The sequence below is a fragment of the Protopterus annectens genome, chromosome 6.part0 (genome assembly GCF_019279795.1).
Source record: "Protopterus annectens isolate FY-2018-M chromosome 6.part0, PAN1.0, whole genome shotgun sequence".
In the NCBI taxonomy this organism is placed as follows: domain Eukaryota; kingdom Metazoa; phylum Chordata; order Ceratodontiformes; family Protopteridae; genus Protopterus; species Protopterus annectens.
The window spans coordinates 861,809,672-861,881,760 of NC_056737.1; positions in this window are offsets into that span (position 1 = coordinate 861,809,672).

A 72,089-nucleotide genomic window follows, 5' to 3' on the forward strand; every position below is an offset into this window, starting at 1 on the left:
AACTTCATTAAGCGGAATTGTCACAGTGTTCCTGAAATGCATCAGATAGCACTGCTGAGTGACATCCTTATAACTACCAGGTAGTTCAGCAGTCAGCTTCATGATGGACAGGGTAGCTGCAAATTGTGCTTGGAAGACAGTGCAGCACATTTTATGATTGATTCCAAGTGTCTATCACAAGTCAGGATCCATCTGCAACACTTGGCAGTGCCAGGTATTCTTGTCAGGCTGCGCTGTGATAAGAATACTCACATCAGATACAGTGCACTCATCTGAGGCATCTGTGTGAGAGTGTGCTATGATGAGAATACCCACATCAGATACAGTGCGCTCATCTGAGGCATCTGTATGAGGGTGTGCTATGATGAGAATACCCACATCAGATACAGCGTGCTCATCTGAGGCATCTGTGTGAGGGTGTGCTAAGATGAGAATACCCACATCAGATACAGTGCGTTCATCTGAGGCATCTGTGTGAGGCTGTGCTATGATAAGAATATTCACATCAGATACAGTGCGTTCATCTGAGGCATCTGTGTGAGGGTGTGTTATGATGAGAATACCCACATCAGATACATTGCGCTCATCTGAAGCATCTGTGTGAGGGTGTGCTATGATAATAATATTAACATCAGATACAGTGCGTTCATCTGAGGCATCTGTGTGAGGGTGTGCTATGATGATAATACCCACATCAGATACAGTGCACTCATCTGAGGCATCTGTGTGAGGCTGTGCTATGATAAGAATACCCACATCAGATACAGTACACTCATCTGAGGCATCTGTGCGAGGGTGTGCTATGATGAGAATACCCACATCAGATACAGTGCGCTCATCTGAGGTATCTTTGTGAGGGTGTGCTATGATGAGAATACCCACATCAGATACAGCGCACTCATCTGAGGCATCTGTGTGAGGGTGTGCTATGATGAGAATACCCACATCACATACAGTGCACTCATCTGAGGCATCTGTGTGAGGCTGTGCTATGATAAGAATATTCACATCAGATACAGTGCGTTCATCTGAGGCATCTGTGTGAGGGTATGCTATGATGAGAATACCCACATCAGATACACTGCGCTCATCTGAAACATCTGTGTGAGGGTGTGCTATGATAATAATATTAACATCAGATACAGTGCGTTCATCTGAGGCATCTGTGTGAGGGTGTGCTATGATGATAATACCCACATCAGATACAGTGCACTCATCTGAGGCATCTGTGTGAGGCTGTGCTATGATAAGAATACCCACATCAGATACAGTGCACTTATATGCTATCATAGCCACAGGGAGCATCACTGGTGTTTGTAGATTTTAAAGGGAGGCTTTAGTCCTAGCCCTTTGTAACCCATTGCTCTGGATCCTGATATATGCACATGTTCATGATGAAGTTAGGACATATTTGTTGTGAACCCAATTCCCCTTGTCCTGAATTTTCTTAAAAATGTGCAATTTGCCATGCCTGTATGGGCACTTAAAAATCTGCCAAGCAGCTTGTATTTCATAAGGAAAATGTATTTATTTATTTATTTATTTTATATTTGTTTACTGTGAAAGTCTGTTCAAGTTACAAAAAAAACCTTTTCAGCAGAGGCCTAGGGAGAAATCTCCACAGTTAGACAGGAACTGGATACAGAGATAGTTAACAATAGAACAAAAATAGTATATATCCTTTTATATTACAATCAAAATACAGACATTGACTGTCAAACATTTAAATATACAGTGTTTTACTTGACAAACCAAATACAGGGACGGAGAGTTAATAGTCTGTGGTCACTATGTTTTAGAGACTGAAACTGAGTAGAGATGATTTAGTTACTGTGCTAGGATTAGGTCAGATAAAGATGATTTCAGTGGGGTAAGCAGTTGGTGTAAAAAGTGGAGTAGGGTAGATGAAAGGGAAAAATGCGACAGTTACAAGTAACTGATGTAGTTTGAAAGAACTTAACTGGAATGATAAGGGATTAGGAACATTATGTTGGTGGTCAGCTGGATGTGATTGATGGAGTTGTAAGTAGGCATTGGCAGGACCACATTAAATGAAAGTGTGACTGTAACTAGAGATTGAAGTCTCAGGGTTTGGAGTTAAATAGACAGTGGAAGCAAGTTTCAGAGTTTAGTAGCAGAGTAAGAGCACAAAGCTTTACCATGTAAGCAAGAAGTTGGTGTTTCAGTGCATCTAAGGTTTCTGGTCAGAAGGTACTAAGATAGTAGAGTTATGAGGGCAGAGCAAGTGCATGGGTAGATGAGAATTTTGTGGGTATGTTTCAGTTGGACTGAGGTGAGGTAGCTTGAAAATTCAAGCCAGTGGTATTGTTTAAGGGGGTACAGTGATGTGTGCATGATGGAGCGTTGAAAGTGAATTTAGCAATTTTACTGTAAGTTTCCTCCAGTTTAATGGATTGGGATTTATTTAGGTTAGTTAGTATGAAAGCTAGATATGTGAGTGTAAGAAGCAGAAAACATGTGGCAATCCACTGTCTTGTATAGCTGGTTAGGTATTGTTTGGCTCTATATAACATCATTAGTTTTTTTCTGAGTCTTTTTGTTGACTTCCTGTGTATGTATAGTGAATTTTAGCTGATTCGGCACGTAAAAATCTACTGCCAATCATTAGCGGACCGGAGTTCCACTGTGGCGACCCCTAACCGGGAAAAGCTGAAAAGACACAACAACAACATCAGTTGTAAGTCCAAGAAGTTGGGTATGGGAGACTACATTGATTGTTGTAGCAGTTGATGAGGTGATATAGACATTGGTTTTAGTAATAGTGTTTTTATTTATTTATTTATTTATTTATTTTTTTTTTTTTTTTGCTAAAAAGCATAAGATTTGTTTTCTTTGCATTAAGGACAAAGTAAGAGTCCCTTACCCGGTTTTCCACAGATGTGAATGCAGTTTAGAGTGAGGTTTTATAATTCATAGATTGATTTGGCTTTGTGGATGACTGTAGAATCATCTGCTTGTTAGACGATATGGGCATTGGTATTAGAAAAGGAACAAACCCTGGGGTACTCTTATTGATTTAGGAAGAAAAGGGGATATGGCTTGTTTCCATTTGACACTCTGATATCTATTGCCAAGGTATAAAGCAAACCAGGATACTGTGTTATTGGAGAGGCCTAGTTTACAGAGTTTATCTAGAAGTAGATGATGTGATACCATGTGAAATGCTTTTGAAAAATCAAAGATACTAGGCTGTTATTATTTCTGTGTGGTGGATTGTATTTAGGAAGAATAACAAAGCAGAATATGTGGTGTAGTAAGGCAGGGATGGTAGGTATGAATGTATGCAAGGGGCTGCATGTGCAGGTGTACATGTGAGTGTGTGTCTGTCTAGGAGGTAGCAAAAGGAGAGTAACGAGGGATTACATTAGGTGTGTGTGTGTGTGTGTGTGTGTGTGTGTGTATTGGGTGGGGAGAGGACTGTTCCAAGTGTGTGTGTATGTGTGATAGCATGTATGAATGGATGAGTACATGTGTAAATGAATTGTTTCATGTGTGTGTGTGTGTTTTAGTGCGGGGGTTGTGGTGAATACCATATTTCCACACACACCCCTAGACTAATAAGCAGAATGTCACATTGGGTGGGGCAACCACTAGCCACCAGGATAACTCTTAAAGATCATGACTGAGTGGCACTTAGATAGAGCAGGGATCAGGCTGAGGAGGAAAAACTAGACACCAGGATATAGCTTTTGCATTCATAGCATTTTAACAGTTCAGGCATTGGGGAAACACTAAACACCAGAGATAATTCTTATATATCCTGCCTTAATGGCCCTTTAACAGTACGGGATCAAGGGGAAACAAAATACACCAGGTAATTCTTATATTTTGTGCCTTAATGGCACTTTAACAGTATGGGAATTGGGGGAAACACTGAACACCACGGATTACTTAGCAGACAATGATGGGAGGGGGGGAATGCTGTCTGGAATTAATATGTGACTGCAATCTTGCATAATTTATATGGACAGGAAAAGGAGACATCAGGGGCATTCAGACAACTCAGGGAATGGTATGGGGTCTGGTGTGTGTGTGTGTACGCATGTGTGTACGCGTGTGTGTGTTTGAATATTTAAATTGTGTATGAAAGAGTGAATGTGGGGGTGGGGGGTGTCTCTGTTTTCACAATGTGTCCGGCAACACTGTTAACTAGTAGAAGTGCTGATCTGCACTTCATGGCAATTAATGTGATTCAGAAACATTAAAATTAGCACATAATGAAGTCTTTCCTCATTGCAGCTAATGTGTCTCTGAATCAGAGGATATTGCATCTCAGAAAAAGGGCCTTTTTAATTGACAGCTGTACAGCAGGATCTTAATGAGTCACTGATCACAAGAAATATTTCATTTTTTACAGTACTTGCAACATTTACAATACCATGTATAAATTGACAAACCTCACATTAAATCATGAGATAAATAGCTTCTTTACTAATGTTATCCCTAATAAAGTCTGGTATGATGCTGAAAGCTCTTATGAATGAATTTTCTCTCAATGAATTTTCTGAAGCCTTTAGTTCTTTAAAACCAAATAAAGCAACTAGCTCTGATGGATTTAATTTTTTCTTTCTTTTTTTTTTCTTTACAGAAAATATAAATCACACCTGCCTCCCAATCTTCAGAAGTTATTTAATGTTATCAAAAATTATGTTTTTTAGCCCAATATATGACTCAATCTAGTACAATCTTTATCCACAATTGTAACACAAGCCCTTTAATAATTGTCATCCAATACCATTAATTAAAAATATCAGCTAAACACTTTAGGATGATGGAAAGGACAGTTATTTTAAGATTTTAGAAAGGATTCATGGAAGGACAGAAAATATCTAAGAAAACATATTTTATTTATGTGTTATTACAGAAAATCGAATACACTGATAGGTGTATTGGTACTACAGTGGATATAAAAAGTTTACAAATCCCTGTTAAAAATGTCAGGTTTTTGTGATATAAAAAATGAGACCACAATAAATCACCTTTAATGTGACCTATAACCTGTACAATTAAATTGAAAAACAAACAAATCTGTTAGGGGAAAAAATATAAAAAAATAAAAAATGTACAATACACTGGATGCATAAGTGTGCACATCCTTAAACAAATACTTTGCTGTGTGTGCACAACCTTAAACTAATACTTTGTTGAAGCACCCTTTGATTTAATTATAACATTCAGTCTTCTTGGGTACACACCTGCCATCAATTAAAAAGACTCTGATTAACCCCAAATAACGGTCAGCTGTCCTAATAGGATTTTCCTGACATTTACTCAGTTGCCTGCTACAGCAAAAACCATGGTTTGCAGAGAGCTTACATAGCATTAAAGGGATCTCATTGTGTTATCAGTTAGGAGAAGTGTGCAAAAAAAATTGCACAGCATTGGATATACAATGGAACACAGTGAAGACAGTCATCAAAAAGTAGAGAAAATATGGGACAACAGTGACTTTGCAAAAACTGGATGTCCCTCCAACATTGATGAAAAGACGAGATGAAAACTGGTCAGGGAAGCTGCCAAGAGACCTACAGCAACACTGAAGGAGCTGCAGAAATTTCTGGCAAGTACTGGTTGTGTATGAAATGTGACAACAATCTCCCGTAGCCTCCATATGTCTGGGCTATGGGGTAGGATTACAAGACAGAAGCCTTTTCTTACACAGAAAAACATCCAGGCCCGGCTAAAATTTGCAAAACAATACATTAAGTCTCTCAAAAGCATGTGGGAAAATCTGCTATGGTCTGATGAGACCAAGGTTGAACTTTCTAGTCACAATTCCAAAAGGTATGTTTGTCGCAAAAACAACACTTCACATCACCAAAAGAACACTATCCCCATGGTGAAGCATGGTGGTGGCAGTATCATGCTTTGGGGTTGCTTTTCTTTAGCTGGAACTGGGGCTTTAGTCAAGGTGGAGGGAATTAGGAACCATTCCAGATACCAGTCGCTTTTGGCCCAAAACCTTCAGGCATCTGCTAGAAAGCTGAAGATGGAGAGGAATTTCACCTTTCAACACAACAATGACTCCAAGCATACAACCAAATCAACAAAAGAATGGCTTCACCAGAAGACAATTGAAGTTTTGGAATGGCCCAGCCAGAGCCCAGACCTAAATCCAAAAGAAAATCTGTGGGGTGACCTGAAGAGGGATGTGCACAAGAGATGCCCTCACAATCTGACAGAAATGGAGCTCTTTTGCAAGGAAAAGCAGGCAAATATTGCCACGTCAAGATGTGCCATGCTGATAGACTCCTATCCAAGAAGACTGAATGCTGTAATTAAATCAAAAGGTGCTTCAACAAAGTATGAGTTTAAGGGTGTGCACACACAACAAAGTATTAGTTTAAGGGTGTGCACACTTATCCAATCAGCGTATTGTACATTTTTTATTTTTTATATTTTTTCCCCTAACAGATTTGTTTGTTTTTCAATTGAATTGTACAGGTTATAGGTCACATTAAACGTGGGAAACGTTTTGAAATGATTTATTGTGGTCTCAATTTTTTATATCACAAAAACCTGGCATTTTAACGGGGGGGGGTGTAAACTTTTTATATCCACTGTACATGCCAATAAAACATGTATTTAAGTCTATATTTCCTTTCCCCAGGAGGAAGTGTTCATAAAATTCAACGTTTCTGACAAATACATCAATGCTATATTTTACTTCTCTAACTCTACCTCTGTTTATCACTCAATGGGATTATTATTCATGCAACTTTAACTGGGACTAGACAGGGATGTCCATTATCACTCTATTCATTTACATTATCTCTTGATCCTCTTGATTACTATATTATTTAAGATTTAAACTGTATGAGTATATTTATTTCATATATCAGAAAGCTAACATCCCATCCTTTGTAGAAGATATTTTGCTATATTTAAATAACCATAGCCAAACAAGCCATGAAATCTCCAAAGCAATATAGGAGTATAATAGAGCTTCTAAATATAACTTAAATGTTGACATATCATCACTCTTTAAATTTGCATTGCCAGATATTTTAGACTATAATTTGGTTCCTAAAATAAGCATATCATTTGATGAACTTAAATATTTAGGAATCAAATACAAAGAGACTTGGCATCACTCTCTCACCTGAGTTTAAGTCAGTCAGCCAGTAAAATAAAAGATTATTTGATGTCATCATTTAAACTCATTTAATTTATTAGCAAAATTCTCAGCAATTGAAATAAACATTTACCTTTTTTTTTTTTTAATTTTGCAGAAATGCAATTTTTGTGCATTTCATCAGAGTGCCTTAAAATAGTCACCAATCTTCTAATAAATGTTCCTTGTAATAATAAAACTTCGAGAATCTGCTTGATTAGATTATCGGACCCTATAATTAAAGGTGGTATTTTTTTTCATTTAGGATTATTACATTTTTCTATGTTTCAGGTTACTGCAGCGGATCATCTGTTTCCATTTCTTCCTGTCCTCTGCATTTTGCTCTGTCACACCAACCATCTGCATGTCCTCTCTCACCACATCCATAAACCTTACCTTAGGCTTTCCTCTTTTCCTCTCACCTGGCAGCTTCATCCTTAGCATCCTTTTCCCAATATACTCAGCATCTCTCCTCAGCACATGTCCAAACCAACACAATTTCGCCTCTATGGCTTTGTCTCCAAACCCTCCAACCTGGGCTGAACCTCTAATATACTTATTCCTAATCCTTTCGACCCTTGTCATACCCAGTGCAAATCTTAACATCTTTAACTCTGCCATATCCAGCTCTGATTCCTGCCTTTTTGTCAATGCCACTATCTCCAACCCATATAACATAGCTGGTCTCACTACCTTCTTGTAGACCTTCCCTTTCACTCTTACAGGTACTCGTCTGTCACAAAATCACTCCTGACACTCTTATCCACCCACTCCATCCTGCCTGTACTCTCTTCACCTCTCTTCCACACACGCCATTACTCTGAACTGTTGATCCCAATTATTTCAACTCATCCGCCTTCACCAACTCTACTCCTTGCATCCTCACCATTCCTCTATCTTCCCTCTCATTCACACACATATATTCTGTCTTAGTCCTGCTGACCTTCATTCTTCTTCTCTCTAGAGCATATCTCCATCTCTCCAGGGTCTCCTCAACCTGTTCCCTACTCTCACTACATATCACAATGTCATCTGCAAACGTCATAGTCCACGGGGACTCCTGTCTGATCTTGTCTGTCAATCTGTCCATCTTCAATGCAAATAAGAAAGGGCTCAGAGATGATCTTTAATGTAATCCCACCTCCACCTTAAACACATCTGTCACTCCCACTGTAGATCTCACCACTGTCACACTACCCTTGTACATATCCTGTACCACTCTTACATACTTCTCTGGCACTCCCGACTTCCTCATACAATACCACACTCCTCTCTAGGCACCCTGTCATATGCTTTCTCTAAATCCACAAAGACACAGTGCAACTCCTTCTGACCTTCTCTGTACTTCTCCATCAACACTCTCATGGCAAACATCACATCTGTAGTGCTCTTTCCTGGCATGAAACCATAATGCTGATCACTAATCATCACCTCCCTTCTTAACCTAGTTTCTACTACTCTTTCCCATAATTTCATGCTGTGACTGATCAGTTTTATCCCTCTGCAGTTACTACAGGTCTGCACATCACCCTTATTCTTAAAAATTGGTACCAAAACACTTTTTCTCCACTCTTTAGGCATCCTCTCACTTTCCAAGATTTCATTAAACAATCTGGTTAAAAATTCCACTGCCATTTCCCATAAACACCTCCAAGCTTCCACAGGTATGTCATCTGGATCAACAGCCTTTCCATTCTTTATCTTCTTCATAGCTATCCTTACTTCTTCCTTGCTAATCTGTTGCACTTCCTGATTCACTTGCACTTCCTGATTCACTATCTCCACATCATCCAACCTTCCCTTCTCTCATTCTCTTCATTCATCAGCCCTTCAGAGTATTCTTTCCATCTGTTCAACACACTCTCCTCGCTTGTGAGTACCTTTCCCTAATTATCCATTATCACCGTTACCTGCTGCACATCTTTCCTAGCTCGGTCCCTCTGTCTAGCTAATCGGTACAGGTCCTCTTCTCCTTCCTTAGTGTCCATCCTTTCATACAAATCTCCATACGCCTTATCCTTAGCCTTTGCCACCGCTCTCATAGGTTCATAGGTAGGTACTAGGCTATTAGCCCTAGGGCCTATATAAGCCTAGCCAAAAAGGTACCCTGGCTTTCGCCACCCAAGAAAATTATTTTCCTGTGTCCCTGTCGAGCAGAGCCACAGAAGTGATCCCTGGGGTGAACAGACCACCATTCTATGCTACCTAACTACACTTTCCCCATCACCACTTTACAGTCTCCAATCTCCTTCAAACTGGCCCTCCTGCATAGGATATAATCCACCTGTGTGCATCTCCCTCCACTCTTGTATGTCACCCTATGCTCCTCCCTCTTGTTAAAATACATATTTACCACAGCCATGTCCATCCTTTTTGAAAAATCCACTACCATCTGACCTTCTGCATTCCTTTCCTTAACACCATACCTACCCATCACTTCCGCATCCCCTCTGTTCCCTTCACCAACATGCCCATTGAAATCTGCTCCAATCACCACTCTCTCACCCTTGGGTACAGTCATCGCCACTTCATCCAACTCACTCCAAAATTCTTCTTTCTCATCCATCGACCCCTAATGGGAACAGCCGAAAGAAAAAGAAGCTAAATGAAGCCCGCTCATACTCTATTATGTATTCACTCAGTATGACTGCAAACTGAAGATTTAGGTTGCTCCTTTAAATCTGTTCCCTTGCTCAACAAAAGATCAATGTATTTCACCTTATTACCTTCTTATTTAAAATTACTTATTCTGGACTTTAATTATTTATTAAAGGATAAAGGATATACTTAATGATTTTTTTCTTTGCACCTCTTTTAAATAACCCATATATTACAATGTTAATACCTCCTGTTGAACAATTTCCTACTCTAATCAATGTACACCTGCCCCATTATACTGCAACTAGCAAATTATTTTCTATTAGTATTCAAATTTTGAAGAACAAACTAAAGGTTCAGCTTACTTCTCCTGAATTTCATTAGGGTTACCACACTTAGGTTAACCCCATTTCTCAGATATGACTTACATTTAAATTATGCCACATAGAAGGACTTCCTTACCATTGTGGACACATGACGGTCAAAGTTCAGACTGCTGTCTATCTGTGTACCTAGATCTTTCACCTCTGAGTCTACTCTTCGAGGTATGCTATTGATGTTGTAATTTGCAGAGGTATTTGACCTCCCAAAGGGTATGATGATGCATTTTCTCACATTTAGTTTTAGGCCATGGTTCTGGCACCAATCATTTATCTGCTTTAGAGCCTCCTGAAGGATATCTACATCACTGGAGGATTCAGTGATTGCCCCCAACATGCAGCTGTTGGCAGACTTTGTCACCCAGAGGCCTTCCACATTAGCCTTGACTTAAGTATATTCTGAACAGGAATGGTCCCAGCACTCAGCCCTGTGGCACACCACTATCAACTGGCCTCTTGCAGGATCTGGATTTATCCACTTTAACCACGTGTCCTACCCATGTGCCAAGTGGCTATCCATCTGGTGATATAGGGATTTATGCCCACTTTTGTAGTTTATTTATAATATGTGAGTGGGGAATTGTGTCAAATGCTTAGGCTAGGTTGAGTTAGATGCTATGTACTGTTTTACCTTCATCCACTGCCTTAGTGACTTTTTCAAAGAAATCTGCCAGATTCAGTAGGCATGACCTGCCCTTGATAAAGCTGAATTGGGTCAGGTCCAGTGTTTGGAGGTTTTCTATATCATTTATCAAATCCATGATTATTCTTTCCATGCCCTTATATATAAGATTAATCAGACTTATGGGTCTGTAATTCCCCAGGTCAGTAGATGTTCCCCTTTATATAGAGGGCTGACTGTTGCGGTCCTCCACTCTATTGGGACAAAGCCAGTCCGGAGGTTGTGGTTAACTAGAGATCCTAATGTGCCTGATAAGTCCTGATTTAAGTTGATTAAGAGGCAACCTGGTATAGAATAAGGCACCACTGAAGCTATGTTTTTAGCTTTAGAGAGCACAGTGGCAACCTGTTCTTGGGTGATAATTGGCAGTAGAGTTGTCGAGATTATTTCATGATGCAGATGTGAAATTTGAGCTGAATTTGTCAGCCAGAAGATTTGCTATGTCTTTCGGGCTAGTAATTTCTGCCAGCTCGGATCTGATACGGATCCATATTTCCACAGGTTGAAGACCAAATGAAGTAAACTATTTCAGATCTGAAAAATGCTGTACAGTTATCCCTACCTATGGAGACTATTTTTACTTCAAGGTCTGCTTTCAGAGACTTGACTAGTTCCCTGATTTGCTTGTGAAGACTAATGAGGGACTTTTTGCTGTGTTATACACGTTTCCTCTTATGTCACAACAGGATTTTCTTTCTTTTGTTGTACAACCCAATAATACCAGGGTTCTACCATGATGGCTTGTTTTTACAGTTTAACTTGGGTTTATAGCAGTCTGGTACTGCTGTTTCTATGCACTTGTTTAAATGGTCATACAGGGCTTTTTTGTACATATTTGTATAGGTGTCTGTGTTTTCTGCATTTGGAGGAGCTTGGAAACTAGCTATGCCGCCCCTTAATAGGGGGTAATTTACCTTAGAGAAGCTTTTGGAGTAAGGTGGGAGGAACTAGTTTTACCTTTATTTCAAAGGATACTACTTTGTGGCCTGATGTTAACAGTAAGGACATCACACTAGGGGGGGGTACATCACTCTCCCATATTTGTGAGTACCAGATCTAGGATATTTGAACCCCTAGTGTGAGTGCAGACTAGCTACTCCACAAAGTCAAGAAATCATTGGGTCTGCATGTTAGTGGTCATGTATGCCTCTCAATTAATGGATGGGTAGTGAAAATGTATTTATTTGACATTTGTTGACCAAGTCAGTCCGGCTAAGCAGAAGCCCTTTTTCAGTGGAGGCCCGGGGAGAAAAGCTCCACAATTAATAAAAATTAAGTAAAGAAACATGTGTAAACACAAAAATCGAGCATAAAACAAACACAGATACATCAAAAATTAGAGAATAAACAAATATATGCAGAACAAGATTAACAACCCCTAAGAGTATACATATTTTTACACCAAGGAAAGCAGGCTGTCTGGCTGAGCCAAGGCCAATTTTTCAGCAGATACCCAGAGAGAAAAGCTCCACAATTACAAAAAATCAAGTAAAAAAACAAGTGAAGAATAAAAATCAAGGATAAAACAAACAGATACATCAAAATTATGAGAAGAAACAAATATATGCAGTACAAGAATTAACAACCCCTGAGATTATGTACATCTTTACATCAAGGAAAGAAAGCTGTACAACCTTTTCAGAGAAATATTCTTGAATAGCTTCTGTTACACCACCCATGAGTATGGTACTGGGCTGGATGGTAAGTTATTGTAGTAACTTCAGGTATGATGTATGGGTTTCCTGGTTCATGGTGGAGGACTGTAGCTAGCAAGAATACGGTAGTGGATTTTTCCCATGGTTAGTTGGACATGGGAGTAGCTCAAGCATGTCATATTGTTTGACCAGCCTTGAGTTGTGCTTATCTTTTATGTAGATAGATACACCTGTCTTTCATGTTCAGTCGGTGGTTGGAGCGCATGAAAGGCATTATAGGCATGCACTGCTGGAGTGCATTCCATGGCTTTAAACCATGTTTCAGTAACTGCATAGACATTAGCATTCTCCAGGGTGAGGACAGCTTCTAGGGAGTGCAGTTTCTTGTTGAGGCTCCTAGTACTGAGCAGCAACACCTTTAGCTTGTCCTGAGTCGCTTTTGTTATGTTGGAAGGTTTGTCTGTTTGGTTATGCCTAAAAAAAGGCACTAAGGGGTGGATAATGTTTTGGCCAATATCTGGAAGCCTAGAGGTGACAGGTGAAGACCATACCTAGCAAAGTAGCTTGGACTGTTAACCATGGCCTGTCCAGGCTGACAAGTATTGGAACCCTTTGGAATGACACCAATAGCTAAACCAATAGTTAAAGCGATCATTTTCTGCTGGATAATGTGGTGTCATCATTGGAGATGGTAGAATGCAGCTCAGTGCTTGGTTCATACCATCCTGTAACACATATTCTGAGAGCTCAATCATGTCACTATTCATATAGTTCAAGGAGGTATGTTTCAGGCAATTCATGCCCACAATGACTATGAATGGGTCATAATGGTAGTTGCAGGTAAGTGACCTGAGTGCTTGCTTGATCTGGCAGATCTTGACCCGTGACAGGCTATTAATTGTAAACTTCTTCTTATGCAGCCTAGTAAAAAGGACATCTGTGTGTCTCACAATGGAGTCTCCTGTAACCAGAATATTGGGTTGTGGAGTGTTTCACCTTATGGGCTTGGTAGCTGAAACACAATGAGATGTGGCTTTATCTGTTGTGATGGAAATTGTCTTGTTTGTGTGCATGCAGTGTTTCTGAGGACTGCATCTGAGAGGCCTTTGAGGTCTGGATACGTTATATGTCATGCAAGTACCTTTACATATTTGGGTGTGTGGTCCTTTGTGGGTGCAGTGTGCGATGTGTGTGTGAGTCGCTGACAACCTGTTTGCTGCTTTTTGTGTCTGTATATGAGAGTCTAGCCTCCAGTATCAATGCATAACTACATCCCTCATATAGTGATTGTTAGTGATATAAGGCAATTGCTACCTTGCCTCGGGATGCCCATGTCCACCAAGCTGGATGCAGAGATATCAGGAGTGTGCCTATCCACGGTTGCAGGTCCTACTGAACTTGCAAGTAATAGGAGTGCAGGGGGTTTTAACCAGTCGAGGGGGAGGGTTCTTACTTGGTGTAATCTGCAACTAATCTAACCAGTGATGCTGCCCAGTGCCAAACCAGATGTTCTCTGAGCAGCGATAGTCCTGGCTGCTATAATAAGGTAAGGTAGACCTAAATAGTCCTAACGAAATGTATAAAAGCTGCTCACTGCACAAACTAGTTGCCCCGAGAGTAATGCAGGACTGAGGTAAAGTTCTGAGGTGTTTTTTATAGGGAAATTTCAACTTCTGGTGATTGCATATATATTTATTTATTTTTATTTATTTTATTTTATATTTTTTGACCGGGATAGTCCGACTGGATGCATGTCCATTTTCAGCGGAGGCCCGGGGAAAAAAGCTCCAAGGGTAAGCAGATACAGCATTACATAATAGCAGCACTACATATTACAAACAGACTATTTACAGTGATTACATAAGTAAGCAAGTTAAACAATATATATATATATATATATATATATATATATATATATATATATATATATATATATATATATACACACAAAGCACCAGTAACCACCAATGTGCGAAGAGCAGCTTTGGACAAACACAAGGGTTATATACAATCAGAAAAAAACAAATTTTACACTATCTATGCCTTAAGGCCAATCAGGTAAGCACACAATGAGCTTTTCAACAGCAATTTCTGGCTCAGATAATTGAAATCAGCCCTTTCCTGCCACAAGAGTACAGACTTTGACCCTCTTAATGTAAAATGACTGGTTTGGAGTCCAAATGTTAAGGAACCGCAAACAGATGTCTAATACTAAGAAACACTAGATAAAATGTATTTCAGTGCAGAACAGCAGCCCTTAAAGCAGTTTGAAGATGCAACTTTAAACTTTAAAGAAGTGTTAAAAAAAACAATAAATAGCACAGTAAACTTTCATAGTATAATGAAATTAAGCAATGTTTCTAGATGGTTCCATCTGTACAGAGCACTGACACGGCAAGCAGCTCTGTGCAAATGTGCCAAATTTATACCAACACTGATAATACAGAAAACTGATTACTGAGCCCTCTGGCCAATATAATAACTACATTTAGGGCCCCTTTGTGTGCTTCCCAACTCAGAAAGACCAGACAAACACATACTGCCACTAGATGAATAATTCTAGTCCTGCTAGTGTAAAAGCACAGTAAAAAAAATGCCCGTAGTGAAATGCTACAACAAGCAATAAGTAATTCAAGATAACATGATCATTCAAGAAAAGTTCTTCTCTTGATTTAAAAACTTTTATTTATAGAAACTTTTATTGCCTCCTGTCTCACACCTGTTCTTTTGACTTTAACTCCTACTATTTCCGCTGTTCTACAGTGACAAAAAAAAAAAAAAATCAATGTTAGTCCCCTTACGTATTTTACTTAACAAATTCTGTCTTGTGTATATCAGTGTTACATATGTTTTCTCTCTCATTTTAGCAATACCTTTGATTAGCAATTTTTCCACCTGATGTATTTTTGTTGGCTCTTCTACTAGCATTGTTTTTGTACTACTTTTTTTCTTAGAATTTTTTATGATTCTGTTTGTGGGGCTTTTCTCCCCGGGCCTCTACTGAAAATGGACATGTATCCAGCTAGACTAGCCCGGTCAACAAATGTAAAATAAAATAAAATAAAAACACAAAAAGAGCTTGCTAGAGTGTAAAAATGCACTACTCTACCCAACAGCTAGCTAGATAATTAATTCAGAGCAAGTAAATCTGTAGAACAGACAATGAGAGGTAAAATGTACTTTTTAGACTCACTGTATTTAAGTATCACTCAAGAAAAGCAACAGGTGATGTTCTTCATTAGATCATGAGGTAGCTTAAACTATATGGGACATGTCCTGCCAGAAATGGACCAGGCAGGAATCTTGGTCCTGGGTCCCTTTGGGAATTTTCTTATTTGTTATATATATTCTTTTTGTGTGGGGAGGGGGGGTTCTGCATAACAGTGTTTAGTGGTTACCACTAAAATATTTTACCACAGAAGGTAATTTTTAGTCAGGAGGTAACAAGGACTCTTCAAGGCTCTGCTCTCCACCTGTGAAACTGCTTTTATGGCTAGAACATGGGCCTGGGTTCAGGTAATACTAGTGACCCCTCCTGAAGTCACAAAAAGAAAAAAAGTTATCTGGGAGGCTTCTGTCTGTAATCAGTGTTCTCTTTGTTTCACCCTTTGACTGGTGATTCCAGTGGACCATTAGTTGTTCCTCAGACCACTCACCTTCTTCTTTTGGCCCCCCTGGTGCTGCTTCTCAGGAAGTCAGTAAGGAGCAGGAGGCAGGTATATCATCTAAGACTGTTCAACTGCCTTTGTTAGGTACTGCAGAACCACTCCTGCTAGCATTGGAAAAAGAACCAAAGGATGCTTCTTCACTAACCCTCTCTATGGATCCTCATTCCTGGGGAAGGGGCCATCCTTCAACTTGCTCTTTTTCTGGGGGGGGGGGGTATCCCAGAAAAAGGAAACTTAAAACTAGACATTTTTCTCTTCCTAGAGCAGATAAGAAAGATTATCTAGCTTTTGGTAAGAGTGTGTTTAGAGCAGTCAGTCTTTAAATGCTGAGTCTTCTCCTCACTTAAAATGAAAAATATTTCCCGCTCTCAGATACTGATTCTCATTCCGATGGATAAGAATTTGACTTTGATTGTGTTTCTTATGTTCCCACTCCAAAGAATGGGGAATCTGCCTCTGAAGAAAATTATCCTTCAGAATTACCTTTTTTCTGATACAATTAGAAGTGTTACTGTAGGAACAAAAATAAATTAATGAAGCTCATCAAAGATATTTGGTCTGGTAGAGGTGAATTTTCCTCAACCTGCAGCTGCCCCTCCTGTATTGCCTACCTTAGAGGATACCTTTTTTGGCTGACAACAATAAGTCAGCCACCTGCTCCCAGAAAGTTTGATAAACTGTATGAGGTTCCTCAGGCCACAAAGTCCTTTTTTCTAACCACTGTAACATCCTGCAGTAATTTATCTGTCAAAATCAGCTTACTCCTTTCAGAAGCTAATCCCATCCCTTCTGACAAACTGAGGAAGCCTTTGATAGGTTTGAGGACATTTATACTTTCCCCACCTTGGCTTTCAGAATTCAGTTAAGGTCTTAATCTCACAGAAGAGTAAATTGTTAGGCTCACGTCTAAATTTCTATAGGCAATTCTTTTGACAGCATGAGGAAATTAATTGTTCATCTCCCATCTTCAGAAACGAAAGCATGTCTGAATTCTGTAGTGTCTTCTGCATCTCAGGTAGCCAAACATTCTTTAAAATTTTCTTATGACACTGCTGATGCTGTATTCATGGTTGCTACCATTGGTTCTGGGATGAGAATATTTGTGTGGCTACATTCTTAGAAATTACCAGAGGATGTCAAAGCTGAAATACTGCATGTTCTCTCTGGGTAAATAAGTGCTATTTGGTCCTTCCCCTGCTGAGGTCATTAAAAAGGTTTGATGAATGGGTAAAGTTAATTCAGGGGTTTACCCAGATTTTTCAACCCTCCTTTTCAAAATATAATAGAACATTTTCCAGTTCAGGTTCCTGTTTTCGAAAACTGAATAAGCATTTAAAGCAAGGCACAGGCAATTTTCAAAATGCAGTGGCAGGGATGCTCAAGGAAGAAAGGAGTGCCCTCCCAAATCCAAGGTCAGCTAAGAGAACATATTGACCATATGCCCTCTCAGGTGTTTTCCCCTCCTCACCCTGGTGAACCTGTAAAGCTATCCCAGAATATGAGTCTTCACTTTCCTCTGTGCATCAAATAACTTCAGAAGCCTGGGTACTGCGAATCATTCTAAAAGGTTAAAAATGGCAGTGGGATTCTCTTCCTCCTTTTCACGGGATTTCTCTACATTCACACAATCAGTGGGATTCTTTTCCTCCTTTTCACGGGATTACTCTACATTCACGCAATCAGTGGGATTCTTTTCCTCCTTTTCACGGGATTACTCTACATTCATGCAATCAGTGGGATTTTCTTCCTCCTTTTCATGGGATTACTCTACATTCACACAATCAAGCCTTTCTTTTCCCTCCAATCCAAGATCAGATGCTGTTTCATTGAGTTATGAAACCTGTTTTACAAGACCTAGCAGGAAAGGATTTTATTCAAAAATCTTTCTGTAGCCAAAGAAAAAGGGAACCAGGAGACCTGTTCTATTAATTTATTTTCAAACCTAATGCCAAAATTCAAAATGCTCTCTCTTCAGGCTCTATCTCTCATTTCACCTTTTCTATTAACTTTGGATTTAAAATGATGCTTATAATTACATTCCAGTCACCAAAGATCTCAGACACTTTTTACGTTTACATTTTCAACTTTCTACCTTGCTTTCAGCTTATCAACAGCTCCAAGAGTGTTTACAGAGTTTTTGACATTTGTAATAGTCTATTCCTGTTACTCAGCATTCATGTTTTCCCATATTCAGATGATTGCTTTATTTTTGCAGATTCTTTCACAGGCTGCTAAGAATATCAGGCTTGGGTAATGAGCATTTTTCTCAGCCTGGGTTTTCAAGTGAACATAGAGAAATATTCTGTCATTCCATCCCACAGGATAGCATGTAGTTATTTATTTATTTATTTATTTTAGTTTGTTACCCGGGTAATTCATTGATCACTGTAGACCATTTGCAGGCACAGCCTGGGTGAAGAAATTCACAAAATAAAATAAAATAAAAATAAAAATAAAATATAAAAAATAGAACAAATTAACAAACACAGAATTATCACAGAAGGTAGATAATCTCATAGACAATTGATACAATATGTAAATAATATCAGCAAAGTAGAAAATCAAATGTGAATTAATTTTAGTAGTAAATATGAGAGGAAAGCAGAAGTGATGCAGGTGAAGGGGGGTTAGATTATGTGTCCATTGGAAAAGCACTTGAAGTCAGATTTTTGATGAAGGTATCTTTTGAGTTGAGCTCTGAAGGTGGAAAAAGAGGAGACTTCTTTAAGGTGAAGGGGAGGGATTGCTAGAGTTTGGGTGCAAGAATAAAGAAGGAATGGTTGGTACAGTGTAGTTTAGTTTGGGGTGTCTGGAGTGAAGGAGTTAATTGGGGGAGACTGTGGAGGTTGTACGAGGTGTGTTTTTATGTAGTTTGGATGTAAGAGGTGGAAAAGCACCTGGCTGAAGTAGTTTGAAAACAAGAGACTGTAGGAGTAGCTCAGTTCTCTGGGATACTGGCAGCCATTTGGTCTTAGAAAAGGTGATGCAGTGGTGTTCCTGAGGGGAGGAATTGGAAATGATTCAGCAGATTTTGTTTTCAGTGGACTGTAGAGTAGATTTTTTTATTGGCCTTGGCTATGAAGGGAGTCCATATTCAAGCTGAGAAAGGGGGACTCCTTTGCCTAATGCAACTCTAGCTGGTCTGGACAGAAAGTTTCTGGGATGTCTACTGGATATATCCCTCAAGATGGCCTTTCTTCCTTAGGACAAAGTGAAATGTTACAAGGAGCAATTTCTGATATTGCCAACCAGACTCCGTCATTTGCCAGGGAACGTCTCAGAATTCTAGGTTGCATGACTTCTTGTGTACTCATTATTCCTTTGGCCAGGCTTCACAACAGGAAGATTCAATGGTCTGTCAAAGCACCAGGGAACGTCTCAGAATTCTAGGTTGCATGACTTCTTGTGTACTCATTATTCCTTTGGCCAGGCTTCACAACAGGAAGATTCAATGGTCTGTCAAAGCACCAGGGAACGTCTCAGAATTCTAGGTTGCATGACTTCTTGTGTACTCATTATTCCTTTGGCCAGGCTTCACAACAGAAAGATTCAATGGTCTGTCAAATCAGCTTGGACTCAGCACCAGCACAACTTTTCATTTCAGACTCCAATGCTGGGCTTTGTGAGAAAGGAGTGACTCTCATGGGTAAATCGGCTGCCTCTCAACCCTGGTCTTCCTTTCTCCATTCCAGCATCTACTTAGTTTGTAACCACAGATACATCAAACTTTGCCTGGGGAGTTCTGTCAAAGGGAGTGAAAGTACAGGGCTTTTAGAACAAGCAAGACAAAACCACACAAATATCGAAGAAATGATGGCTCTAATAAATCCTGTCAGATCTCTGACCCAGCTTTGGACTCCAGATACACTGCTAGCAACTGCAAACAACACCACAATTATGTGGTACATTTACTTATTTATTTATTTATTTATTGATTTATATTTGTTCACCAGGGAAGTGCACTAATCAGTATTGATCAATTTCAGGCTCAACCCAAGTGAAATACAAAATATTTCACAAACAAAAAATACAGAAATGTAAGCAATAACACAGTAGTTCAAACTAATTACATAGAAAAATGTGTATACACATTCTGCTGAACAAGCAAAGTGCAATGTCCAATCAAGCAGAGTATAACATTGAATGTGTACATTAGTTTCTAAAGTGGGTCAATCTTCAGTTAATCTTGAGTGAGGAGAAGAGACTTGGAAAGGAAATAGGTTAGGGGAAATGTCCTGTGTTGAAACAAGAAGCATTTGGCTTAGATGAAGTGCTTTTTGAGTTGGATTCTGAATTTGAACTAAGTGTTGGTTTCCTTAATGTTGATGGAGAGAGCTTGTCAAAGAGTAGGTGCTCGAGAGGAGAAAAAGTGTGCAGTGCCTTGGAGTTTGGTTCTACAGTTAATGAGTGGTGGTCTGGTTTGTGAGCAGTGTCTCGGGTTGTCTGAGGATTTTTTTTTCATGAAGTCCAGCTGCAAAGGGAGTAAATGTGTGTAGCTGGAGTAGTTTGTAGAACTGGGATCTTAAAAGAAGGTTAGATATTTATTTTATGGTTAGCCATTTGGCTTTTTCTAGGGTGGTACAGTGATGTTCACAAGAGTGGTGAGTTTGTAATGAATTGGCAGGTGGTGTTACAGATAGTCTGAAGTGTGGCAATGTTTTTCTTGGCATAAACAAAAATTGGTATACATAAGTAGAGGGGAACCGTACATAAACAGAGGGGAACCAGGTCCTACACTCTTTGCAGACTAGCTATGGTAATCTGGGTCTGGCAGTTCAGTCCAGGTATCCAAGCTGCCTACATTCCATCAGATTAAAACATTGTTTTAGACAAGCTGCATAAGACCAGAACAGACCCTCATGTATGGAAGTTTAACTTTGGAGTCTTCCAGGAATTGACCCATATGGGGGAACTCCACAAGTATATGTGTGACAATAGACCGATAGACATTTAAGGAAATTCTGCTCCAGGTCTCCTAGCTCACAGGCCTGAAAAACAGTTATTGTTCCAGTCACATGGCTAGAAACAATCCTATATGCTTTTCCACCCTTTAGACTGATAACCAGAGTTTTAAAGAGACACAACAGTACTGTCAAACTACTGGGGTGATGACTCCCATTTGGCCCAGGCAACAGTGATTCTCCCTTCTCTTCAAAATGGCCAAGGGCAATTACCACAAGCTTCCTCTTACAATGGACCTACTCACACAGGACAGGGGTTACTTGATACACCTCAGTCTTGAACTTCTTCAACTGAGTGCCTGGACATTTGAATACTAATAGCAGGTGCATGTGTGAATGGGTGTGCCTTCTTTGAAGGTTGGGCATCGGGCTGGTAACTCGGCACTGTAAAAATCCACTGCCAATCATTAGCGGACCGGAGTTCCCCTGCGGCAACCGCTAACCTGGAAAAGCTGAAAGACAAACAAACAACCTTTTAAGTAGTCATTAAAGGAGGCAAAGAAACCTGCCAATAGGTAATCATATATGAGAAGACAAAAAGCTTTTCTAGCTGGTGCCAAACATAGAACCAGGACTCTTTTAAGGCTCAGACTCATGTGAGTCTTTAGTATTTGTGTGAGCTATTATCTTCTGGCCTTTCTTACTCTTCTATCAGGATACATCTTAAGGCCATCTCTGCCTGTATGCCTTTAACCCCCCCCCTTTCTACCTTACATCTAGTGAAACAGCTTTTGAAAGGGGTTTTACATATCCTAAAAGGCAGGTGGCTCCTTCTTGGGATTTTAATTTTTTGCTGGAAAAACTTAAACGGTTTCCTTTTGAACCTGCTCACGAGGCTGATTTGAAGTTCTTATCTTGGAAAACCATGTTACTCTTTGCTCTAACTCTGCAAGAAGCATATCTTTGTTACAAGCTTGCATGGTGACTCATCCCTATCTCATTTTTCACAAAGATAGGGATACTTTGAAAACAAATGCATCCTTTATGCTTAAGCTTGTTTCAGAGTTTACTTTAAGCCTAAATATTCTCCTTCCTGTTTTTTTTCCCAGAGCCTAAAAATAAGACAGAAAGAATTTTAAATACTCTGGATGTCCTGAGGCAATTCAAGTACTACTGTGACAGAACAAAAACCTTCTGGATTGCTGACCATTTATTAATTTCCTATGAAAGTAACAAAAAGGGACAAACAGAGTCAGAACAGACAGTTTCAAAACGAGAGTTTCATGCTATTCATCATCAGCAGCATCATCCCTTTTTCCCATTTTTTTCATAGGGTCAGGATGTCATGTCAACTGGTACTATTTCTTTTGATTCAATGCCACTTCATGTTTGGTAGGTTGATTGGTTTCATGTCCAGCTCTTGCTCAACAGATTTAGGTAAACCAAGCTGAGCAGCTGGACACCAGCTAGCCAGCCAGTAGCTTATTGACGTACAGCTTCTGGACTTTAGGGTTGGCACACACTGGGCAGTAGGGGCATATACATCCCTCAAAAGTCTGTGATCCATGTTCTCCTGTCTTGAGAATACTGTGGACCGCAGTTCATGCCCAAAGCGATTGGTCTGTACAACTCTTCACCATATAAGGTACCATTTAGAATATGTGTCACTGCCCACAAATCCATTCTTTAGTGAGCTTGAGGTAGAAACACTCAGCATGTTTTTGGAAAGTGGGAGGAACCCCACAGAGACCAGGGAGAACATGCAAACTCCATACAGGCATTGGCCAGAGATCAAAACTGAACCCTGTTCCTTGTGAATGGGAGACAAAGGCATTAACCATTATGTAAACTGGTCTATTTTGTTATTCTCACCATAATAAGACACTTCCAGGGAAAGTTAGGGCCTATTACGCCACAGCTCTGACTACTTCTGTGGCTTTTTGGAAAGGCGTGGATTCTAGAAATATACTAGAGGCAGCAACTTGGTCTGCTGTGTATACTTTCACCAAGCACTACAAACTAGTTTCTGTGGGTCCTTAGCAGGTTTTACTAGGACTATTTTCCAGGGGCTCCTGGTCTCGCAACCTTTTTCCACCTTCATTTCTTCCTAGGCTCTGGGATTCATCCCATAAAGAAAAAAAAACACCAAATGCAGCTTCAGCACAATAATATTATATAGGTTCATAGGTGTGTACTAGGCTAATAGCCTTGGAGCCTTTACAAGCCTAGCCCATAGGATTACCGTGGCATTGTGCTACTCGACCTTAGTTCCCAGTGCCTCTGTTGAGTAAAGCCACTGGAGTGATCCCTGGGGTGAATTTTCTATTTCCCATCTACTCATCAAGAATTCTCTTGAACAGGGCCAGTGACGTGCTCTGCTTAACATGTATGGGAAGTCAATTCCATAGCATGGGCAGTTTCTGGGTTATGAACCTGTCCCTCCAGCATGTCCTGTTGATTGCAGTAATGCAGTTGAGGTCTCTGGAGCATGTGGTGCAGAGGGATTGGGATTTCTTTAGAGGTAGCACTTCTAACAGAGCTGGGTCAGACATGGCTTTTTAAGTCAAGCAGAGATTGCCTCTAAGTAGGCGATATGAGACAGAGAATAGTTGGAGTTTTTTGAGTCTGTCCATATAAGACAAATGTTTAAGGCCTAGGATTCTCTTTGTAAAGCACTTTTGCGGCCTTTCCAGTTGTTCCAGGTTTAGTGAGGTACATGCCAAATGGGGCATTGTACTCAATGACTGGCCTAATGAGGGAAGAATAGAGGGAGACAATGACCTCTTTCTTCCTGGATGCAAAACCCTTAGTAATGAGATGTGCCACATAGAAGAACTTTCTGACCACAGTGGCAATGTGGTGGTCAGAAGAGAGGTTGCTGTCAACCTGTGTTCCCAGATCTCTTATAATGTCTTCTGTGTTCAGTGGACTACCATCAATGTGGTAATTCATGGGAACCGGGTTTTTCCCAAATGGGATGACGACACATTTTTTGGCATTGAGCTTAAGGCCATGGTTCTGACATCAGTCATTGGTCTCAGTGAGACCTTTCTGTAGGATGTCAGCATCACTTGGGGAGTTAATAATAGCTCCCAACTTGCAATCATCTGCGAACTTTGTCAGCCAGAGTCCCTTTGTCTTGCCTGGACTTCAGAAAAGTAGATACCAAACAGGAGAGGACCCAGGACCGAACCCTGTGGGACTCCACTCATGACTGGTCAGCAGTCTGACTTGGAGTCAGCTACTTTCACACTGTGGTGTCTACCTGTGAGCCAGTTTGCAACCCTAGTGATACTGGGGTTGATGCCTAGCTTAGTGAGTATTTCTATGATTCCTGAGTGGGGAATGGTATCAAAGACCTTGGCTATATCAAGGCAGGCTGTATGAACCACCTTGCCTTCATCCACAGATCTGGTGACTGACTCAAAGAAGTTGACCAAGTTGAGCAGGCATGATCTACCCTTCACAAAACCAAACTGTGTGGGATCCAGAGTCTGGAGATTCCCTATATCCTTGTGTATTAGGTTCATGATGATGTGTTCCATAGCTTTGCATATCAGACTGGTCAGGCTAATGGGGTGATAGTTCCCAGGGTCTGTAGTCGCTCCTCCTTTGTGAAGAGGGATAACTGTAGCAGTATGCCATTAGGTAGGGACAAAGCCTGAGGTGAGGCTGTGACTGAACAAGGAACACAGCTGAGGTGCCAGTTCACTCTGTAGTTCATGTAGAACACAGCCAGAGATATTGTCAGGTCCCATAGAATTTATATCTTGGCCTTGGACAGTGCTGTTTTAACCTGTGCAGCAGTAATACTGGGTGTCTGACAATCTACTGGTATTGTGACTGGTCCTTTGGGGGGGGGTAAAGTTGGCACTGAATCTGTTGGCAATATCTTTTGGCTTGGTATAGGAAGTACCATTGTGCAGTGTTCAGAGCAAATATGGGTATTGCCGTGGAGATTCTTTACATAACTATAGAAGGCTTTGTGGTTGTCTTTACTATCTGCTGCAATTCTGTTTTCATAGCTAGCTTTAGAGGATTTGATGAGGGATCTTAACTTTTTGTTGAGGCTGATAAGGGAGTTTTTCCAGTTTTGGGACTTCACCTTATTCCGCATCAGTTTCCTCCTTCTGTTGTAGAGTTTGTTTATGGCAGGGGACCACCAGATTGTCTTATTTTTTGTGGAGGAGAGCATCTTGGTTCTATTGGATATGGCATGATCCATGCATTTGTGTACGTGTTCATACAGTGCATTGGTGTATGATTTGGCGATCATGCAACTATTCTCCATTTGCATCTGTGCTGTGAAGTTATCTGTGCTGTGAAGTTAGCCACCTCTGTTTTTAGGAGCCCAAAGTTAGCAACTTGGTCTTACACGCTTTATTCTGGTACCTCGGCTTATTGCCTTCTGGGAATAATTTTGTTACCACAAACTGCTCCCTTCTATACACAAAAAAATTATTATAAGAGTAATATATTGTATGTAGATGTTTACTGCATACTAAAGTGGATTGATTGAATAATTGTTTAATTGGAGAAGCTGAAACCTTTTTTGTATATAAAAGGGAGCAGTTTGTGGTAATAAAATTATTCCCAGAAGGCAATAAGCCGAGGTACCAAAATAACATTGTCTATTGTAGCTCTGCTGTTGTCTACTGGAACAGTGATCTATATGAACATCAACTGTTATGCTAAGTTTACTTGCACAGGAAAAATACAAAAAGTGCTGAGAATTGCACCAGGATACTTCAACACACAAATGCAACAAATATAAACGCTGTTCTTGAAGCAAAGGAAATTTATTTAACGAAACACAATACTTGTAAAGCGCTTTTCGTCCCACTAAATAGTGGGACTTCTTCAGACAAACAAATGTACTCAACTGCTGTTTAAATAACCCTGTTCTACATTTGATAGGACCACACATAAGTGATACAATTAAAATCAAAGTTACAGTTGGTGGTTTAAATTAGTAATTAAAGCAAAATATATAACATGTATGCATTGTAATACATCAAGGTGGTCTTTTATCTGCTGGAGACCTTTTATGAATGGCTCTTTTGCCGCAGCTGATATATATATATACATATACACATACATATTTTTTACGGTACTACTCTTTATAAGTAAAGAATATTTTACACAGTAAATATTAATAATTATTTAATATAAGTGGGTGTTAGAACAGTTTAAATCATGTGTTCGATTTGTTGATCACATTGTGTTACGCTTATAGGATGGTTTTGCACACGGTGTTAATGCCTGCACCTTTTACATTTTTTGTATTTTTCCTGGTTGTTTTTCGTCTGAGAAGTTTACTTGCACAACTGTACTTTATTCACCCACATTTTCCAGTGAAGAAGTGCTTTAAAATTCAGATAACTGTAGTGTATTATATAAAAAGGCTTTGTATTACTATACTGATATAGCATAGAAGGCATACAACTGTTGTTTCTGTTTTAGAATGTACGTGCTCTACTGAAGATCCATGGCAGGGCAAGCCAACCGGCAATGTAAACCTCAGCTCTAGATGATTGCCACTGTGGAAGTGATACCCCATCCCCCTGAGCAAAAATGGGAAAAGGGGTTACGGATGGATGGATGTTCTACTGAAGAAATGTTTCATTTTAAACTACTTAACTCTTCTTTGTATTTTGTTATGTTTTATGGTGGTAAATGCCATTCTTATGTTTTTTGCATATATCACATGTTGAATAAGGTGCCGCATCAAAAACCTGTTAATCTACTAAATTTCTTGTTTGTCACAATGAAAGGCTACGAAGATGTGACATACATGGAAGAAATTCCATAAACATTGCATTTAAAAAGTAATAATATTCCTCTTCAGCCGCTCTCTTATTATGCTCTGCACCCAGTATAAGGGGAAATATCATTCCCTCAAAGAAGCGAGAAAATCATTTCTTCATTTTTTTCTAAGAATATCAAGATTTGGTTCATTGATGACCAGTCATGCCACTGTAGCATTGTTAAACTACCAGCTGCAAGTCATTCACAAAAATGTTACTGCATTGTCTGAAATTTTGTGTACCACCTGACTATTCCATTGATAACAATGGAATTCATATATTACCAACACTGGTACACTTATTGTAGCATAACACCTGACTATTCCATTGATAACAATGGAATTCATATATTACCAACACTGGTACACTTACTGTTGCATACCACCTGACTATTCCATTGATAACAATGGAATTCATATATTACCAACACTGGTACACTTACTGTTGCATACCACCTGACTATTCCATTTGACAACAATGGAATTCATATATTTTATTTATTTTACATTTGTTGACCGGGCTAGTCTAGCTGGATACATGTCCATTTTCAGTAGAGGCCCGGGGAGAAAAGCTCCAAGAATAACAAACAAAAAACAATAAACAATAAAAAACATATATAAAGTACAATCTTGAAAAAGTTTACAGAAGAACACACACAAAATTCAATCAAGGAAGAAGCACCAATAAAGTCGTATACCTAAAACAATATAGAAAATAGTATTGAGTAGAACAGATGTATAAATAAGAAATTTTTTTTTTTTTTTTTTTTTTAAGATATGAAGTATTAACTGCCTTACTACCATATTACCACCTGACTATTCCATTTGATAATAACGGAATTCATAAATTGCCAACACTGGTGCACTTTTTGTTGTGCACCACCTGACTATTCTATTTGATAAAAATGGAATTCATATATTGCCACACTGGCACACTTACTGTTGGGTACCATCTAATTATTCCAGTTGATAACAATGGAACACATGTATTACCAACAGTGCCACACTTACTGTTACGTACCACCTGACTATACCATTTGATAACAATGGAATTCCTATATTACCAACACCGGTACAGTGATTGTTGCATACCATCGAACTATTCCATTTGATAACTATGGAATTCATATATTACCAACACTGGCACACTTATTTTTGCATACCATCTGACTATTCCATTGATAACAACAGAATTCATATATTACCAACACTGGCACACTTATTTTTGCATACCATCTGACTATTCCACTGATAACAATAGAATTCATACATTACCAACACTGCTACACTTATTGTTGAGTACCTATGAACACTTATAAATGCAATAGTTGTTCTGTTGGAAGCATATAACATGTCCCTTCGAGTATATTAATAAAATCAAGTATGTACCAAGGGGACGTTTTTCAATAGTAAGGGGGTTATTTATGCCTTAAGAAGCCTGTGTAGTTTCTTTTATATTGGTGAAACAAAAAGAAGTTTTAAAGTGAGGCTAATGGAACACATCAGGGACATAACAAATCAAAAGGAAGACAAGATTCTGGAATATCATTTTAGAGATGTGCATGGTGGTGATTTTTTATGCTCCAAGGTTGTACTTTAGAGCAAATATTTGTTGAAAATGATGATGAAAATCTTTTGAAAGAAAAACTGTTATACAAGGAATCTGTTTTTATTCTCAAATATGATACTATGGTCCCTATGGGATTAAATAGAGAGGTTAATTGGAAGTATTTTATTTAATTGTTTGATTGTATTATTGATTGATTATGTGTTTTTTGTATAAAAGGTAGCACATTTTTAGCTGGATTTAGTAACTTTTTGAAGGTCTTGTACCGAGGCACTAGAGAATAAAATAGTTTGGCTCTGATTTTCTTATCTTTACTAGTTGTTTGGATTAGGTGTTTGTACATGGCTTCAAACCCTAATAGAGACATCCCACAGATTTTTAGAGAAGATTCTTTGCCAGTGTTGGAAGCTGCTATTGTTTCTGGACATTTATCTGGGACACAGAGAACAATGGAACAATACATCCAGGCTACGCAGATTCTCATTGCTGAGAATAATCATGGTACTTCTAATTTTGCCCAGCTGTTTGATCGGTGTGTTGAGGAGAGACAGAAACGTGTGAATAATCTGTTTTCAGTGGTGGAAAAGGTCCCCAATTCTGTCCCTTTGGGTATGAGAGAACTGTGTGACAAATTTGAAATGCTGCTGCAAAAAGAAACTAAGGTACATTTTAATATTTTGGGCTTAAAAGGATATATGGAGTTGAATGTTACACCTAGAGGTATTCAGTTTATAAAGAGCCCTAGTGAACCTTTTGATGTGCAGTGTGATTCTGATAAAGTATTTAAAGAACTTTGGGTTGCAGCAGCCCACAGATGTGTTATGGACTGGCTTGCTATTTTAAACAACAAAAACTCAAGCAAGAACTGCAGTCCTTATCTTTAGAGATTTCCAGTTCTCTGAATTCCACTAGCATGAATTATTTAATGGAGAATGTAAATGTGAAGTTGAATTCATTAGAAAAGGATTTAGTGGAATATAAGAAAAACGAAACTGTTAAGGGATATCAGAGACTATGAAAATGGGTGGGCCTTTGTGTCTTCAACCAATCAACAGTGTGGGAAAGGACAATGTAATAGGGGAGATTTTAAAAACCTCTTTCAGTTTCCTTTGCTTCCTCAGAAGAAACAGACCATAATGTTGGCTTAGAAAGCGATGAGCATGACTATCCGGCTTTGCCAGCAGCGAAACAACTGAAGGAGCATGAATGCCAGTTTTGGAAGGAAGGGGACAATGACAGAGAGCAATTTAATCAGAAAAGAAACCAAAATGGCTTCTACACCAATGGAAATGGTTTTGGACAACACACAACACTGGCACCACAGCATATTAACAACAAAAGAGGCAGGTGGCTATGACGTTGTTAGTATTAACTGTAATATGGTTGTAAATGTCTCTGGATGTATTTTGTCAGTTGAACGAACAATTTGCTATTTTGAATCTGGGACTGAAATATGTCCCTACTGTGCTACCTAGGAAACCTGTTTTAAGTCAGGAAGTTTTCCATTTTATAAGTTGCACCTTAAGGTTTTTTTTCATTCTTGTTTTTCAAATTTCAATATGTCTATAGAACATGTGGAGAATAATACGTATTGTTCTATTGATACTTCTGTTGTGCCTATGAAAAGCAGATTTATTCCTCCCTATTCTAATGAAAAAAAATATTCATTTTAATTCAATGTTAAAATTTGCCATGAAAGAAATGTGTTACAAGTTGTTATATAATAAGAATAATATTTGCTACAATTTGACACTAGGAGAGTGGAAAGCCCTAAAAGAATTGCAAGAAAGAAGAGATTTAAGTATAAAACCATCTGATAAGGGAAATAAAATAGTAATAATGCATTTTCAACAGTATTATAAAATGTGCTTGGAACATTTACAGAATAAAGCCGTTTATGAGAATAGTGATAAGAAAAGTTATAAACAAGCTATAATTAACTTCCAAGAGTTGCTGCAAAAAGGTGTGAGGCTAGGGTATCTTTCAGATGCCGAAGTGTGTAAGAAATTTAATAGTGAAGGTTGTGTTCTAGCTACATTATTTTGTTTGCCTAAACTACATCAAGATATGAATAACCCACCTGACGTCCCATTATTTCAACTTGCAAATATTTTCTACATGGGGTTGGGCTTTTGTTACATAATATTTTTTGGGTTCCTATTAGAAGAGCGAACGCTTAAAATAGCGAACACTCTTCTATCGAACTTGAAAACCCGAAACCACAAAATGTCGAAGGCACGGAACAGCGATTTTTTTCCAGAGAAAAAAAAAATTGCTGGGCCGTTCTCAGGACTTTGCCGTTTTCTCCACTGTGGTGCGATCTCAGAGTTGATGCATTTAAGTTGGGGGGTGGGGGGCACAGACCCCCACAATGTGGGTTGTGGGGGGCGAAGCCCCTTACTTTATTTTGTTTGTACAGTCTATTTTTTTTTTTGGATCAACGACCTTTTCCCAGGGAAAAAAATCGCTGATCCAAGCCTTCGACATTTTAAAGTTTTGGGTTTTTGAGTTCAATAGAGTGTTCGCTATTTTAAGTATTCACTCTTCTAATATAGACCCTATTTTTTACCGTATGTCTTGAAAATTCCATCCTATATTATTAAGGATAGTTTTGATTTTTTAGATAAGATTTCTCATGTTAAGTGGAATAAAAACATGTACTGGATAACGTTGGATGTTAAAAGTTTATATACATCAATTCAACATAAGGATGGACTTCGTGTTATAATGTATGTTTGGGGGGATAGCCCCTTAACAAATTATTTGGTTAATTTAACTTATTTTTGTTTAAGTAATAATTTCTTTACATTTAACAATTCAATTTTAGGCAAAAACAGAGAACAGCCATGGGGGCACCATCTGCCCCCCATGTATGTGAATTAATTCATGGCTTATTTTGAGTTAGTATATCTTTATCAATGCAGTTTTGTGAGGAATTATGTAAAATATTATTTTCATTTTATAGATGATTTAATTTTTGTATGTCAAGGGGGTAAAAATGAAATGTTGCAGTCTGTTGCTGATTTACAACAAAATTCATTTAATTTGTCTTTTGATGGGCTACAATATGGAACCCAGGTTTCCTATTTAGATTTAAAACTTAAGGGTTTGGATAAAGGCATAGATCTGTACTGGGGTGCATAGGAAATTTTTAGATGGAAGCCAGTACCTATATGCCACTAGTTGCCACGCCCCCCCATGTTCTATCATCTTTGCCTTATGGTGAATTTTCAAGATTATCTAGAATATGCAATGTTTAGACAAATTTATTGGAAGAATATACAATACTTCCATTATGTTTTGCAATAGAGTTTATAGTAAGAAAGCAATAGAAGGAGCTAAGCCTAAACTTTTTGTGTTAAAATCAAGAAATAATGTTAATGGGGGGGGGGGGTAGAGAGAATGGTGGAAACAAGAATGAACAAATGTATTTTGTTAGTGCATATAATATCCAAAGTGAAGACGTTTGTAGTATTGTAAGATATTATTGGAACTTTCTCCATAAAGACAAGGGATTTGAGTAAAGTTTTGAGTAAACATCTTATGATGTCATACAAATAGGGAAGGAGCTTAAAGGACATGCTTGTTCATGGGGATTTTGTCTTACCAAAACTTAATATGAATGCTTCTCCAGTTCCTACGGACACTTATAAAAGCAATAGTTGTTCTGTTTGCAAGCGTATAATATGTTCCTTCGAGTATATTAATAAAATCAAGTATGTACCAAGGGGACGTTTTTCATGTAATAGTAAGGGGGTTATTTATGCCTTAAGATGCCCGTGTGGTTTCTTTTATATTAGTAAAACAAAAAGAAGTTTTAAAGTGAGGCTAATGGAACACATCAGGGACATAAAAAATCAAAAGGAAGACAAGATTCTGGAATACCATTTTAGAGATGTGCATGGTGGTGATTTTTTATGCTCCAAGGTTGTACTTTAGAGCAAATATTGGTCGAAAATGATGATGAAATTATTTTGAAAGAAAAACTGTTATACAAGGAATCTGTTTTTATTCTCAAATATGATACTATGGCCCCTATGGGACTAAATAGAGAGGTTAATTGCAATTATTTAATTGTTTGTATTATTGATTTTGTGTTTTTTGTATAAAAGGTAGCACATTTTAGCTGGATTTTGTAACTCCTTGAAGGTCTTTTACTGAGGCACTAGAGAATAAAGTATTTTGGGTCAGAACCAGTGGTCTTGATTTTCTTATCTTTGCTAGTTGTTTGGATTATTGTTGAGTACCACCTGACTATTCCATTGATAACAGTGGAATTCATGTATTACCAACACTGGCACACTTACTGTTGTGTACCACCCAACTATTCCATTTGATAACAATGGAATTCATATATTACCAACACTGGCACACATACTTTTGCATACCAACTGACTATTCCATTTGATAATAACGAAATTCATATATTCCCAACACTGGCACACTTACTGTTGCATACCACCTAACTATTCCATTTGATAACAATGGAATTCATGTATTACCAACACTGGTACACTTATTCTGCGCACCACCTGACCATTCCATTGATAACAATACAATTCATATTTTGCCAACACTGGTACTCTTCTAATGATGCTGCCCAGTTCTAATTGTTCTTTCATGCTGATAACCTTTCCTTTATCAGTAACCTTGGAACTTCCTGTATCTTTGTGTCTCCCCTGTACCTTCATACCTCTCAGCTCCACTCATACTCCCACCTCTCATCTCCACTTGTTCTCCTTCATTTTTAACTCCTGTTATTCTCTTTCAGCAAGCTCCCCCAGCTTTGTTAAGCTTATTCTCTTAGATTTCATCCCCCTCTTTCACTTTAAGTTTCACTTGTAGAGGTTAGATAACTGTTTATGGCAAAGTATTTTACCTTTGGTATCATGCAGGCTACTAAATCTGTTTTAAGTACTGAGCTAGTTATGTCATGAAAATGTAGCTGTAATTGTATTACGTCAAGATGATCCTGCAGATCACACAGAGGATTAAGGCTCTGTGTTGTTATCAAGCTGCCTCCTGTAATCTTGGATGCAGGGTTTGATTGCTTCCACCTCCATTTCCCTTCTGTGCTGCCTCCTGTAATCTTGGATGCAGGGTTTGATTGCTTCCACCTCCATTTCCCTTCTGTGCTGCCTCCTGTAATCTTGGATGCAGGGTTTGATTGCTTCCACCTCCATTTCCCTTCTGTGCTGCCTCCTGTAATCTTGGATGCAGGGTTTGATTGCTTCCACCTCCATTTCCCTTCTGTGTGATTCTTACCAAGACACTTAAGCAGACATTAATCCCAAGTTACCCTTGGAAAGGGATGGCTGTAAAAAGTCAACTTACTCAGGCAACCAATTAAAAAAACTTGTAGTACACATCTGTGTCTGTACATTTTTTTCAAGAGATTGCATGTTTAGTATGCAACCAGAAGCAGTAACCACTGTTACATATCTTGTGTAACATCTCTGTCTTGATTGCCGATGTAGCAGACTGTACAGATGCCTATAATATTTCTGCAGTGCAGATATATGCAGTTATAAATTGTCTTTATAAATTCCATAACACCGTGTATGTCTAGTCATTGATATGTGCCACCAAAGTGGTGCTGAGTCATGCAACCCTATTGACAGTTGTCCTGAAGTCCATTCTGTCTTCATTCAGACAACTAATCACTAACAGAGGGGCATCCATTGCTGTAGTTATTCCATTAATCTCTCATGCTACAGATCTTCTTTTACATTCACCTTTGTCCTTGATGATTGCTGCACTTTTTGTATGACAGATAGTAATATTCAGTCATGTCCTTATTTTCCTGTATCCTTGCTTATCTCTGTCACAGCCCACATCTTGATGCACTGATTGTTATTGTGTTGTTCTCCTTTCCCCTTTTGTATTTTCTTCTGCTTCCCTTCTTTAAAAATATACTGCATGCCTTTTGGCTGTTCTTTGTTCTGTCCTCCATTACTCCCATCATGCACTTATCCTTTTATTTATCCATGCTATCCCACATTCCTATCTGTTTTTTATTAATAGCCGTACATTCCAGACTCTGTCTCACTGAGTCAATTATACTCCTCCCTGGTCAGATCTTACCACAAGCTAATCACCATTGATATCCACATCCTACCCATACCCCCCCATAAAGGTAAGCACCGTGAAAAACTTCTCCAAAGCGAACGTTGACCTTCTAAAAACAGAAGTGCCTAACGTCATGACAGCTATGCAAATGGAAAATGGGTGCACGACTGCTGAATCATACACCTATGGACTGTACGAACACGTACACAAATACAGGGAATGGGCCATACCCAACAGAACCATGATGTTCTCCTCCAAAATAAGGAAGCCAATCTGGTGGTCCCCTACCATAAACAAATTATACAACAGAAGGAATAAACTGTTGCAGAAAAAGGTGAAGTCCCAAGACTGGAAAAACTCCCTTGCTAACCTCAACAAAAAACTGAGCTCCCTCATCAAATCCTCTAAAGCTAGGTATGAAAACAGAATTGCAGCAGATACCAAAGACAACCACAAAGCCTTCTGTAGTTATGTCAGGAAGCTACATGGCAATACTCAGATCTGCTGTGAGCTACAGTACAATGGTAACTCCTATAACGAACCAACTGACATTCCCAATATACTGGCCAACAGGTTCAGTGCAAACTTCACCCCCTAAAGGGCCAATCATAATACCAGAGGAATGCCAAATACCCAATATTACTGATGCATAGGTTAAAGCCGCACTGTCCGTGGCCAGGAATACAGCTTCCATGGGACCTGATAACATCCCTGGATGTGTTCTACATGAATTACAAAGCAAACTGGCACCACACGTGTGCTCTGTTCAATCACAGCCTCACTTCACGCTTTGTCCCTACTGAATGGCACACTGCTACAGTCATCTCACTCCAGAAAGGGGGAGCAACTACAGACCCTGGGAACTACTGCCCCATCAGCCTGATGAGTCTGGTATGTAAGGCTATGGAGCACATCATCATAGACCATATAAATAAGGACATTGGGAATCTCCAAATCCCACACAGTTTGGATTTGTGAAGGGTAGATCATGCCTGTTCAACTTGGTAGACTTCTTTGAGTCTGTCACCAGAGCTGTGGATGAAGGCAAGGTAGCTGACACAGCCTACCTCGATCTGGCCAAGGCCTTCAATACCATTCCTCACTCAGGGATCATAGAGAGACTCACTAGACTAGGCATAAACCCCTATGTCACAAGGTGGGTTGCAAACTGGCTCACTTATAGAACCCACGCTGTGAAAGTATCGGACTCCAAGTCTGACTACCGACCAGTCACAAGTGATGTCCCACAGGGATCGGTCTTGGGTCCTCTTCTGTTTACCATCTACTTCTCTGAAGTCCAGGCCAACACAATGGGACTCTGGCTGACCAGGTTTGCTGCCGATTGCAAACTGGGAGCCATTACTGACTCTCCAAGAGATATAGACATTCTACAAAAAGGCCTCACTAAGACCAATGACTGGTGCCAGAACCTTAAGCTCAAGCCAAAAAATGCATTGTCATTCTCTTTGGGAAGAACTCGGTGCCCATGAACTACCACATCGATGGTAGTCCACTAAACACTAAGTGATCTGGGAACACAGGTTGATAGTGACCTCTCCTTTGACAACTACATTGCCATTGTGGTCAGAAAATCCTTCTGTGTGGCACATCTCATTACAAAGGGTTTTGCATCCAGGAAGAAAGAGGTTACAGTCTCCCTCTACTCTTCCCTCATTAGACCTGTTATAGAATACAACGCCCCATTTGGCATGTAGCTCACTAGACACCTACAACTGGAAAGGCCAGAAAAATACCTCACTAAGAGGATCTTAAGACTTAAACACATGCTCTGTGTGGACAAACTCAAGAAACTCAAGCTTTACTCTGTCTCATATCGCTTACTTAGAGAAGATCTCTGCTTGACCTACAAAGCCATGTCTGATCCCACATTGTTAGATATGCTACATCTAAAAAGATCCCAAACCCTCTGTACAACACACTCCAGAGATCTCAACCTCATTCCTTCAATCAACAGAACATGCTGGAGGGACAGGTTCTTATCCCAGAGACTGCCCATTCTCTGGTATTGACTTCCCATACATGTCAAGCAGAGCACCTCACTAGCCCTCTTCAAGAAAAATCTTGATGAGTGGATGGGAAATAGAAAATTCACTCTGGGATCACTTCAGTGGCCCTGCTTGATAAGAGGCACTGGAAACTAACGTCGGATGGCACAATGCCAGGGAATGCTTAGGGCTAGGCTTGTAAAGGTTCCAGGGCCATTAGCCTAGTACACAGCTATGAACCTATACATAGTAAGAAATATGAACCTCCTCTGTACTATTTCTTTATGTATTTGCAGTGTTTATGTAATTCTGCACTTGAACACAAAATCTGAAATCAAATTTTCAAATCATGATGCAGTCTTATTATCAGTTTGCATCTAATAATGACTGTATTGTCTGTTTTGCTGTATGGCATTGAACTTTACTGAATACATTAGAAGTATTGCAACATTTTAGTAAGGTCAAATCCAGCAATTTACTGTAGTGTTTAACTGTGTATTGCTATATTTAGTGTTATTTTTGAATATTTCTTCTCTTCCAGGGTATTTATGATAGAATTTCAGCTGTAGCTCTTTACTTCAGTGGTTGTGGGCTCTGACCAGTAATGGTTAACCCAGTTAATAAATTATAATGAAAAGTCATATAACGTGCTAATGTATGATTGTCATTTAAGCAATAACAGATTACTGAGATATATGTTGAACACATTTGTACATACCCAGACTGTTGTGATTCAAAAGCCTGATGGGTTAGTGGTTTTCAAACATGGGTGTGCAGTATCTGTCCAATGTGCAATCCAGTATGTATTACTGCACACATTAAATCATTTTTTGATTTGGGGTCATTTTTCCAAAGGGCTTATTGTAGGAGGGTATATGCATGACAAAAACTTGCGTTTGCAGTTTGTGTATGTGTGTGTGTGTGTGTGTGTGTGTGTGTGTGTGTGTGTGTGTGTGTGTGTGTGTGCACGCGCGCACGTGTCTGTCTCTCTTTATCTCCATATATACGGATCTGTAGCTCAGTGTCGAACACTGAAATGTTCAAAGACTATTATTGATCTTAAAAGAACAAACAGCAAAATGTCAAACAACAAAATTAAAATCGAAAAAGAATAAAACCATCTTTTATGCAGGGAACAAGCCCTACCTGCACCCCCCCCCCCCCAATAACACAATACAAATTATATAGACTGTCTGCCAGACTGCACTACAGTTGGGAAAGCTGGGAAAGGGCAAACGCTCACTCCAAAATACAAACACCTGACAGAGGTCTACACTGTCCGACATTCTGCAGAACATCACATTTATCTCTGGCAACATTAAACCAATAATGCCATATATCAAACTAGCATACTTCTTCTTGTATAGAAACCATAAGCCAATGTGACAACACTTGTTACCATACCTCTCAACTGTCCAGATTTTTGCAGAATGTCCAGATTTTTTCTTCATATTTTTGGTTTGTTTCTCATAAAATTTGTGATTTTCTGACAAATCACTGGGGTGATCTGAGGACTGAAGTCACTAAATGATAAACATTTGAGTTTCAGACTACATATCCCTCAGAAAATGCATGCTAAGACAAATCCTGTTATTCTAGCAACTGTCTAAGTTTATAACAACAATGCTTAAAATCTGTCCCTGTTCTTGGGCCTTTGTTCCCCCCCCATTCTGTTAGCCTTTGTCCAGGTTTTTTGTGCTAAGATGTATGGTTGTTACACTCTTACACAGAACTGAAAACACCAATAATCAGCATGTTCTGTGTTCCAAATGTTCGACCAAATAAACACACCAGCAAAAAGTTCGACAAACCAAACTTTCAACCATGTAAATGAAATACATACATACATACATATATTCAATATATATATATTGCTATATGTTCATAAAATATGTAAAACATAAAAAATACATGTGCGTGTGTGCGCGCACGTGTGTGTGTGTGTGTGTGTGTGTGTGTGTGTGTGTGTGTGTGTGTGTGTGTGTATATATATATATATATATATATATGTATTTATACACACATACACAAACACACAAACTGTAAATTTAAGGTTTTGTCATGCATAGACACCAATAACTTACATATTTTTTAAATTGTTGTCTTGCTTGTTTAGGTCACCCCACATACCCAAGTATTTCAGTGGTAATCAAATGATAACTAAAAATGGATGACAGAAGGATAAAGACTAGATCTGCAGAGAGTCTGATTACACAGGTGATACCTACCACCTCCCCTTTCTGCAGAAACAGTTTTGTGTAACAGTGTTTTTCTGCAGGGCTTCTCTGACTGTATGTGCAAGCAAAATATATATCTCACTGGAGCTTGTTTGTTTTAAGAATTCGTCCTGACCCCTTCAGTGCACACCCATTCACAGCTGATCATTCTTTGTTACCTTCTTCTAAAACACACAGTTTCCTTTGTCTGTTATTTCCTAAAATATCCATAGCAGTTTGTGTTGGATTCTTTCTAATATGACTTAGGTGAGTATTCAGTGTGCTACGCCTCCAGTGCCTGTTTACCATAAAATAAATATTATAATTATGTTAAGACAAGTTATGTTATCTGTTTATTTATTTATTTTTCACTTACCTATCCATTCATTAACTTCATAGCTGAATTGTGACAAGGGTCATTTTTTAAACACGATCCAGGTTTAATACAGTACATAATAATTAAACATTGATAATTTTCAAAGTTAAAACATATAATACAATTATACAGTCTTTTACCATGGCAAACTCTAAAGAATTTAAAACATGCAAAGAATATATGCCTACTGATATTAAGCAGCTGAAAAGTAAATATATACAGAGCAGTTGTACAGTCATAATTTAAAAGAACACGGATAGTCTGTTATTTATGCATCAGTTTTAAAATCAAACAATGGAGCTGTATTGCCCTGATTCTGCCTCATTATTTTATTAAGTGTACTTGACAAAGGACCTTTGAAAAACAGCTTGCTGCCTTAAACACTAAACCTGGATGATAAATTAATGCTGTGATAAGGGTTTATTACAGGTCCCAATAAATAACACTTACTAGTTCATTTAAGCAGCTGTATGTTTTGTCTTTTATAGGTTATAGGCAGTGTTTATAGGCCAGGCTTTGTGCTTTTTTGTGGTCTTTTCTGTGTCAGATAATCTTTCCAAGATGTACGACTTCTGAAATACACTCAATGTTATTTTGTGAAATGGGGCACCATCTTATGGTAGCTGTTGGAGTTACAGCCTAAATTCCACACAAATATCTTGCATTGTTTATCAGCTCAGCTTGTTTCACTAAACTGCTGAAGCTACTTGCAAAAAACAAAAAAGTGTATTTGACAGAAGGATATAATAATACAGCATTTTTATATTTCGATATTTATATTTCTTCACATACACAGTTTCAATCATGTTATTTATTGTAAAAAATTAAATGCATTTGTCTTTTTAATTTTATGCAATTGTTTTAACTTCCTTCTCCAGTGTTTATTGCTAATACAACTAATCAGAGAGAATACTGGCATTACTTTAAATTCTGATATTTAAGTTCTAACATTTTCTTACTGCTGCTCAAAGTGTACATCAGTTTCAGAATTCACCGATAAGTCTCTGTATCTGATAATGTTTCTGTACCACCTGCCTTTTTGCATATTTCTTGTGTGCACTGTTTCTGCCCTGTGACCTAGATCTTGTTTGAAAATTATTATTTGACCAGTTGCAATTAAAATAAATACAATTAATATTTATAGCATTACAGACTTGACCTTTAAACTTATCTTGTCATTACAGTTATTTGATTATTTTAATAGGTTGTTTTAATGCTATGTATGATAGTTACTGAAATATACTTACTGCTAATGCAATAAGTGAATTTGAATTTGTAATCTCCGTTTGAATCTTCTGTGACTACTGAAGTGTGTATTTCATATCTCTGTCATTCAGCACACTCATTCTGGTACACAGAAAGGAAGTGTAGTGCATAGCGCAGCAGTTTTTAACACACAGTATTTAGGTTCAGACTTGAAGATTAGATTTCTACTTGCTTCCACTTTTATGTCTTCTAATTTGACTCAGTCTGAAATCTATTTTTATTATATTTCATTTTATTTATATTTGTTCATTAGGGTAGTACACTGGATCGCAACTTAATGTTTGCAGGCACAGATGGATAATGCATTTGCAACACAGGAAAAAAAACACATACAAACATTTGCAATATTGAAAACTGGCAGACACCATGCAACAGACACACATTGTAGTAAGTAAACACTAGACAGCCATAATATACACATTTGACTAACCCGGCAGGACAGACATAATGTAGAAAATGAGTAGTATTTAGGTGATATGGCCATTGGTGAGGCACTTGTAAACTGATTTGTGATACAGATTTCTTTCTTTTTTTTTTTTTTTTGAGGTATGCTCTGAATAGAATCTAGAATAAAATGTTCATTGGTATATTTTCAAACTGAATTTTATCTTGGCTTTAATATCAAGTCTGAGACATAAACATACCTCTCAACCTCTAAGTTGTACTCGGTTGCATACCGCCTACTCAGAGGTGATCTCTGCCTGACATACAAGGCCATGTCCAACCCAGAATTGATGAACATGCTCCACCTAAAGAAAACCTTATCCCCTCGAGCCACACACTCTAGGCATCTAAACCTCACCACAACAATAAATAGGACATGCTGGCGGGATAGATTCCTGTCCCAGAGACTTCCCATGCTTTGGAACAAGATCCCAATCTACATTAGGCAGAGCTCCCCGCTAACACTCTTCAAAAGAAACCTTGACGAGTGGATGGGAAACAGAAATTTTACCTTGGGGATCACTTCAGTGGCTCTGCTGGAGAGAGGCACAGGGAACTAATCTAAGGGGGCAGCGAAAGCCAACAGGCTTATAAATGCCTTCGGGCAGATAGCCTAGTACCCACCTATGAACCTATAAGTGCAATAAATCTGGACAAAGCCTAAAATAATGGAGATACAATGGCCAAAAAATAAGGAATCATTTTTAAATATTGCTCTTTTAAACTTAGAAAGTTACTAAAATAACAGGATTTGTGTTAGCATGCATTTTCTGAAGGATATGAAGCCTGAAACACAAATGTATGTCATTAGTTAGTGACCTCAATCCTTGATGATTCACCAGAATACCAAAACTTTTCTGAGGAACTTACCAAAAATATGAGGCAAAAATCTGGACATTCTGTGAAAATCTGGATAGTTGTGAGGTCCGGTACAAATTAGTTTTGTACTACACAATCAACTTTACTCCTCTGAGATTGTTTGTACATGTTGCCAATAATTTGCTGAGCTATAGTGGGGTACATCTAATTTCTGTGTTTTAGAGATTTACCAAGCTGTGGTATTGTCAGGCCAGTTTGGAAAACACAATAAAGACAAGTCTTGAAGAGGCAGTCCACAGCAATTCTGCTATGAAAATGCTGACCTCCTGAATGCCGATGAGCTAAAAGGATTGAAAAAAAAAATTTTTATTTGTATTTTTGGAGGGCCTCCTGCATCCCCACGTTATATATATACACACACCAACTCCATGGTCGCACCAACTTGAAGAATGGAGAAATCTCCCAGAACAAATGAATCATGCCTGACCACACACTTGGAAAATGCATCACCTATCTCTCAACCTCAGAGCAAAAAGCCTGGGCAAAGCTACAAATAATGAAGGCACAAAGGCAGAAAAATAGGGATACTTTTTAGATATTGCTCTTACAAACTTAGAAACTTAGGCATATCCAAGGGTCAGCTTCCGGTGATTTCTCCTGTCCACCTGGTGAATCTGGGCATACTGAGGCAATGCAGCAATTGTCTCATTTACACAGACAACCCTCTCCTCCTACCACCCAACACTACAACCTGTGAGAGATACACTTACATAGCCAAACTGGAAGCAAAGCTCTCTCCGCCCAAGATTATGCTAGACAGTCAAGAGGAGAAGGTTAACACCCACATTACACCTCAAGCAACACATAGCCTTTCTAAACCCACACCACCAACACTCACACATAGCAACACCAAATCCACATATGCGGAGGCCCTTAACTGTAACCTGCCCAAGCAACAAGAACCTCCGAAGCTGAAACGCAAACAAACACCAATCACAACCAAAGTGTCACATAGCTCACAACACCATTGTGCCACCCAGCAACAGCCCCTAAGGCAAGACAATGTACCCAACACTTTAGTCATAGGTGACTCTATAGTCAGGCACACTGATGTCCCACTCACCAGGCTGAACAAGGAGAAAATTACAGTCAGCTGCCTGTCGGGTGCCAGGATCCGCCACATAATGCATGCACTCAAGTCATTCCACAACAAGTACAAAAATGACTCTGTCATTGTCCATGTTGGAGTGAATGACTTGAGACGTACCTCTGTGGACTACATGAAAAGAGACATGAAAGAGCTCTCGGATCATGTGGCCCAGGCAGGTATGACCCTAGCCCTGAGTAGCATCCTGCCTTCGACCAGAATGATACCACAATATAAGGACAAAATGATTGACTTCAACAATTGGCTAAGCTACTGGTGTCATTCAAAGGGGATCCAGTATCTGTCTGCCTGGGACGACATGATCGACAGACCACGATGCTTTGCTAGAGATGGTCTGCACCTGTTGCCCCTGGGATTCAGGTTACTGGCTAAAGCTCTTGCCACCACTATAGTGCCTTTTTTAGGCAAAGTTCAAAGAACAAAACCACCACCGTAACAGGTACAAGCATGCAAAATCTGAAGGTAATACTACTCAATGCTAGAAGTCTAAACCTCAAAATGCACTCTCTCAAGGCACTCCTAAAAATGGAGAACATTGATATCTGTGCAGTAACTGAGACTTGGTTCAAGGCTCCAGAGAGCACCCCTGCAATACCAAACTACAACTCTTACCACACTTTTCGGCCACCAAACCAGGATCAAAACACTAAAGATGTTGGAGTGTCCATATTCACCAAGGATATTCACACCACCAGGCTAGTTGCCCAACACAATGCATCTGAAATTCTCCAGGTGCAACTAACACTAGGTAAGAATACAATCCAAATTGTAGCTTGCTACAGATCCCCCACCATGCCCCAATATTCTCACTACACCTTTCTAAACATACTGGAAAATATTAAGATACAACCAAACACCCTAATACTGGGTGAATTCAACTACCATGCCATTAACTGGGAAAACTACTCGTGTACCAACACCTTTACGCAACAGTTCTTGGAATTCATAAATTCCAATACCCTTGATCAACTAATCCATTGTCCCACCAGGGGGTCCAATATCCTAGACCTGGTCATTACCAACATGGGAAATCAATGCTCCACACCTATAGTCACCCACTCGTTGGTCAGGTCAGACCATAAGCTAATCACCCTTGACATCCACATCCTACCCCCACCCCCCAGTAAGGAAACCTCCATAAAAAACTTCTCCAAAGCCAACTTCATGCTACTCAAGTCAGAAGTTACAAACTTCATGACACCCATGCAGACGGGAACTGAAAGTTCAACTGCTGAGTCCTACACTAAGGCACTGTACGAGCACATCCACTCATGCATGAATCGTGCCATCCCAAATAGAACCAAGATGCTCTTCTCCAAAAAAATGAAGCCAATCTGGTGGTCCCCCGCCATAAACAAACTTTACAACAAAAGGAAGAAACTGTTGATGAAATAAAGAAAATCCCATGATGAAAAAAAACTCCCTTACCAGCCTCAGTAAGAAGCTGATATCCCTCATAAAATCCTCCAAAGCTAGTTACGAAAATAAAATTGTCAAAGATTCCAAAGACAACCACAAGGCATTTTATAACTAAGTCAAGAATCTAAATGGCAATGCTCAGATCTGCTCTGAGCTACAACAGAATGGCATTACGTATACTGATCCCAAGGATATTGCCAATATCCTGGCAGATCGATTCAGTGCCAACTTCACCCCCCTCTCACCCCCTAAATGGCCCATCTCAATACCAGAAGATTGCCAAATTCCGGTAATAATGGCCACACAGGTAAAAAACGCACTCTCCAAAGCTAAGAATACAGCATCCATGGGACCAGATGACATCCCGGGCTGTGTACTACATGAACTAAAAAATGAACTGGCACCTCACCTAAGTGTCATGTTTAATTATAGCCTCACCTCAGGCTTCGTGCCCACTGAGTGGCGCACAGCTACAGTTATCCCACTCCACAAGTGGGGATCCACCTTGGATCCCAGGAACTACCGCCCAATCAGTCTGATGAGCCTGATCTGCAAGGCCATGGAACGTATTATCATGGAACTTATAAACAAAGTCATTGGCAACCTTCAAACACTGGACCCCACCCAGTTTGGGTTCATGAAGGGCCGATCTTGTCTTCTGAACCTGACTGACTTCTTCGAATCAGTCTCCAGAGCCGTGGACGAGGGTAAGGAGGTCCACACAGCCTATCTTAACCTTGCCAAGGCCTTTGACACCATCCCCCACTCTGGAATCATAGATAAACTTACTAAGCCGGGCATTAATCCCTACGTCACTCATTGGGCTTACTGACAGAACCCACACTGTAAAAGTAGCTGATTCCAAATCCAGCTCCAGACAAGTGACAAGTGGAGTACCTCAGGGTTCAGTCCTGGGACCACTCTTGTTTGGCATCTACTTCTCTGAAGTACAAGCCAATAGTAAGTGACTCTGGCTAACAAAGTTCGCAGATGACTGCAAACTGGGAGCCATTATTGAATCTCCAAATGATGTGGATACTCTACAAAAGGGCCTTACAGAAACAGATGCTTGGTGCCAGAGCCATGGGCTCAAGTTCAATGCCAAGAAATGTATAGTTATCCCCTTTGGGAAAAAACATGTACCCATGAATTACCACATAGGTGGCAGTACACTAAACACCGAAAGTGTAATAAGAGACTTAGGGACACAGGTGGACAGTGGTCTCACCTTTGATAACCACATCGCCACAACAGTCAGGAAATCCTTCTATGTGGCACACCTCATCACTAAGGGCTTTTCATCCGGAAAAAAGGAGGTCATTGTCCCACTGTACTCACCCCTCATTAGACCCATTATAGAATACAACGCCCCATTTGGTATGTACCTCTCAAGACACCTGCAACATCTGGAAAGGCCACAGAAATACCTCACTAAAAGAATCGCAGGCCTAAGGCAGATGCCCTATTCTGACTGCCTTAAAAAACTCCAGCTATACTCTGTCGCATATCATCTATTCAGAGGCGATCCCTGCTTAACATACAAGGCCATGTCAAACCCAGAGCTGTTGGACATGCTACACGTAAAGAAATCCCAATCCCTAAGAGCCACACGCTCCAGGGATCTAAACCTTGTCATCACAATAAACAAAACACGCTGGAGGGATAGGTTCCTGACCCAGAGACTGCCCAGACACTGGAATAGACTGCCCATACATGTCAAGCATAGCACCTCTTTGGCCCTCTTCAAAAGGAACCTTAACGACTGGATGGGAGAAAGGAAATTCACCCCGGGGATCATGTCAGTCACTCTGCTAGACAGGGGTCCAGGAAGTATATATTGTGGGAAGAAATAGCCAGGGAATTGTTATGGCTAGGCTTGTATAGGCCCTAGGGCCCATAGCCTAGTACCATCCTATGAACCTATAATAACAGGTTTTGCATTTGCATGAATTTTATGAAGTTGGAAACTCAAATGTTTGTCATTATTTTTTTACTTCAGTCTTTAATAATTTGCTACTGATTTGCCAGAAAACCACAATTTTATGAAAAACAGAGCAAAAATATGAGGCAAAAATCGGTACAGTTGAGAGGTGCCAGCAATGATTTCCTATAGAAACAGCATTCAGCATAATGTCTTTTGTCTTTTTTTTCTTTGTGTTACTGACATTCAAGCAATTTCACCTCAAGAAACTATATGGGAGCTGTCCATAACACAGCATCATGGAGAATTTGCTGGCTGATCCTTGTAGTTCAAGACAAAAATATGAAGTGGTAATTGCACTTAGAAAATGGTCTCCATGTTTGTTTTTGTTTTATTTTTTGTTGGTATTGTTAGGTACTGGGAATAATGAAAGGTAAATTTATTTTATTTTAAAGAAAAATAATAATACTTATCTGAAATATTCATTACTGTATTGCCTTAACTTTATGACATATGTTTACTGAAAGACAATGTAACACAGACATGATATAACACCTTTTATTGGACCAAAATAGGTTTTGCAATTACTCGAGCTTTCGAGCTGGCATGAGGCCTTCTTCAGGAATTAAGTTATATAGTGGGAGAGTAAGCTCCATAAAATTACGTTTTTTTTTTTCTGAATTTGTTGGGGGAATATGACATTGTTCTGATCAATAACATGGCCATAGTGCATTCTTTGTACAACCCTCAATACTGAGCTATCACAGTAGTAGTGATTGTGTATTGTAAACGGGTCTACTATACATGATCGAAATTTCAGAAAGCCGAAACCCATATGGCTGAGACCATATGTTCGACTCCTGAAATTTCAAACATGCAAAAAAAAAAATAAAAATAAAACACTGCATTATTTCAAAGCTGCTAGCAGGGGGGCTATGCCTTCCACACCCCCCTTAACTTTAATATACTAACTCCGAGATCGCACTACAGTGCGGTAAATGGAAATTTTCCCATTCCACGCAATGAGGAGCTGTCCGTTCAAAACTTTTGAAATTTCAAAAGTCGAACATATGGTCTCAGCCATATGGGCTTCGGCTTTTTGGAATTTCGAACATCTGTAGGCGACTCGTTAAAAACATAGTTAAGTAATTAACATAACTTTACTTAACCTTTCCCAAAGCTGTGTGACCTCAAAGCTAGGAGTCCACATAGAAAGCTATCAGAACTTTTGGCCCTCCTGCAACTCAGATACATTCATATTTGAGTAGTTACTGAGACATTATTTTAGTACAATGACAGTACTCATTCACTATGTACCAGCCTGTACTCCACCTATCATCTCCTCAGCCCTAGTTAAATCTGACCACAAATTGGTCATCTTCTCTGTCAGGCCTAATTGTACTACACCAGCAACAGATGAAACAATCTTTTGGAACTTCTGGATAAATCTCCTTCTGCTTGTACAAAACATATGCAAAATTCACAATAATCCCTTGCAAATAGACTCAACTGAGAGAGCTGTTACATTTACCTCTGTTTTTCATCAGCATCTAAACAGCTGCAAAAAAATGTCAGTACTGATCTGCCCTAAATACAATGTGGAATTCAGGAATAAACTGCTCTGGTGGAACTCCCAAATAAACTCCCAAATAAATAAATTGTATAACAAAAGAAGGAAAATAATTTGCATGACATTCCCATCCCCCTGCCTTAAGAGCACACTAAAATATGCCAGCAAGGAAAATGTAAAGCAGAACACATACTTAAGGTTGCCACAGATACCAAAGGAAAACTAAAAATCTTTCTCAGTTATGTTCTAAAATTATGGAATAATGTCCAACGATGCACCAAGTGTATCCCTAATAATATCATACACTCTGATCACAAGAAAATAGCCAATATATTAGCAGATAAATTTAGTGTTAATCTTACTTGACCTACCCAGTTTGTTGCCCGCACTTTCCCATAACATTTAATTTTTCTTGAATTCACCTTGGAACAAGATTAGAATCCCCATTAAGGGCTATAAATAGTACATCCATGCGACCAGACAACATACCAGGATACATTCTCATCTGTGCCAGGTAAGCACTATCCAAGCCACTACTTAGACTGTTCAGCCTCAGCCTGTCTGCAAGTTTGTGCTTGATGCCTGGAAAATGGCCACTAGGACTCTCTTACACAAGAGCTGTACCTCTACAGACCCAGATAATTATAGGCCTAGCAGCTTCAACAGCCTAATATGCAAAACCATGAAGCTTATCATAGCACAACACACTTATGCAGAAAGAGGCAATTTATGAACTAGACCACACTCAGGCTGATTTTGTGAAGGGCAAGTCCTGCTTCCTTAACCTAGTAAGCTACTTTAAAAAGGTTGCAGAGAATGTAGATAGTGATAACTCTATGCACACTGCTTATCTTGACTTGGCCAAGACTTCTGATACTATTCTCCATCCTGATATTACTGAAAAATTAGACAAACTTAACTTAGGCCCCTACATTTCTGCTGGATTTTAAATTGGCTACCCAAGAGATCCCAAGTTGTAAAAGACACTGGTATGCTCTCTGAAGATAAAATTGTAATGAGTGGGATGCCACAGGGATCTCTGCTAGACAACAAAGCATATTAAAATTAGTAACCAAAGTACTTCTTGAAAGCAGTCCATTAATTTGGCAGAAGAGGTTTCCTTCAGTTGCTCAGAGGTACATTATGCACTTACTACCAAATCCATTGTTACTAGTTGAGATAACTGGGAGGAAATCTTACAGTTTAGAATCCAGTGGAATGTAGGACTCTAGTGTTGGTATTCCCAGGCCAGACATTATGGCTATTTCTCTACAGATACTATTGTTCTTTCTTCAATCTTTGTTTTAAGTCCCACCTCAACTAGCAGGAATGTAAACCAGGTATACCCACAGATTGTTGGAGGTCCAAGCGAACAAAAATAAGTGACTTTGTACCACATATGGGCCTGTGGGAAACTGCAGAGCTATTTTTTGTCAGGTTTACTCAGAAGCTTTTGACTGAGACAGGCTGGGATGAAAATCTGTTCCTACTGAAGTCTAAACAGCTTAAAGACTGGGTCAGATATGAACTAAGGTTGCTGTGTGCTACCTCAGTGATGGCTTAAAAAGCAAATTACTAAGAAATAGGTAAGCGAGGATGCACAAAATAGTTAGGCGCTTCATTACCTTTTAAAGAAAATGTATGAAATGGAGGCCTACAAGAATAAGTGAGTTTTGTCAGTGAAGACCGCAGGTCAGCAGTTGGTACTGTGTAAATCTAACTGACATGCTAAAGATATAGGAAAGATAACTAGGAGACTGAGGCTTACGATTTGCCCCCAAATTGCCCAGTCTTTGCCTCCATTCAGATTGAAGTCATCAAGTCCCCCCTTGTACATTCAACATCTGAGGGATTACTTCCTCAGGAGTTCTTGATAACACCTCTGTGGATGCACTGATCTTTTTTTTTTCAGATACCCTTATTGAATTATCTTTTGTGACACAGGCAAACTTACACTTATATAAAATTAATCAAACCATATTAACAAGTTCACACTGACAAACATTATACATCACGTATATTGTTATATAGCCTATAATATAGGCAGCATTACATAAATTATTCAGTTTTTGCCTTCTCTTAAACCTCATTCCACCTCCAACATTTTTCTGCTTGTACTGTTACCACAATTTCAATTTCTTTGTCTATGTAATTTACTCCTACTCCTACCATTTTCTAAATGTCCCACCTCGTGTTCTTTTGTCTCTGTTACAATATTTACTACTTCAAGTATAGCTGGTTTAGACTTGTGATTTCCATTTTCTAGTAATTGCTTTTTTGGCAGCCACCACCATTAAATTTATATAAGGGTTCACTATGTCTATGCAATTCAAATCCTGTATCCTAGCTAAAAAAAAAAAAATAATAATGTCCTCTGTTACACTAATTTGTTCGCCCAGTATTCCTCATGGAGTACTCTGCAGGGAACTTTTATAGTCTGACAACACATTACACTCCTAAATATATGTTCCCAGTTATCCCCATCACACCTCCAACATTTGCCATTTACCTGTAGTAAAAACTACAAGAAAAACCAAGCCAAGCTAGAGTTTTCACTGTGCGATACCTTAAACCTAATGTAATAGAGGTCCGTGGCATATATGTCCACAGCTAGTTGGGTTTGGCTTTATTGGCCTAAATGTATCCATAAAAGCTTAAAAAGCAAATGTAAAAAAGTCATGTACATTCAGAAGCAATATAGCTGAAACATTTGATGTCCTTAAGGGATCGTTTACATATATCTCATGGACCTGTATTATAGGAGGTTTAAGGTATCACACATTGAAAACTCTAGCTTGGTTAAGATTGTCTTGTTGTTTTTACTAATTGTTTTCTCTGTGTGAACTTTAACTCTTTGGTTTGATATCTACCTGAGGAAAATTTGTTTGGAGTCTACTTGGGGTATAAAAGTATCTATGCAAACTCTTCCAGGTAAAAATCCTAAGTCTTCAAGACTTTGTTACATATTTGGGAGCAATGCATATGTCTTCCCATCATTTCTTTGTGAATTACATATCTAATCTCTCTTCCCAAAATTTTATGACCTCTTCTAATTGATTCCTATAGTTATCCTGCAATATTTTATATGCCCTACTAATTATTCCTTTTTTAACCGCAGCTTTTCGCCTAGATTCAATTTAAAACTCAACCAGTGCAGGCAGGTCTTGTATTTAAGATTCCCCTATTCCTTTCTCTTTGTCTACAGTTGGATATCAACCTCATATAAGGAAGACAATCACTAACCTGCAATCCAACTGTCTTCATGGCCTCTTTCCCTTCTGTTACCTTTACTTCTCTAATTATTTAAACCAACTGCAAATAAATAAATAAATAAATATTTGTTTCCAGTACCTTGGTTCTTTTGTCATATTCCTTCAGTGAATTCAAGCCCCCTCTTGTCTAGTCTCTGCATCCCAATTGCATTCATCCCTATCAGCAGAATCTCCTTTCTTCATTCCCATGTTGGCTTAGTTCTTAGTATACTTTCTGCTACTTTAAGAATGCAATATTCTGCATCACTGTTTTTTTCTCCTTAAAGATATGTGTCCAAAATCCCATCCTTTCCTTATTTCTTGAATTACCCCCTGCTTCATCATCACCCATTTCCACTTTGAATTTTAGCTTTCTGCTTGTGTTATGTACAAGAGCCTTAACCGTGTAGCCCTAAAATATCCTTTCAAATCAGGTAATCTTAAACCTCCTCGTTCTGTTGGGAGGATCAACTTATCCCACTTGACTCTTGCCCTCTTTTCCTCCCAAATAAAAACCTTCAACTCTTTATTAATTAGTATCCACAACTTCCTCTCTGGCTTATATAAATATGCTTGGCCTGTGTATAAAACTAAAGGAATAAAAACATTTTTACTGCTTGTATCTTGCTATCCATATTCATAGGCAAGAGCTTCCAGTTTCTCAATTTTTGTATTATCTTTTTAGTCTGTTTCCACATGTCCTTAGCTGCCATAACTGAATCCTTTCAATCCATAGCCTAAATACTTCATTTTATCATGCCCCCATAAATATGGGTATTGCTGGACCAATTCATGTGTGGGTATATCATTTATATCTATAGTATTTGCTTTATGATCATTAATTTTATAGCTCAAGAAAAAGAGGACTGTCTCAGAATATTCCATAATGCTAAGATGTCCATTTATGGTTCCATCAGGTACAAAATAATATCGTCTGCAATTAAATGCAACTTTTTTTTTAATACCATACCAATTATATCCTTGAATTTCTGAGTTCCTTATTTTCTTTGCCTGTGGTGTTTGTTAGTGCTAATTTGTTAATACAGTTTGGTTACTTTTGTAAAAATATAAATTTGCCTATGTCCCAAGTGATAATTCAATAAAGGTGTTTGAAAAAAAAACTAATAACAAGGGGGAAAGAGGACACCCCTGCCTGGTTCCTCTATTCAAACATAGCTTATCAGAGATGAACCCTCCCACTTGTCCCAGTCTCCAATATATCCTTCTAATGGCTGCAATGGACTTATGACAGTGACTTGGATAAGCCATTCGGGGATCACTCACTTCTCTCTTTGGAGCTGCAACACAAACATCCTTGCTGCTTGCGGAAGAATTTGGTTACCCATCCTTCTGTTGTCAGTGGTTTGATCTGTCGTCTTTCTTGGAGCGCAAAGCTGCTCTGAAAATGATGTTAGTAAACCACCTCCTTTCTCCAGCCATACATCTCTCTTTTTGGGTTAGACTTTATCTGGATGCTGAAAAAGAGTGGGAAGCAGCAATCATCACTTAAGTGGTATAAGTACTATTTTACATTAGATGTTTTTTTACAACTTAATTGTCTAGCAACTAGATATGAACAATCTGGTTGTAAAATACTTGTTAACTGGTTGAAACAACTTCTTCACTTATTATATTTCTATATTTCACCTCAAATGCATGCGTACAAGACTCAGCCCTAGAAAGAATGCAGCCCAATTGGCATTTGTTAGTCCAGTAGTCTCTGATGAACACTTGCTAATCTGTGATAACATATCTCAGTAAAATCTCCTTTATAAATCCTGTGCACATTTGGTTTTATTAAGTCAAATCAAATCAAAAGACAGATAAGGACTCATATGCAAGACTCTGCCAAGCAGATTTTTTTACCATTGTCCCCATATTGACTAACGATGGCATTAGCAATTACCATCATAACTAAAATAGTTTCACCTGAATACCACTCTCTCAGAGAGCTACTGAATATTTCTATTCCCACTTAAAGTGATTTCATTGTCCTTTCAGTCTCAGGCAGCAAAATAAAATAAATGCTTTTTAAGATATGTGTATATATTTATGAGAATGCCTCATACCCTTTAGCTTAAAGAGAAAAGACAGATTTTAGATCCTTTCAAAAGTACTACTCCTTCATATCATCAATTTTCTGCTGAATTTACAATGTCTTAACTCTTCCTGTATGATGACCAAATAATACAGCCAAGCTCTAAATTTATGTCTAACCTACTGTAGCTCATAAACACAATAGTAAACCAGGGGAACTGTGAGTAACACTGCTAGTGAGGTACTGTGAATGAATGTAGGGTACCCCCATAAACAGAAATAAAAGTATTTATTTTGCAGAAATGGGAAATGGATTCACAAAAGTCAGTCCTGGCTTGAATGGCCAACCAAGCCCTCCCTGATAAAGGAAAAACAGTCTAAAAGTAGGTACTGGCAAGGTAAAAATGGTCACAAGACTCAGATGTCTTGTATTTTCTCTGCTGCTATGATCCCGTGAAATGTTACCTTGAGCTTTGAGCTCATGAATTGATAATTCTTAAGTGATATGCATTTTTGTAGTGTGAATATCAAACATGGTAGTTGCAGATGTTATAATGTTACTTTATTTATACTTTGATTACTTGAGAAGCAAACAATAAAAAAACTGAAAAATGAAGCTACATTGCTGCGAACATGGTAGCAGTATAGCCTAGACAGAAAAAACTTGCAATTTCCCATATAGGTAAATGGCTGACAGGAAAAATACCTCATGAGTTTTCTTCTATTTTATTTAGGATAAATAACATGAGAAGAAATAAACTTAATTTTGAAGATAGTAATTGTTTTGTTGACATAAAATAGCTCAATCCACTTCTACTATAATCATGCATGCATATTACTTCATGTGTTTCAGCTATATGGCTTCTGAATACGCATGACTTTTTGTTAAGTCTATTTATGGATACATTCAGCCACTAAAGCCTAACCCCACTAGCTGTGGGCATGCATGTTTCGGCCTTCTTATGAGTTTGTCAGCACATGATAAGTGGACTGTTTGGCTAAGCTTTAGATCCCATAGTCCTCTGTTACAGGAGGTTTCGAGGAATCACACAGTGAACACTCTAGCTTTGCTAGGTTTTTCTTGTAGTTTTTTATCATTAAAAGTTAAGAAGTAATAGTACTAAATTTACAAGCTATGTCAGTTAAGGAAGTATTTTCCCATAACCGAAAACTGCATGCCATTTATGTAGAGATTTTCAGTTAAGGAAGTATTTTCCCATAACCGAAAACTGCATGCCATTTATGTAGAGATTTTCAGGTATTTTTTCATTTTTGTTTTTCTTTTCAACAAATAAGCATGTATTGCAACAATGTAGTACACACTAGAACACAATTAATGCTATTATTAAAACAACATGTATCTATGATTCAGTATTTAGCAACAGAAAAGCTTTTTTTGCTGTCTTACCCAGTGTCATCTAGGCAAAACTGAGATGCCATTATGTTATTGTTGTATGCAGTAACAGAAACCTGGTTCAAGGCTCCTGAGAGCACCCCAGCACTACCAAGTTATAACTCATACCATGCGTTTCGGCCCCCAAAACTCGGACCGAAGCACAAAAGGAGGGTGAGTATCTATATTCATCAAAGATACTTACACCTCCAGGTTAGTGGCACTGCACTAAGCATCGGAAACCATCCATGTGCAACTAACAGCGGGCAAAACTGCCTTTCAGTTTATAGCCTGCTACAGAACACCCTCCTTATTACAGGAACCACACTTGGCATTCCTGAGAACACTGGAGAATATGAAGGTCTTTCCAAACACTATGGTATTGGGTGACTTCAACTATCCAAACATTGACTGGGAAAACTACTCAAGCCCAAACACCCTCGCCCAACGGTCCCTTGAATTTATAAACTCTAACGCAATGGAACAACTGGTCACCACTCCCACAAGAGGGAACAACATATTGGACCTGGTCATCACCAACATGGGGACTCTATGTTCCACACCAGAGGTAAACCCCTCATTGGTAAGATCAGACCATAAACAAATTTCCCTGGACATCCATATCCCGTCCCCACCCCCAGCCAAAAAAATCACTGTAAAGAATTTCTCAAAAGCCAACTTTGCACTTCTTAAGACTAAGGTGGAATCCTTCAAAGCCCCTGGGCCAAAGGATAATACAGCCCAATCCGCAGAACCCTTTACAAATGCATTCTATGAGCACCTGCAAGAATGCATGGATCGTGCTATCCCAAATAAAACCAAGACTCACTCCTCCAAAAACAGGAGACCGGTCTGGTGGACCCCGGCCATAAATAAGCTATACAACAGAAGGAGCAAGCTACTACATGACAGAGCAAAATCCCAAAAAGAGAAGGCATTTCTGATCAGTATTAGCAAGAAACTTCGATCCCTCATAAAATCATCAAAGGCCAGTTTCGAAAGAAAAATTGCCCTAGACACTAAAGATAATCACAAGGCCTTCTTTAGTTATGTCAGGAATATGGGCGGAAACTCCCAGATATGCTCTAAATTGTTGCATAATGGTACAAAATATACCGAACCTATAGACATAGCCAACATCCTGGCAGACAGATTCAGCACAACCCCCCCCTTCCCCCCCAAAGGAGCAAATGCCTATCCCAACTGAATGTAACTTCCCTGACATCACAGATGCACAGGTGAAAGCTTCCCTCTCCAAAGCAAAAAACACAGCATCTATGGGACCGGACGGTGTCCCAGGCTGTGTCTTACACGAGCTCCAAGAAGAAGTGAACCCTCACATTAAGTCACTGTTCAAACTTAGCCTTACTACAGGATATGTACCCAAAGAATGGCATACAGCTAAGTGGTCCCACTCCACAACGGTGGTGCCACAACGGACCTTGGAAACTATCGCCCCATAAGCCTGACTAGTCTGGTCTGTAAAGCTATGGAGCATATTATCATGGAACTCAAACAAAGACATTGGGAGCCTCCAAACACTGGACCCTACCCAATTTGGCTTTGTTAAGGGCAGATCTTGCCTCTTAAACCTAGTTGATTTCCTTGAAACAGTTACCAAAGCCATAGATGAGGGCAAGATAGTCCACACAGCCTACCTGGACCTCGCAAAAGCCTTCGACACAATACCCCACTCGGGCATCATAAATAAGCTTACCAGTTTAAATATCAACCCCTATATCACAAGATGGGTTGCAAACTGGCACAGAGATATAACCCACATGGTCAGAATCGCAGGTGCCATGTCCGAATCCAAACCAGTTACAAGTGGCATCCCACAGGGCTCAGTTCTGGGACCTCTCTTGTTCAGTATATACTTCTCTGAGGTTCAGGCTAACACCGGGGGATTATGGCTGACAAAGTTCACAGATGACTGCAAACTGGGGGCCATAATTGAATCTCCAGCTGACCACAAGCATCCTCCAAAAGGGTCTCACACAGACGGATGCTTGATGCCAAAGCCACGGCCTCAAGCTAAATGCTAAAAAGTGCATAGTCATCCCCTTTGGGAAAAACAAGGTGCCCACAAATTACCACATAGGTGGTAATCCATTAAGTACGGAAGAAGTAATTAGAGATTTGGGGACCAACATAGATAGTAATCTCTCCTTTGATAATCACGTTGCCAAAGTGGTTAGAAAGACCTTCTATATAGCCCACCTTATCACGAAAGGGTTTGCATCTAGATCAAGAGAGGTCATTGTGCCCCTCTACTCGTCACTCATCAGGCCCATAATTGAATACAATGCCCCTTTTGGGATGTACCTTACCCGACACCTGCAGCAACTGGAGAGACCCCAAAAGTACCTCACCAAGAGGATCATGGGCTACAAACAGATGTCCTATGCAGCTCGACTAAAGAAACTCCAGCTGTACTCAGTTGCTTACCGCCTACTCAGAGGCGATCTATGCCTGATGTACAAAGTCATGTCAAACCCAGAATTAATGGACATGCTCCACCTCAAAAAATCCAAGTCCCTTAGAGCTACACGCTCCAGGGACCTAAACCTCAGCACAAAAATAAATAGGACATGCTGGAGGGACAGATTCATTTCCCAGAGGCTCCCCTCACTCTGGAATAGAATCCCAATTCATGTTAGACATAGCCCCTCGCTGACCCTCTTCAAGCGAAATCTGGACGCGTGGATGGGAAATCGCAAATTCACCCCTGGGATCTCTTCTGTGTCCCTGCTAGACAGAGGCACAGTAAACTAATCTTAAAAGGGTACCTTCTGTGAACTACTTTACAGAGGCACAGTAGGCTAATCTAATAGGGAGGCGGAAGCCAAATACACTATGGCTAGGCTTATAAATGCCCTAGGGCAGATAGCCTAGTATCTACCTATGAACCATTTGTTATTAAGCCCCGGCGCATTGCAGGAGAACTGTTTGGCTAAGTTACTTGTTCAGAGTTCACCCAGAAGGCAAGTAGCGGTAGAAGGAATCTGACCATGTACCTTTTGGTTACAGGAAACAAACCATTAACATTTTGGAGCCCTCATCCTCTGCCCAAAGTGCCAGATCAGTCAGTCAGTTATTCTCATGGGACCTGGAGGAAATTCTACATTTAAACCTAAAGATCAGTAAGGAATGTGAACAAACAGTAGCGGAGGTATATCATTTTGGTAAGACATTACCCCACCTCATGTATATATGTAATTTTGGAGGCCTTATCTCATAAGGTGAAAACATAATGTAGGTAGTTAACAGGAGGACAGAAGCAGTAGTTTAATATAAGCATTCCTGAAGGAAATGAACAAGAAACATAGTAGCAGCTTTTACATACCGTATAGAACCCTGCGTCTAAATGCTTACCAAATTTGTTGTTGTTTTTCTTTCAGCTTTTCCTGGTTAGGGGTCGCCACAGCGGAACTCTGGTCCACTAATGATTGGCAGTCGATTTTTGTGGTGCCGAGGTGCCAGCCCGATGCCCAACCTTCAGCAAAGGCATGCCCATTCATGCATGTCTTTCGAATGCCACTCGACCACGGGGAGGACATGCAGACTCCACACAGAAGGCGTTCCAGCCGAGAATCGAATGGGACAACCTCTTGTGAAGCGACAACGCTACCACTGTGCAATGCTTACCATATCTGTAAAAAAGAAAATCAATGCAAACAAGACGGCACATGTTTAGGGATGATAAATGCCACTATTACATGACTCTGTTTCTGAAGAGGCAGCTGATCAAAAATATCAGCAAAATACAGGAAGTAAAGAAATTTTTATGTGAAGTGGGAACAGAGGCCATTTCAATAAATGGGTTTATCCTGTAAGTAGAAGAAATGCCAGACTAGAAGCACCAAACTGTACATACCTGCTGTCAAATTCTGTGCTTCTGTCTAACTGGTATCAACACTAATGTTACAGGAAATAATGTCTACAACGTTATCTGTTGTCACTGCACAAGAAATGAGTAAAAAAAAACAGTAAATACTTTATTTATACATATTATTTTTAAAGAAAAACTGTATGATGCTGAATTATACTGCTTTTGTAGAGACCAGTGCCTCAGTGGTTTGACTGGCATCTCATAATTCAAGTTAAATTACTTGCATTGTTTACACAAAGACCCCTTAAGGATCTAAGCTCTACAAAATAAGCTTAAATAGTAAAATTCATTTTAGTTGAGGAGATTAAAAGAACTAACCAGCAGTACCCTCAAACCTGCATTTACATAGTCAAGAGCCAGATTTAAGAATGTAAGCATGTAACAATTCCCAGTTGTAAAACTAGAGCCCCCTAAGGGGTCTATATTATTTTCTCGAAAGCTACTTACAGCAAATGGCTGTTCATCGAACACAACACATCAAACAGACATTTATCGAACGTTCACATCAGCAAATGTTTTTCAAAGAGTAGGGCGTTAGTGGGCCACGATTAGAAATGTATCCTTTTCCCCACTGTAGTGTGATCTTGGAGTTGCATATATAAGTAGGGTGGGTGTGGGGGCCATAGCCCCCCCACCTTGGTGGGTTTGAAATAATGCAGTCTGTGTGACGGCTGCTGTGGTGTACAAGTAATCCCCTTCTCTATGAAAAACATTCGCTAAAGTGAACGTTCATTGAACGGCTGTTTGATGTGTTGTATTTGATGAACAGCCACTCACTGCAAGTAGTTTTCAAAAAAATAATAGACCCCCTTCCTAAGAATAACTGCCAGTAGTTTACTATTAGTAAACATTACCTTTGTATCCCCAAATACCCTGTTTCTCAAAAGGGCTTCACATAAGACAATTAATCATTTAAGCACACAAGGCAGGAGTCCAAACATCTTTTAAAATCACAAACATTATTATTTCAGCACTAATGCAAAAACATAGCTAGTGTATCAGTTTGTGGCCTTCTGGGTTATTAACACCAAAAGAATCAAATCCCTTTGATGCCATGATTGCTATAATCACTGACTAAAGGTAGACTGCTTCTGTGAAACAAATCATCCTGTATGGACAGTGATGTAAATACAATAGCTAGATGGGTACAAAATTAAATAAAATATATAAATGTGATTACAGCAAATCATTTATTTTTAATTTCTTCTTTACATATTTAGGTTGTAAAGTTTCATAAGTAAATATAAACCAGGCTTTATTCTCCTGCAAAAGCAGCTAAGGATTACGACACTGATATGTAATAAAAGTATTTTACAGGCTTATAACCATGAGAGTGTACCTGTTTAAAATGTTCTGTAATAGAGGTGCTAGTAGAATATTTCTTACATCTCTAATATGCCCTTTATACCTTCTCTAGCTTGGTGAGTGTTTTGTACTATTAAAGTACTTACTAGAAAGGCATTTTATACAATATACCATTACACAACTGTGGCAGCCCTGATGTTTCATTACCAGAAAAGAATGCTTATGGTGATCTTCATATGAAGCTTTTGAAGGACATATATCTACTTGTTTAATATGTCCCCACTCAGGATGGTATGCCAATGCTTTTTAAGAGTCCCAGTAATACCTTCTATACAGGCAGGACTATTATTTTATATATATATATATATATATATATATATATATATATATATATATAGACATTTAATCAAGTCTGGCTATTCATGTCCTCAAGGGCTTTAACACTCCAGGCCTGTCAAGAACTGCCTCAACTCTTACAAATTTATATTCGTTACATCAGTAATAATATTTATCAACCTTAACCTGTGTCATTGTGCTGGGCGGCCACAATGGTGCAGCGGTTAGCGTTGCCGCTTCACAACAAGAGGTTCTCTGGTTCGATTCTCGGCTGGGGTGCCTTCTGTGCGGAGTCTGCATGTCCTCCCTGTGGTTGCATGGGTTTCCTCCGGGTGTTCCGGTTTCCTCCCACATCCCAAAGACATGCAGTAGGTGGATTGGACACACTAAATTGGCCCTAGGTGTGAGTGTGTGCATGTGTGTGCCTTCTGTGGAAGGTTGGGTGCTGGGCTGGCAACCTGACACCGTAAAACTCCACTGCTAATCATGAGCGGACAGATGATCCGCTGTGGCGACCCCTAACTGGGAAAAGCCAAAAGAAGAAGAAGCCTGTGTCATTGTGCTCCATTTGAAATTTCAGCACTCATAATGCTGAATGCTAACATGTTGAAAAAAAAACACAGAAACTGCATGAGAAGAGTGAATATCAAACATCACTCTTCTCCTTTTAACTTCTTTTTTGCAGGTCTTGCCCCCCTGCACCCACAATATACCCCTGAATTTATATATACTGAGACTGTCATACCTCAGAAAAAGGAGAATATTCAGAGAAATAGCCACCTTAAAAGTAGTGCATGTAAGCTGAATTTTTCGGCCATTCAATTCTAGGATTAAGCTAAAGTGAGTCCCAACATTTCTAAAAGTTACCCTGTCATCCCGTTCTCATTTTGTCTTCAGTCCTTTCTAACATCATTGTCTTTTCTAGTGAATCCTGTCTTCACATTATGTGGCCAAATATTTGAGTTTTTGACTTTCCTGGCATCTCTTCTTTTTACCTTGAAGTTTCTATGAATGTCGACAATCTTCTTTGATTTATCTTTCCCACTCTATTCTTTGCTTCCATTTCTTTGCAGTGCTCATTTAAAAATGTCACCTTGTCTATTCTGGGTATTTTGCAAGACTCTGCATTCGGTGTGACATATTTTTCCTGCCACCACTGAATTCTGCTCTCCTTGACATAGTTTGCCATCTTAAACTTCTTTCTATTTGGAATATTTCTGATGCCACTTCCTGAACAATATCATAAATGTCTGCCCATCGTTACCCAGGTGCTCTTTCTGTCAAGTCTCATCCCTGAAATGTATTTTTACCTTTATTACATATCCACTTGGCATATTTCTGAGCTCAAGGCCCACGATTCTAGATGCTGTTCTTGTTTTCATTAAATTTATGCTAAATGCTGCTATAACAAGCTCTTGGTCTGAGTGACGGTCACCTCCAGGTCATGTCTTCCATCTCTAACTGCAAAGTATATAGTGAATCTGATGTTGATATTGACCATCTGGTGATAGCCATGTGTAAAGCCATCTCCGTTAGGCTGCTGAATGTTTGCTGTAACCAGCGAATCATCTTTATTCTGACTGTACTTTGAGTACCAACTTTAGCATTCCAATCACTGATGATGAATACATCTTCTTTGGTCTTATTTCCAACAGGTGGTGCAAATCCTGTTGAAACTGGTCAACATTCTCCTCTTCAGAAACTGCTGTTAGAACATTTTGTTTTATTTTTTATTTTTATTTTACATTTGTTTACCAAGGAAGTCTGACTGGACATATGTCCTTTTACAGCAGAGGCCCGGGGAGAAAAGCTTCAACAATAACAAAGACATAAATTTTAAAAGCTAAAAGTGAACAAAGACATACATTGTAAAAGCTAAAAATGAACAATAAAAGGAAATTATAATGGCATACAAAGTTAGCAATAGTACAAACAGAGCATTACAGTGCTTCAAAGGTTACAATATGAGATATCAGATATGTGAGTATTTACAGATAGCTAAAGAGGAAGGCAAGTTACAATAGACATGAGATAAACAAGTGTAGTACACTAGTAAACTGAGGAGATGGGTTAGATAAAGAGGAAGGCAAGTTACAATAGACATGAGATAAACAAGTGTAGTACACTAGTAAACTGAGGAGATGGGTTAGATAAAGAGGAAGGCAAGTTACAATAGAAATGAGATAAACAAGTGTAGTACACTAGTAAACCGAGGAGATGGGTTAGATAAAGAGGAAGGGAAGTAATAATAGAAATGAGAAAAACAACTTTAGTACACTAGTACTAACTGAGGAGAATGGTTTAGTATACAGAACTGAGTTATCCAGGAGGGTTACAAGGGCAAAGCCAGGTGTTTACCAAGTGAGTAGTGAGAGGTTTTTTGAATTGTGCTATGGAGTAGTTAGAGGAAATAAAGTCAGGTAGTTTATTCCATATTTTAGGAATGACGTATGAAAAGACAGATTCACCAGCTGAGTTGTTAGCTTAAATGGTTTCTAAGAGGAGTTTGTCACTGGAACGAAGTACCCTATAGGTGGTGTAGGGTTGTATAATATAAGAGACCAGGGGTTTTATCAGGTTGATGCAGGAGTTTGTGGGTAAAGGTTAGTTGTTTATAGTGCAACAGGTGAGGGACTTCTAGCCAGTTAATAGCTTAAGAGAAGTGCAGTGATGTGACCTGTGTGTGGCATTAGTAGCGAACTTGGCAATTTTGTTGTAACATGATTCTAGCTTGGTAAGATCAGTTTTACGGAGGTTGGTCAGTACAGGAGAGACATACAAGAGAGTGGACAGGAGGTCTGTACAGGCAATAATAGCTTTTGTAGATCTAGTTAAAAATTGTTTGTTTCTGTAAAGGAGACCTAATCTTGTGTGAACCTTTTTTTTAATAGTTTGGGCAATATGAATGTCGAATTTCAGATTGTTGTCACTTTTGACCCCCAGCAGTTTAGTATGTGTTACTGGGGTGATAATAGTTTTGTTTTTAGACTATGTTGAAAGTTTGGAGAGCAGAGGGAGTTCTAGAGGGATAAAAGAGAAGCAGATTTGTTTTATTGGGGTTTAGGATAAGTTGGAGGTTGGTAAGTCATGCTTCCACTGACACAAAAGAATCTCGGGTTATGGTGTGGAGGTCTTGTAGGGAGGAGGCAGTACATATTAGGGTAGAGTCATCTGCATATTGTATCCCAGAGGCATGAAGAGTAGAGGTGTGGAGTTGATTGATAAAGAGGGAGAAAAGCAAGGGTCCAAGGATGGAACCTTGAGGGACCCCTAAAGCAACTGGAAGGAGAGTGGAGAGGTGGTGTTGCCACAGCAGGGCCTGTTGACATCCTGACAGGTAGTTTTGGAACCAGGAGATAGAGGAACTACTAAGGTTTAGGGATGAGAGAATCTTGATTAGTTTATTGTGATTTACCATGCATAAAAGAGACATTGCTTGTCTCCAAACAAATTTCTTCACAGTTTGTATTCCTGCTTACTTGAAATCTATGGGAAACTCTCTTTGTTATCCTATTCCTACACTTTGAAACCATCAAAGGGATGACTCATGATCTGGTCTCACATAACCCTTATTTATAAGTACTATGAAATGCATTTTCTTCAGAGAAAATTCTATATAACATTAGTAGCTTTGCTATGATGTACCAAATTCACTAGATTTTGTGATGGACACTAATAGCAAAGAGAAAACTATTAGCAGAGGCTGACTTTGTGAAAACAATAGTTTTAAATTTTCCTTATTTGGTATATATATATATATATATATATATATATATATATATATTTATATTTATATAGCAGTAGATCACAAAACTGAATGAAATGTTATGCATTGGAGGTAAATTAAATTCCCAAAGTATTGGAGTTTAACCTCTCAAAGAACTTAAGAAAATTCTTTTAAAGGCTGTAGGTGATGACAAGTAAATAATCTATTTATAGTGTATTAATAAATATTTTTGGGGAAAATTGGTAGGTGTATATATGCTTTTCTTCTCATACAAGCCCTTGAATAGATTTGCATACATGAGACAAACATTCCCCATGTAGCCATACCCCTTAGTTGTAAAAATAAATGTCAAATAAAATAAAATAAAAAAGTTGTAATTCAGCTCTAACCTTCCACCATGAGTACACACACAGATTATGACTTAAAAACTCAAAAAGAATACATACAAAAAAGTAAACTTGGAAGGAAATCCTTGCCTAGCGACCTACCTATCAGGAAAATGTTGGTTTGGAGAATGGTAGCTTTATGCATTCCCTTTGTTCAAATGCAAAATTGCCGAGTTTTATCTCTTAACTGTCTCAAGCAATCAAAATATTCCATCACTTTCTACAAACTACCCAGCTTGCATGATGAAAACTTGCTGTGCCTCATAAAATAAAAGTTCATAGGTTTGTACTAGGCTATTGGCCCTAGCCATAATAATTCCCTGGCTATTTCTTCCCACACTATTTATTTCCCTGGACCTCTGTCTATGATCCCCGGGGTGAATTTCCTTTCTCCCATCCAATCGTCAAAGTTCCTTTTGAAGAGGTGCTCTGCTTGATATATATGGGCAGTCTATTCCAGAGTCTGGGGAGTTTCTGAGTCAGGAACCTATCCCTCCAGCATGTTTTGTTTATTGTGATGACAAGGTTTAGATCCCTGGAACGTGTGGCTCTGAGAGATTGGGATTTCTTTAAGTGTAGCATGTCCAACAGCTCTGGGTTTGACATGGCCTTGTATGTTAAGCAGGGATCGCCTCTGAGTAGACGATATGTGACAGAGTATAGCTGGTGTTTTTTAAGGCAGTCAGCATAGGGCATCTGCTTTAAGCCTGTGATTCTTTTAGTGAGGTATTTCTGTGGCCTTTCCAATTGTTGCAGATATCTTGAGAGGTACATACCAAATGGGGCGTTGTATTCTATAATGGGTCTAATGAGGATGAGTACAGTGGGACAAGGACCTCCTTTTTTCTGGATGAAAAGCCCTTAGTGATGAGGTGTGCCACATAGAAGGATTTCCTGACTGTTGTGGAGATGTGGTTATCGAAGGTGAGACCACTGTCCACCTGTGTCCCTAAGTCTCTTATGAAACTTTTGGTGTTTAGTGTACTGCCACCTATGTGGTAATTCATGGGTACATGTTTTTTCACCAAAGTGGATAACTATACATTTCTTGGCATTGAGCTTGAGCCCATGGCTCTGGCACCAAACATCTGTTTCTGTAAGGGCCTTTTGTAGAGTATCCACATCGTTTGGGGATTCAGTAATGGCTCCCAGTTTGCAGTCATCTGCGAACTTTGTTAGCCAGAGTCCCTTAGTGTTGGCCTGTACTTCACAGAGAAGTAGATGCCAAACAAGAGCAGTCCCCGGACTGAACCCTGAGGTATTCCACTTGTCACTTGTCTGGAGCAGGATTTGGAGCCTGCTACTTTTACAGTGTGGGTTCTGTCAGTAAACCAGTTGGCAACCCATCAAGTGATGTAGGGATTAATGCCTAGCTTAGTAAGTCTATCTATGATTCCAGAGTGGGGGATGGTGTCAAAGGCCTTGGTGAGGTCCAGATAGGCTGTGTGGACCACCTTACCCTTGTCCACGGCTCTGGAGACTGATTCGAAGAAGTCAATCAATTTCAGAAGACAAGATCAGCCCTTCACGAACCCAAACTTGGTGCTGTCCAGTGTTTGAAGGTTGCCAATGTCTTTGTTTATAAGTTCCATGATAATACGTTCCATGGCTTTGCAGATCAGGCTCGTCAGACTGATGGGGTGTTAGATCCCGGGATCCAAGGTGGATCTCCTCTTGTGGAGTGGGATAACTGTAGCTGTGCACCACTCAGTGGGCATGAAGCTATGAGGCTATGATTAAACATGACACTTAGGTGCGGTGCCAGTTCATTTTGTAGTTCATGTAATACACAGCCCGGGATGTCATCTGGTCCCATGGATGCTGTATTCATAGCTTTGGTGAGTGCATTTTTTACCTGTGTGGCCGTTATTACCGGAATTTGGCAATCTTCTGGTATTGAGATGGGCTGTTTAGGGGGTGAAGTGTCATCAACAGTTGAAAAGTACAGCCTTGGTTAAGAACAAGAAAGCCATATTAGCTGAATTTTCCAGATCTATGTGGAACAAAATCTGCCTGATATGCATGGGTATCCACAGACAGATCTCTCATTTCATTTGCCAAGATGAAACCTTGTAATCCCCATTGAACACTAGGACCAGTCTTTATAATCATAGATCTCAGTGGTCCCTTCCCAAACTGCACAATGGAGCTATGAAGGTATAATCTCATGATGACAGGATCCAGTTTACTATTTATAAGTTTTCAAGTTTACAATTATGCTGAGCAGCACAGATAACAAGCCCTCTTTATGCTGTTTATAAAATCATGAGCTACACCCATCATTCTCCAAACTTACTCCACCTATTGTGATGGCTAACAGGATTTTTTTCTTTATTTAATACAGGCAGCAAGTGTTTAACATTATATGAGGATAAGGTAGGGAAAACATTTGGCTTAATATATTCCTACTATCAATCCCCTTCCAATTTTTGATCCTCTATATGGGTATGCTAATGGAGATAACATGTGATGCTTTGTATTTACTCCTGGTTTGCTTTTTTATCCTTTAACACCTATAATTTGTCTTTTGGGGCTGGTGCCCTCCACTTACTACTGAGCTCTACACTCTGAGTTCATTCCCCAGGGGAGAGCCCCATAGTAATTTGTTCTGTGAGGTGATAGCCATGTGAATGAGGGGTTTCTCATTTTAGTCCTATTCCCAGTCACGTCTAATGGCCTGGATATGCAATGGACCTTAGTAATGTGCATCTACATCTCTATGTATGATTAAATAGATTGGTCATACCACTCTTGTAGACTGCAGTCTTCCTGTGATTCCCAGACTCCACCAGGAATTCAGCCACTGGGATTATGTACAGGGACCTGCTCCTAGCCCTCTCCCAGAAGAGGTCAGTAGTCTAAGCCTTGCTACTTCTCTCCTCTATGTTACCAGCTCCAATAGGGACTCAAGTCACTAGATGACCTCAGGTCAACTGAGACAGAGTCAAGGTTTTATTGCTTATGTCAACATAGCTGATTATCACACCTGGAAGTTTTAAGGAATGTACCTTCCAGTTTCTAGCAAACCTTTTTGCCTGCTTATGTACTAAGGACCTCCTTTGGGAAGAATAATAAAATCCTATATCCCATAGCATGGTGTTATAGCTTCCTAATGAAATACACCACTCTGCACAATTTAAATAAACAAACATATTGCTCGGTATTGTAAAGGATTCATGTGCTATGCATCCCAGCCAGCAGTGCTATGGGTATGAGTAACTAGACTTGGATGCATGAGTATTGAAAAGGTATTCGGTATTTTTCACAAGCTACATCCAACCAAATGAAACAGCAAAATAATTTTCAAGATGAGACACTGATTTAGCAATACATTATATCAAAATGTTAAAAATATTATAAAATGTTTACGTAGGGGCAGTCCCACATAACCAGAAACTAAATGTACTAACTCTGGAGGATGCACTACCATAAAGAGGTAGGAAATACAAGGCTTTCCATAGAAAAAAAAAAACATTGTCTTCACCTCAGAGCCATGGCCAAAAGAGGCTGTTTCCACAATTGTTGAAAATGTTACCTGCCATGACAAACCTAATTATCTGATTTGCATGTCTCTGTAACTATTATTAGTGCAAATCAGCACTGATGTCTTACTCATTGCTTTGACACGGAGCACCTCCCCATTTATATATATATATATATATACACATACATACATATACATACATTCATACATACATACAAATACCCACCTGAGGCCACTCATCTCACTGCATAAACTTAACACATGTAACCGCACACATGCACATACCGTACCACTAACTGTCTGCTAATTTCCCTGCCACTTTAGTTATTTATTTATTTTTTTTTAATTGGGAAAGGCCAGCTGGGCACAAGGCCCCTTATTAGTAGAGGCCCAAGGAGAAAAGCTCCACAGACATAAAGTTAAATAACAATACATTCTATTATCCCTTTTTTCACAATCTATGCAAATGTTAAAAAATGATGCATATATAATAGTAGTACATTAGTTGTTACACGTTTTTACATTGTAGTAAGACAGAGAAATACAAAAGAGCTCCCACATACACTTAGCACATATTAGGAATAGTTGATTCTAGGAGTGTTTAAACAATGCTACAGATTCAGTGTTGAGCTGGTTCAAAGTAATTTTAAGTACAGTACTGTGGTGGTAGTGGTAGGTGTTAACCTTATACTGAAGTACAACAGTGCAGCCAAGAGTTAAGGAGGAGCGCTTTCAGTTTACATTGGAAGATGTGTGGGTTTTTAATGAGCCTAATAAGGAGTGGGATGGAGTTCCATGCCCTGGAGACATGGCTGGAGTACAGAGCATCTCCGGCTATGTCACTGTACTTTTGAACCATGAGATGTTTATCCCTACAGTGGAGTTACTGGTTGGGGTGTACCTTTATAGCACATAGGACAGGGCACCTTTCAGGGTAATGCACTCCACTGAGTACTACTTGTAGTTGAGAGAGGTGAGGTAGCTGAGTAACTTTAGCCAGCTGAGGTGCTTAGGAACAGAGGAGGTATGAGAAGAGTAAGCTTTACTGGGTGCAAAGCTGGCTATTTTATTGTAATGCTGCTCAAGTTTGCTCTTTTGTGTGACCTGAAAGTTGGTGAAAATTGGTGAGGCACAGACGAGTGTAGAGATAGGAGGACGTGAGGGTTGTCCTGCTATTTTTGCTGAGATAGTGTTTAACTCTGTAAAAGAGACCCAGGTTTTGGTGAGTTTTTTGATAGCTTGTTGAACATGTAAGTTAAGTTTCAAGCTATCATCGAGAGTGACACCTAGTTGTTTAGTATTGCAGACTACTTCAATTAATGTGCTGTTGAAGGACATAATTTGTATGTTTGTTTTGCAATCAGTATGGGGCTAAGGGGTGAAAAGGAGTAGCTTTACCTTCCTTGGATTCAGAATTAGTCAGACTTAGCCAGCCATGTTTTGATGGAGGTGAGTGACTCCTTAGAGAATTGTTGGAGATGAGTAGGATTCTGGACTGAGCATTCAGAGAAGAATCATCGGCATATTGGATTAGGTTGGTATGTTTAATAGCAGTGTGTAAATTGTTAAAAGATATGCAGAGAATAGGCCAGAATATTGATCCTTGGGGTACACTGACAGATACTGGAAAGAAGGTGGAGTAGCGTGATTGCCATATAAAGTACAGTTGTGTACTCTTACCATAAATGTAGATGTTCGAGTGTGTTCACTGTTGCAGTCATTACTGTAGGGTTCTTCCTGCTGGCAGCAGCCCTCGATCGGCCAGAGCCCCAAAGTCGGGTCTGACGTCGGCTGAAGTCGCTCCTGCCCTAACGTCAGTGTGCCAGGGGTATAAAGGCCTCAGCCAATGACATTTTCCCCAGTTTTTCTTGCCCCAGATGTCAGGTGCCCAAAAAATAAAGGCCAAAAACTTAGTCAGAAGAATAAGCAAACATCAAACTAGAAATTCCCAAATTTCACGAGCAAAAATACCTCAGAGAAAGAGTAGTGCCAAGGAGACACAGACAGTACTCAAAGAGCAACAAAAGAGGGGATAGGAGGGAGGGTAAACCAGACTGCAACAGTGAACACACTCGAACATCTACATTTATGGTAAGAGTACACAACTGTACTATGTTCATCGTGGTTCACTGTTGCAGTCATTACTGTATGGTTGAATCCCAAAGCTAAGAAAGGGTGGCTGGAGAAGGAACAGAAGGGGCGACTACAAAACCCTGCAGGACTGCAGAGGCAAAGCCTGTCCTAGATTTAGAATAGAGAGGGAGGTTGTAGTGCTTAGAAAAATAATGCACAGAACTCCAAGTTGCAGCTGCTAAGATTTCCTTGGTAGGAACTCCACTGAGAAAAGCTGCTGAAGTAGCAGTAGCTCTGGTAGAATGTGTTCTAACATTTACAGGAACTGGTTTGCCATGATGAGAGTAACAGAATTTGATGCAGTGCGCAATCCACTTAGAAATAGCTTGTTTAGTGATTGCTCTCCCCTGTGAAGTAGAAGCATAAGCTACAAACAATTGTCAGATTTCCTGAAAATCTTGGTCCTGTCCAGGTAAAAACGAAGCTGCCTGTGTATATCTAAAGAATGCAAAATTCTCTCCTCTTCACTTTGAGGATTAGGATAAAAGGTATGTAAATGAATAGTCTGATTCAAGGCTACGTTTGCTTTCAAAACCACCTTAGGCATAAAGGTGGGGTTAAGTCCTCGGGGACAACCTGTCCTGATGAAAAATAATGAAGGGTTCCACAGCCATGAGTGCTTGTAATTCCGAAACTCTTCTGGCAGAGGTTATAGCTAAAAGAAAAACAGTTTTCCATGATAAAAAACTTTAAATCTGTGGAAGCTGCAGGTTCAAAAGGAGACAAAGTTAACTTTTCCAAAACAAAGTTGAGATCCCAAGTGGGAACTGGTGCTCTTATAGGGGGGCCTTATATTATTTGCCCCTCTGAGATATTGTTTAAGTAACAGATGAGAAAAGATTGGGGGATCCGTATTGTAGTGTGCAGAAATAGCAGAAGCATGAATTTTGATAGATGAAAAAGATAAGCCCTTATGTAACATCTCTGTTAGGTATTGTAAAATAGGAGGAATGTTTGGAACTGCAGAATCAAAACCCTGAGCCTGATTCCAGGAGCAAAATCTTTTCAATTTACCTGCATAAGATTTCCTGGTGCTGGGCCTTCTAGCTTCAAGGATTACGTCCATTACCTGTTTGGTAAGGGTAAAGCGGTTTAAAGATCCTGGATCCGCCAGGCTGCTAGATTCAGAGTTTTGACATGGCTGTGCAGGATCTGGCCATTTTGTTGAGACAGTAGATGTGGAATTTGTGGCAGAATCCAAGGAGGACCCTGAGCCAGGTTCATCAAGGTGGAATACCAGAATTGCCGAGGCCAGTTGGGAGCCAGTAAAATCATTTGCGGTCTGTCCTGTTTGATCTTCAGAAGTACCCGTGGTAGAAGAGGCAAAGGAGAAAAAACATATACTGAGAGGCGTTTCCAACTGAATGAAAGGGCATCCACTTTCCATGTTAGTTTGTGGTAGGTCCTCGTGCAGAATGTTTGAAGTTGATAGTTTTGGGGGGATGCAAAAAGATCTATGTCTGGGCACCCCCATGCCTCTGTTATCCTGAATATCCGAACATCCAACATCCATTCGTGTGGATCTGAAAGGCATCTGCTTAGACTGTCTGCCAGAGTGTTGTCCTTTCCTAGCAGGAACTGAGCTTGTAAGTCTACCTTGCTGGCCAATGCTGTGTTCCACAGAGACATGGCCAATCTGCACAGGGGGTAAGAGTGAGAGCCTCCCTGCTTATGTACTACATCACTGTAGTGTTGTCTGTCTTTATCAGTAATTGCCCCGGTAGTATAAGATCCTTGAAGGCTGTTAGGGCATTCTGTACAGCTAGCATCTCCTTCAAATTTATGTGCAGGTGCATTTGGTCCTCTGTCCAGGCATCCTGAAGACATCTCCCTTGCATGTGGGCTGCCCATGCATAGTCCAAAGCATCCGTCATTATGACTTGATTGGCTGGAGTGGGACAAAAAGGCTTCCCCTTGTTCTGGAGGCAGGCCTTGGCCCACCAAAGAAACTCCTGCCGGAGACGAGGCAAAATTGTGATCACTGTTTCCAAACTGTGGCAATGCTGAGACCATACACTCTTGAGGTACCACTGTATCTTCCTCATATGCAGTCTTGCATATTGTATTAACAGAATGCAGGATGCCATGTAACCCAAAGCCTGCAGAATTTTTCTTGCAGTTAGCTAACTCATTGAAGATAGGTTTTTGAAAGAAGCCAGGTGCACTTTTTTGTCTGGTGCCAAAAGTAAGCCATCTGGGTTGTAGTGCTCAGAAGAGCACACCAGAAAGTAATCTGTTGTGTGGGCACCAGGTTTGATTTCTTTAGGTTCACTGTGAACCCTAGGCACCACAGAAGATGCTGCACAAAAGCTAGATGCTGAAGTAAAGTCGCCTTCTTGTCCGCTTGAATGAGACAATCGTCCAGATAAGGGTATATTTGAATTCCCTTCTGTCTGCAAAATGCCATTACTGGTGCCAGGCACTTTGTAAAGACCCTGGGCACAGTAGATTAGCCAAAGGGCAGCACAGAGAACTGGTA